The 63,385-nt window shown below is 36.5% G+C and overlaps 1 protein-coding gene across 1 annotated transcript; it reads right to left on the reverse strand.

Annotated features, from left to right (window-relative positions):
* Positions 1-28,646: 28,646 nt before the first annotated feature.
* On the reverse strand, positions 28,647-55,001 carry LOC103606321 (small conductance calcium-activated potassium channel protein 2). The gene is made up of 5 exons (XM_008590939.1): positions 54,897-55,001; positions 44,284-44,394; positions 36,431-36,558; positions 31,841-31,910; positions 28,647-29,254 (listed from the first exon to the last, which is right to left on the reverse strand). The coding sequence occupies exons 1-5, from the start codon at positions 54,993-54,995 to the stop codon at positions 28,967-28,969; spliced, it is 696 nt and encodes a 231-aa protein (XP_008589161.1). The 5' UTR covers positions 54,996-55,001; the 3' UTR covers positions 28,647-28,966.
* Between the last annotated feature and the right edge of the window lie 8,384 nt (positions 55,002-63,385).

Raw genomic sequence — 63,385 nt, forward strand, 5'->3', positions numbered from 1 at the left:
TTTCTGTTACATTTATTTTTGAGAAAAATAATATTATTTATGTAATATTAGGCTGGCAATTATAGCTTCTTTGATTCTATTGAAGTCAGTTCTCAATTCCATTTTTGTTTATTTGAAGTTATTTTGTCTTATTCCTCCAGCTTTTTAAAGTAATCTTTTTTACTATGACAGCTTTAAATGATATGTTTTAGTGTTTTTATTCTTTGCAGTAATCATGTTTGGAGTTCGTAGTCTTCTTAAATTTGTAACTTGATATGTTTTCTCAGTTTTAAAGAATTCTCAGCCATTATATTTTAAAAGAAAATGGAACAGAAGCAATATTTAATCTATTTATCTGGGTTCTAATTACATGTAGTTAACTTAAAATATATACCTGATGACTCTATTATAAAGGTTTCTTATGGGTTTATTTCTATCATCTGATCTTTTTCTTGGCTTTATAAAATATTATTATCTCTCCTCCATATCTAGTGACTTTTTAAATTGGATTCAGGTTGTAATATATGAAATAATTTAGAGACGATGTGTACCCTCAAATTTTGTTTTCTATTTTATCATCCTTTACAGAACATGTTTCTCACAGGCAGTGGATCATCTTAATCCAATTAGGATTGGAAATGGTCATTCTGATCTATGGAAAATCTAAATGGGCCTGAAAATTGCTATATGTCTAAGCTGTAGATCTGCTTCTTGGACTCCTACAGATATCTACAATGAGTTTACTTAAATCATTTTTTTGAATCATTAAATCTGATGCTTGGTGTCTGTCTCATGGCAGATTATAGAGTCATTCATGCTGCGCATATTCCCTTCTGTATGGGAAGGGAATTATTAATATATAGACCACAGATGAGCTTCAGGGTGCCCCCTGAAATACTGTGCATAAGATGCCAGCGCTTTGGAACTGAGAATTTCAGAGCCATAAGGAACTTAAGAAATCATCTTAGTTCAACCTCTCTAATTTAGAGGTCTGGAACTGAAGCCCAGATTACTTATGAGACTTATCCAAAGTCACACAGCTGGCTAGTGGCAGGGCTGGCAAAATAACCAAGGTAATTTGGATGGTAGTCTTCTAGGGCATTTTTCATTCCAAAAGGAATTTTAGATGTAAGTGCAACTATGAATATATAAATTAGAAAGTTAGATAGCAGATTGTTAGTTTACAGACAGAAGAATACTTACGAATTTTTAAATTTCTGTATAAAATTATTAATATATAGACCACAGATGAGCTTCAGGGTGCCCCCTGAAATACTGTGCATAAGACTGTATTATGTGCTTTTGTTTCTGATAATAATATGGTTTTCTTCCAGTTCTTAAAGGAGTCCATGAATCAGAAAAGATTAAGAACCACAACTTATAACTTTTTAGATTGTTGTAAATAAAATCTAGCATTCATTGATTCAACAATGTTAGATTAATGCTTACTCAATGCCAAATATTTTGTTAGAGGCTGTGGATACAGAGATAAATGATGCAGTTTCTGCCACATTCTAGCTGGGGAGATAGATATATGATGTGTAAGTGATACAAACTGCTGGTTAGATTATCTGTTTCCCAATTCAGTTCTTGTATCAGATCAATATCACTGTAAGAGCCTGAAATGAAAACCAGAGCAATTATAGAATTAATCTAATCTTACAGACTTCAAGTAAGGTGGATATATCCAACATTATCCTGATACATTTTACCTGCAGAAACCCTGCTCATGTTCCTACCCATGGGGCCATGTCTTAACCATTTCTGGATCTGACATCCAACAGGATGTTAGAAGCAGAGGAGGTTCCTAATAAATCACTTAATTTTTGCCAGTATTTTCTTAAATCATTCACCCATCCATTCCATCTCACTATCTTACATAGAAATTAGCAAATCAGTTGATTTTTCCTTAGGAATAATTGAAGGATTTTTCTTTTTTCTATATTCCATCCAGAGAAAAAAGAGGTCAATTGCTTGAGTAGTTAATCACAACATCAGAATGGACATTCAGAAAAAAGTAACTTGGCTTGGACAATTTTTAACTGTACCAAGTACAACATTTCTTAAATCCACAATGACAATAGCTGTCAGTTTGTTTGGGTGGCAAGATATCCTAAGTTGCTAGTTTTATGAAGGTAACAAAAATAACATTATAATCCAAACACTTCTAAGGCTCTTCACTGTTGCTGAAAAATATAATGAAGGGATATATAGATAGTAAATGTGAGTTTAATAATCAGGGGCCGTGAAATTGCAAAGCACTTTCTCTGAATAAAAGGGACATTTTCCTTCATCTTTAAGGGTAAAAAGTATGTAGCATAAAAAGTAAAATCTTCACCGATGCTTTTAGTGAAAATAGCTTCTCCAAGAATGGTATTGGACTCATGAGGGGGTTACTTCACTTTGAACAGAATTGTCTGACCTAGAGACCCATCAGAGAACAGCCAAAATGTATGGAGAGAAAAATCTTTGGACTACCAAACCCTGTGGCATTTTGGAAAACTAAAAATGAGTCCCCTGGCTTCCTTGACGTCATTTAACACCATAGAAGTAAAGAAAAGCTGCTCTGATTGCCCTTTGAGTTCAGCATAGTCTGGCTTGTGTAACAGACGTCCATTGAGTAACTCAAACTGTGAATTCAAGGATGAATAAGAAATAGTCCACTCACTTTTAAGACAGGAAGTCTAGTAATGGTAAGCTTATTTTCTGTGCTTTTTCACTGGATTGAATGGCAATGTGGTTACATTTTTAAACATGAAATTTAATAAAGTTGTTCAACATACCACTGGATTAAATAAACACAAATCTGACTCCTAAGGCTTAGGGGATTCATGGAGTCTTCTAGGAGAAGGTCCTCTTCAGGGGGAGGTATGAGGCAGAAAATTAACTACACGTACAGCAGACTGCCTTAAAAATTCTTGAGTCATGTTACCCACCAAGTCCTGTATAACACAGTAGCCTCTCTTTCCCTTTTTCCCCCTCACATTTTTTCATGTCTTCACTCCTGAATCTTTTCTTCTTCAGGTGCGACTAGTTCTTTCCTTGGAGCCATCTACCTCTTCTTCAGGCTTGTTTCTTCATTTTCTCTCCACTGCCCTTGGAAGTACAACTATGGACCCATAGCCAAAGGGTCCACAGGATACTGCTGCCATGATGTGTTTTGAATTGTTAGTGAAATTTGTTCTAGATCATGAAAGTTGCAGATGTAATGTCCATGAGGAAAACTGCAGTTCATGTTCAAGACATAAATTCAAATGCCTTTAGGGGCTGACGAGAAATATACTATAAAGCTGTAGTAACCACAACTGTGTGGTACTGGCATAAAAACAGACACATGGACCAATGGAACAGAATAGAGAACCAAGAAATCAACCCACATACTTACAGCCAACTGATCTTCAACAAAGTCACCAAGAATATATATGGGTGAAAGGACAGCCTCTTCAGTAAGTGGTGCTTGGAAAAGTGGACATTCATATGTAGAAGAATGAAGGTGGACCCCTATCTAACACCATATACCAAAATCATCTCAAAGTGGATTAAAGACCTAAATGTTAGACCTGAAACTATAAAACTCCTAGAAGAAAACATAGGGGAATCACCTCATAATGTAGGACTAGGCAAAGACTTTATAAATAAGACCTCAAAAGAAAAAAATAAATAAACAAATGGAAGAATGGGAGAAAATACTTGCGAAGTATGCATCCAACAAGAGATTAATATCCAGAATAAACAAGGAATTCGTGTCAGTGATTAAAAAAAATCAAAAAAATACAAATAATCTGATTAAAAAATAGGCAAAGAAGCTGAATAGATATTTCTCAGAAGATATACAAATGGCCAACAAGTAAATGAAAAAATGCTCAACATCACTAATCATCAGACAAATGCAAATGAAAATTACAATAAGATATCATCTCAATCCAGTTAGGCTGGCCATTATAAAAAAGACAGAGAATAACAAACGCTGGTGAGGATACAGAGAAAGGGACCTGCCATTATGGAAAACAATGTAGAAGTTTCTTAAACAAGTACAGATAGAACTACCATATCACCCAGCAATTCCGCTTCTATGTATATACCCAAAGGAACAGAAATCACCATGTCAAAGGGATACCTGCATTCCCATGTTTATTGCAGCTGTATTTATAATAGCCAAGAGTTGGATATAAACATAAACACCCATCAATGGATGACTGGATAATGAAAATGTGGTACATATACATGATGGAATACTACTCAGCCATAAAAAAAAAATGGAATTGTGCCATTTGCTGCAACATGGATAAGCTTGGAGAAAATTATGTTAAGTGAAATAAGCTAGGCACAAAAAGAGAAATATCTCATATTCTCACTCCTGGGAGCTAATAAATAAATAAAAATAAGTTGATCTTTCAGAAGGAGAAAGCAGAACTTGTGGTTACTAGAGGTGGGAAAGGGGAAGGAGAATGGGAGATACTGAGAGATTAGTTAACAGACACAAAACAGCTAGCTAGGAAAAATAAGTTCTGTAGATGTACAGTCGAGCTAGGCATCTATAATTAACAATAATTTACTGCATGTTAACAAATGGCTAGAAGACAGGAGATTAAATGTTCTCATCACGAAGAAATGATTAAGTTATGCAATGATGAATATGCTAATTACCCTGACTTGATCATCACACATTGTATACATGTATTGAAATATACCTGTATCCCATAAAAACATATAATCAATACATCTCAATACAAAACCCAACTATACTGAATTGTCTATATAAAATAGCTTTAAAATGTATAATGTGATTGATGGCTAATAAAGATTCTAAATAAAATTTAATTGAAATTTTAAAAAATGCAAAGTGGAGGGGGGAAGGTAGAATATAAAAGGGGCCTATGGTAAAGTGGAGAGTGTGCGCCTGATTAAAGCTCTTCAAGCTCAAAATAATTTTTAAAAGCTTTCCTAACCAAACAAACAAAACTCTGGCAGTATAGGCTTCTACTTTCCACCTGTGCTAGTGATGATTTTAAGCTTAGAGAGTTTGAGGAAAAGGGAGAAATCCAGGGCAGGATGCTTGGGGTGGGGCAGAGGCAGCTGCACAGTCAGTGGAAAGCCAAGGGAGAAAGGACTTTGGTATTAGATGTGAAGAGCCTTCTGTGTTGGTCTGAGAAGTTTGGAATTTATCTTGTAGACTGCAGGGAGGCAATTGGGTTGTTCGATTAGGTGCAGTGACGTAATAAGGTTTGTTTGGTAGGGTAATTTATCACCCTTGGGAGAGCAAGGAGAGTAGATGGATGCTGAGAACTCACAGACACAGTGTACAAATCCGTCTGAGTGCCAAAAGGGCCTGAACAAAGAAAGTAGCAGTGAAGACGGAGAGGGAGCTTGGGAAAAGGAGATACTTGTGATGTAGAGTGAAGTCTGTCCACTTGAGGTTCTGTCAGAGTGACAGTGTGGGTGAAAGTGATTTGTGCCCAGTGCAGTGTGGGCAAATGTGAGGTGATATTGACCCCAGAGGTGTAGCAGGGCTTGGTCAGCACTGGAGAGCCTGGTGCTCCCTTCTCCCATTGTCACAGTGTCATGGTCAACAGTCTGGTGAGTAGACATATTATTGGGTCCTTCTGAGGTCACCTCTCTTCTGCAGAGGACAGGCCCTGACCCAAGGCCTAAACTCTGCCATTTCATCTGGGACTGGGTACAGTCTGGTGAGTAGACATATTATTGGGTCCTTCTGAGGTCACCTCACTTCTGCAGAGGACAGGCCCTGACCCAAGGCCTAAACTCTGCCATTTCATCTGGGACTGGGTGCTCAGGACTTCCTGCTGCTACCATGGATGGCTGCTTCTGTGTGCATTCAATGTTCTTCAGTAAGAGAAAATACTGAAAAGAGCAGACATTCTGTCTCAGAAATGTTGCTCCGTGTAAAAAAGATAACATTAATACATCTTACAACTTCTACCCGGAATCTGTTAGGCTGCTGCTATAGCAACCCCCAAAGAAAGTATTCAACAAACCCCCACCTGATTCCCTCCCGAATCCATATACCTGACAGTCACCCTCCTAGTGAGGCTGTCTCTCTTACATTACACCCACTAAGTGAAGATCCAAAGCAAAGAGATAGAAAATAACATCTTCTAACAATCTGCTTGTCATTTAGAAAAAGCTCACTGTATAAATGTCATGGAAACAAGCTGTTCTTGCAGAAGAAAAAGAAGAAAGCCCTGCCTCACTTGCTTCCCTTTCAATTTTAATCTTCCTAATAAAAGGGTAACACAAAGCAAATGTTAAGTGTTTGAAAGCAAATATCTCTGTAGCTTGGCTGTGGTGTGGCTCAGCCTGATGGTAGGCTCCAAGTGGCAGGAGCTCCGGATCAAGCTCTCTGAGTGAAGATCAATTGACTGCTCACGATGCTACCCAGGGAACATGAAAAACTCAAAACAAAACAAAAAATAATAATAAAATAAAAATTAAAAAAGGACCCAAAGCAGGGCTGATAAGAGGCAATGAGTATTTTTCTTCTAATCAGTACCAAAAATCTTTGCTAGGATATGGACCTCAAGGCCAACAAATTTCTGTTCAATCAACAAGTATCCATGGGCATGTAACATGTATAATTCAATGTGTTCTGATTTTTTGAGGGATGCCCGAACACAACTCTCTTCTCTGTTTATGAGTGAGAAGTCTTGCATGTTCTCAGCAGAGGCAGAAGGCAGGGTGTCATAAGTGCTCAAGGAGAGTGCTGGAAAAGCAGTCTGAGAGCCCAGAGAAAGGAGCCTTTATTTTCAGCTGGGATTAGCAGAGAAGGCTACAGAGAAAAGTGGCATTTGACCTGGGCCCCAGAGGAGAGGTAGGATTTTAACAGTAGGATTGGGGGAGGAGAAGGGAATTCCAGGGAATACATTAAATGAAGACAAGGTAAAGAACATGGAGGGGAATATTTGAGGCAAAACGATGGAAGGGCTTGGATAACATATAAGTGCAGTCCCATCTGGACTGGAGTGGAGGTTTAGACACATCTAGGGTGTGTTTGGTTAGCTGATATACACACCTCACTGACTTCCTTGGGGATGTAGAGCTTCCTGGCAAAGGAATTTGAGTATTGGATATGCTTAGGGTTAGCCTGTGTTACTATGCCCAGCAAAGGGGTGGAAGAGGCCTCTCTAATTTACAGAAACTAAATTGTAGAAAGAAACTGCAGAGTCCTTGGAAGAGAACCTTCCAGAAAGTAAGAAACTAGTCATGATGAGTTAGACTCAGCATAAGAGTCTGGGGGTCAGAAAGGAATGATGTATCCAACACCTCAACACTCAATATGTGTGGAAGGGAGATTGCCAAACTTTCATAGCTTGCAACCCAAGAAACCCTACTAAGTGCCTCCTCTTAACAGAGAGCAATAGAGTCGAGGTTTGTAGTTCCTATTCACTTTAAAGGAAATAGCCTTTGTTAGTGGTCAAGAGGGGAGCTGTTATAAAACACCCAGCAAGAATTTAAGAAAGAGATCAATGATACTTGCCCTGGTTGAGGAGGAGAGTGGTAATATGGTGACATAAGGCAAACTGTAGCCAGAAAGAGACTTGTCCATGGACGAGTCCTCCAGAGAGGACTAGGAAGCTAGAAAAGGTTCCTGAAAGGAAATGGCTCAGGATCTGAAGTTATCCAGTGGGAAAATGCTGTAAAACTAAAGAATTATAGGTTTAACATTTGGACATACAAACTGATGAAGTACAAGGAACATTTTGAACTATGCAAAGAATTTGTGGTTGATCCTTTGGACAGGTTTTAAAAGTGCATTCTCTAGCACACTCTTTCTGAGGAGGCTGGGGCTTGAGCAGAGTATCTTGGGATGGGAAGATATTGGGATATGCAGCATAGTGAGGAGACTTTTGCAGTAGATAAGGAAAGCGGTAAGGACGTGAGCTAGGCAGGTGGGAGGCTGTGGGAAAGGGAAGGAAGGACGGACAGGAACCATTTCATGTAATAATTATCAAATAAAAGTAGAGACTAGTTGGTTGGTTGGTTGATTGGGCATAGGTGAGAGAAGCAAGAATGAAGAAAAAAACTTATAAGTTTAAGAGGCAAGAAAATACAGCATGGCTGTTTAATGAACGGGCTTTAGAATCAACTGGATTTGATCCTGCTTGGGTCACTTATTATGAGGGACTTTAGGTGTCACTTAGTCTTCCTAAGTGTGTTTTCTAATCTGTAAAAGGGAGAGAATAATGCCTTTATGTTAGGCTTAGCTCTTGGAATCAATGATACATTTTATGTAACATAGTTAAAAAGATATTTGCCATGAAGAGGAACCAATATGTGAGTAAACTGATGAGTTTTTAAAAAAAATAATAAATGTAATTTCTGGTGTTACAATAACTACACTTCTTTGTGATACAAGAAATGTGTGCTTTAGGATAAGATTTGTGCTATGCTAATAGTCTATCGCATTATTTCTCAAATTTGAATAAGAACTGAATTTTTAAACTATCATCAATATTGAATTATTCTCATTTTCATATTATCTAAATATGTACAAACATAAAGCTAGTGAAAATTCTTTATGATTATGATTTATCAATATAAAGCTCAAGCAAATTTATAAATTAAATATAATGAAAACTATAAAGCTAGGAAAACTCAAATTATAAATATTAAATAAACATAACAAATGATATTAAAATACATCATTGGGGTTAGATTTAATAGTAAAAGGTTTTGGCCACACATTTGTGTCTATTATTATTCTGCTTTTCATGTTTTACTTTAGACAAACTAATAAAGAGATAATAATTCAATTATACTTAAGGCTATCCATAAATTTATGTTACATAAAACAGTACTTAAAAACTTCAACTAGTTGGCTAGTTCAGATAAATCATAACTCACACTACAACATATTCTGCCAGTGAGCAAACTTGAAATACCAATTTTAATAAAATGTTTGTGAATAACTGCAGAACTATTATGTTCATTGAAGATAAGGTTAACATTGCAGTGACATAGAAATTGGTATTTATATCTAATTCAATCATTGCTGGAAAGAGAAAGAACAAAATCCTTTATTGCTAATCTACCATTATTACTACTGCTGAAGTAGTGTAGTACTCAGGAGAAATAGAATTTGCAAAAAATAACTGAACTCAAGACAAATAGAGTATTTATACCTGATCTTTATTTTCTTTGTTTATTTTTTAATTTACTTCTTGAATAATTGATTATACATATTTATGGGGTACAGAGTTGACTATCAGTACTGTGTACAGTATGTAACAATCAAATCAATATTGTTTGCATGTTCATCGTTAAAAATCATAGTTATTCTTTGTGTCCCTTACCCAATTGCTCCCTAATCCCCCTCCCCCTCGCCTTTTCCCAACTGTAGTAACTATAGGTCTTTGCTTCTGAGAATTCAACATTTTATTGTGGTCTGTCCATCTGTCCTTCCTTTCTTCTTTCCTTCTGCCCTCCCTCCCTCCCTTCCTTCCTCCCACTTATGAGTGAGGACATGTGATATTTCTTTCTGTACCTGGTTTATTTCAGTTAACATAATTTTCTCCAAGCTCATCCATGTTGCTGCAAATGGCACAATTTCATTGTTTTTTATGGCTGAGTAGTATTCCATTGTGTTTATATACCACATTTTCCTTATCCGGTCACCTGTCAATGGATGTTTAGGTTAGTTCCATACCTTGGCTATTGTAAATAGAACTGCAATGAAAATGGGAGTGCAGTTATCCCTTTGACATAATGATTTCCATTCCTTCGGGTGTATACCCAGAAGTGGGATTGCTGGATTGTATGGTAATGAGAAACCTTCATACTGTTTTCCATTAACGACTGCCCCACCCACAGTGTAGAAGAGTGCCCTTTTCTCCACATCCTCGTCAGCATTTGTTATTCTCAGTCTTTTTCATAATAGCCAGTCTAGCTGGGGTGAGATGATGTCTCAATGCGGTTTTGATTCACATTTCCCTGATGATTAGTGATGCTGAGCATTTTTTCATATAGCTGTTTTCCATTTGTATGCATACCTGATCTTTAAAGAATTTTTTCTGGTGTATTTATTACTTTTGCTGGCCATGTGGTGTATCAATTCTCCTACTACTCTGCTCTAACTATTGCAAACCTTCTTTTCCAGAGCATGCTGAGATATCTTTTGGACTTTTTAGACAAGAATATAATTGCAAACTCAAATGTAAATGTGGACCCTGAAATCATTTGACAGTTCTCATTTTTAGGGTTGTTCTCCATTGATCCAGAAAACCTCATGTGATGAGTACAAATTAGAGCCTGCAGAATGTAATTTCATTCAATCTGAGGTTCCCCAGTATTTAGCCAGAGTCACGTCATAGTTTCAGGGGCCTTCTGTAGGGCCAAGACATCACCTATGTGCATTTGTTTTTTGGGGTGGGTCATCCAGACTGGAACCTACTGAGATGGTCTCATTTCTGTCTGGTCTTTGATTGTCTCTCCATACAGGGTGCTTTGCATCCTCCCCAATTTATAACCTCAGCACCTCAGGCCTCCAAACTTCCAGTACCATGTCACTGTTTCTCTCACATGGGAAACATTCTACTGGTCCTACACAAATCCAGCTCTGGAAAGTTTTGCTTGTGTCTGGCCCATGGATCATTGTGCTCCTCCATTGCCATGTTGCAGAGTGAAGCATGCTGCAAGGTTGTGTCTGTCTATATGCTTAGACATAACATGGAGATATTTTGTCTGCTCCTACATCAGGGCAGGTGTGGAGAGTTACTGTCTCCCTAAGTTTTTCCTGAGGATTGTGACATAAATCCTTTCTACTCTATCTCCAAATTCAACTGGGAGTACTGTTATCTTCTCCATGAGTCCTGGGGTAGTAGCAGATGACAGAGCCCAGTCTTCAGTATCTATGAATGTCTAAACTCTTTGTTTCCATCTAATTTTTCTCCCATCAATCTTGCAGAAGACTTAAAAAATCTTCTTTTGGGCCGGCCCTGTGGCGCACTCAGGAGAGTGCGGTGCTTGGGTGCGCAGCGGTGCTCCCGCCGTGAGTGAGTTCGGATCCTATGTAGGGATGGCCGGTATGCTCACTGGCTGAGTGCAGTGTGGACGACACCAAGCCAAGGGTTGCTATCCCCTTACCGGTCACAAAAAAGACAAAAAAAAAAGTCTTCTATAAATTGGTTTAAGTAAATGCACAGAAGGGCGGGCATAAGTACAGCTCAGTGAAACTAGGATGATTTTTTTCTTTTTGCATGTGTGAGGTAGGGAGCTATATTTTGTCCCCTGAGCTCCCATCCCATGTAAAAGTTCAACTTTCACTAACACAATATCATTTATTGGAAAAAACCTTCACTTTCCCTGCTTTTCCTCAGCTGTGAACCAAATGTCCCTAAGTGAAGTGTCTGCTTGCAGTCTCTCTTTTCTGTTCCATTGGTCTGTTCATCTATCCCTCTATCAATGCCAGACTGTCTTTATTTACTGTACCTTTATAATATCAATGTCAGACTGTCTTTATTTACTGTACCTTTATAATATCAATGTCAGACTGTCTTTATTTACTGTACTTTTGCTGTTTTGTAATCTGGAAGTGAAATACCTCAAAATTTTTTCTTTAAAATTGTCCTGGCATTCTTGGCCTGTTGAAGTTCTTTAAAAATTTTAAATTATCTTTTCAATGTCTCCAAAGATCTAAAGAAATATTGAATGAAATCACATTGACTTTATAGATTAATTAGATGAGAAATGATATCTGTACAATATTGAATCATCCAATCTGTGAACATGGTATATCCCTTTAGTTCAGTCTTTTTTAAAATTTTAATAATGAATAATTTTCTGTATTAGTGTTTTACATCTCCCATTACATTTACTCCTAGATAGCTAATATTTTTATGCTATTGTAAATTATATCTTTTGAACATTTTAAATTTATAATTATTTGTTATTGGTATATAGAATGAGGTTGGATTTTCTACATTAGGCTTTACTCAGAAAACTTGCATCTCTCTTGTTAATCTTATGTTTGATGTATAAATGTATATAATCATATTGTCTGTATTACAATATGTTTTATAGTAATACTGTGTTGGCAGTATTATTTCTTACCTCGTAGGCCTTATAACTGACTTTATTTTGCTTTATTGCGCTGTCTAGAACTTCTAGAAAAATGCCGATTACAAGTGATGACAGTAGGTATCCTTATCCATCTTCAGACCTTAGGGGGTGAGCTGTCAACATTTTGCCATTAAATAAGATGTCTGCTGTAGGTTTTCTGTAGATTCCTTTTATTGGGTTAAGGAAGTACCTTTTTCTTCCTAGTGTGCCAAGAGTGTTTTAACAAATGAATGTTTATCAAATGCTTTCTATAAGTCTGTTAAAATTATCATACGTTTTTTCTTTATTCTGTTAATGTGTTGAATTAATTCTACTGAATTTCAAATTATTTTTATTGAATTTTGGATGTTAAGCCAATCTTGTAATTCTTGAATAAACCCAGATAATGTATATAAATTCATAAACAGATTAATATATATTTGCATACATGCATAAATATAGGTTTGTTTATTTTGCCATATACACTTTCATAATTTTGCATATGTAAAACGTAGAATGATTGGATGATAATACTTTTTCTTATGATATGCTTTTCTGGTTTCTGTATGGAGGTTTTGGTGTCCTCATGGAGTGAATTGAGAAATGTTTTTCTTATTTCTATTTTTGTTATTATTTAAATGTTAGGTGGAATGAACTTATGCATTTATCTGACCTTGGCATATTCTTTGGAGAGGTTTCTGATTATAAATTTAATTTCTTTATTAATGTAGAATGTTAATCTTAATCTTTTCTCTTTCTATTTTTGTCAGTCTTGTTGCCACTAGGACAACATACATGGATCTCACAGACATTGTATGAAAAATGCAACACACATACATACTATACGATTTTACTTACATAATGTTAAAAACACGCTAAAGCAATCTGTCTTTGTTATTAGCTGTCAGATAATGGTTATCTTTGGGGAGGAGAGGTAATAGTGTCTGAAGAGGTCATGATGAGAGTATGTGTTGAATTGTATCATGATTTGTGTACCTTTCTGTCTATATATGAGCCTTCGAAAAACTTTATTTAAAAATTTATAGTTATTAAACTAGTTCTTTTTTTTTTTTTCCCTTTTTGTCTTTTTTCGTGACCAGCAACGGATCGCAACCCTCAGTATCGCGCCCGTACCGGACCGGGACCGGCAACGGGATCGCAACCCTCGGTGTTGCTCCCGCACCTTGCTCAGCCAGTGAGCGGCAGGTCTGTATGTGGGATCCGAACCCTCGGCGGGAGCGCCGCCGCGCTTCCCAAGCGGTGCACTGTAGCAGTGCACCACCAGGCTGGCCCTATTAAACTAGTTCTTAAAGGAGAAATTTTAGTTTGAAAATTGAGCTAAGTGTCTAAGTTAACACAAAACACCATTAAAATTCCAAAAATGATGAAAGAAAATATGAATAAAAAAAGAAATAGATATATTAGAAAAGAATAAACTCAAGGAAAGTTTAGGGGAAAAATAGCTAAGAACAGTATTTAGTAAAATGAAAAAGAGAGAAACAATCAAGAAGATGAACAAAGTCAAAACTTGGGTCTTTGAAAAGACTAATAATGCAGAAAATAAAAGAGAGAGAGAGAGAAAGAGAGAGAAGGCACAAATAAGCAATTCTAGGAATTTAAGCAAAGGTTATAATTGGATGGTTTAATATATTTTTAAAAAATAATAAAAGATACCATAAATAACTTTATTCAGATAAAACTGAAAACAGAATAGAATTATTCTTAGAAAATAAAAGATTTTAACTAACTCAGGAAAGAAACTTCTTCAACAGACTCATAACTTTTTATAAAAATGAGTCAGTGAGTGGTTAAATATCTTCCAACAAAAAAATTGAAGGCCAAATTATTTTCCAGACAAGTTCAAGAAAACCCTGAATTAGCAGTTAATTACAATTTTGTAAATCTAGAAAGAAAATCCTAAAATAAGACAGAAAGGGCCAGCCCTCAACAGTTAATTTTATAATGCTAAAAGAGTATAAGAAATTAAAATTATAGGCCATGTAAGAACAAAAAAGCAAAACTTACAAGTAAACTAGTAGCAAATTAAAGTCAGCAATAAATATATATTTTAAAAATCATAACCAAATTTATACAAGAATGATAGAAAACATATGAAGAAGATCTATGAATCAGTAAACAAATGGGTGAAGGAATGAGCAGACAACTAACAGAATAAGAAACCCAAATGTTCAATAAACATGAAAAGTTCTTCCAACTCAAAATAAAATCACAAGGAGATAAAACTTCAGAACTATAAAATTGCAAAAATTAAAAGTTGCATCAGTACTAATAGTTGGCAACTATATGGTAAAAGCGTGAACAGTTTTCTCCCAAGGGTAGGATGTAAATAGGTTCTATTACTTTGGAAAACAATTTGACCAAATTAGTAAATGCAAAAATGTGCAAATTTCATTGCACAACAACTCTATTCTTAGGTGTGTAATCTGGAACAATTGTACTCAAAGTGTGGTCCTCAGACAGGCATTTCATGAACTGTTGTGACCAGTTCATGAAAAAATGAGCATAAAAACTGAGAATAAACATTTTAGAAACTTTGATAGTAATTTGACATTATCACGTCATCTGTTTTGTATTATACAAAGATATCAGTCTATGACCAATTGGAAAACAAAAATCTGCTCCTTCCCCATAGATAGTTTTAGAACACTGCTCTAGAGCAACTCACAACATAATCATGTGACTTAGATACAGACAATGTTAATAGTTTATGGAACACCAAAGTAAACACACTGTACTCTTTACTCTTTGTGGCCGTATGTAACTGGGGTAGCCCTACCCCAAGCTCCAGCTGGCCAGCTTCAAGCCTAAGCATCTCAGCTCCCTAATAAACCAGTCATGGCAAAGAAGAAACCTGTGTAACACTGTTGGTGAGCTCTGTTCTAGACAGACACACACGCACAAGATGTATACAAAAATTTTCATATCAGCATCATGTATAACAATGAAAACATTGAAACTGACTTAAATGTCCATCTGTAAGAAAAATATGTTAAACTATCCAACTATATACATGCAAACATATATTTATGAATCTTATAATTTTGAGCCAAAAGAGGAAATTAACAGAAAATACTATACAGAAAATAGTAGTAAAATATTATAATAAATAAAATTTAGAAATACATAAAAATAGAGGATACATATTATACAGTAGGAAAAGCATAAGTAAGATAAATATTAAGTTTAGGATGATGGTTAGGAGGAGGGGAGGGTTGTAGTGAAAAGGAAAATGCAACTTGATAGGAGTACAAGGGATTTCAAATATAGTTATAATGTTATTTCTCAAGGTGGGTGGTAGGGTAGAATGTATTATTTTTAGATATTTCAATATCATGAGAAATAGTTTTTAAGAATTTTTAAGAGATGAGTTCTAGAGTCTAATCTGACAACAAGAAAGTCCTATCAGGGTGATCTGTCACCTACTAGAGAAAATAATTCAGGGTGTTTGGAGCATAAGCAGGAGGCAGAGACTTGAGATGTCTTGATGCACACAGAATGTAGTTAATATTCTCAAACTCTGCTTAAGCAGTTCTGATGCCAACGGGCTTACAACCTGTAAAAGTAGCCCATTACATGTTGGAAAACCATGATTCTGAGTAAAAAAATCTACCTCTCTAGGTCTTCTATCTGATGGTCCTTGTCTATATAGAATGAATTCATTTTTCCTGCCTTAAGACCCTTCCAAGTATTGGAAGGCAGCTATCATGTCTCCCACCAGTCATCTATTTTTTCCAGTCTAAATTTACTCTGAAAACCTCATTTTTAACTTATTTAGTGGTTTACTTCACATCCTACATCACAGAGAAACAGAATCTGTTAGATGTGTAGTAACTTCCCTCACCTACACCTCCAAACATGTCTACAATGCATCTTGTTTCACAACCTTCTTTCTGAATATTAGAACAGATAATTTCTCTATTCAAGGCTAATTCTTTCCTTAGGAGGAGGAGTACTTTTTAGTCCATCCTTTCCCATTTTCTCCTGTTTTATCACTTACTTTCTAGTATGTTTTAATTTTTATTTTTACTTCATGAATACAAGTAATATATGAACATATATTGATCCAGCAGTTCCACTACTGGGTATATATCCAAAGGAATGGAAATCATCATGTTGAAGGGATACCTGCACTCCCATGTACAGTGCAGCTCTATTTACAATAACCAAGACATGGAACCAACCTGAATGTCCATTGTCGGAGGACTGGATAAGGAAAATGTGGTATATATACACAATGGAACACTACTCAGCCATAAAAATGAACGAAATTCTGCCATTTGCAGCGACATGGATGAGTCTGCAGAAAATTAAGTTAAGTGAAATAGGACAGACGAGGGAAGAGAAATACCACAGGTTCTCATTTATAACAGGGAAAGAGGGAGGGATGAAGGAAGGAAGGAAGGAAGGAAGGAAGAAAGGATGGAAGGACGGACCACAACAATTTCTTGAATGTTTAGAAGGACAGAACAAACCTAAAGTTACTAGACATGAGAGGGAGGGAGGGATGGGTTTGGGAGAAGGATAGGTCAACTAAAGGGCATAAAGAAAAATCATGATTTGTAATAATGAATATGCTAATAATTTAAAAAATGACATCCTAAAAAAAATCAATAAAGCAGAAGTCTCCACTCCACTCTACTCCACTACATTTTCACTTCTCCCCAGATGTAACCAACATTATGTCTTTGAGTATACTGTCGTAATTTTTCGATGCACTTTCATATATGTGTGTGTGTGTGTGTGTGTGTGTGTGTGTGCAGAAAAATATACAGTTTTGTGTGATACATAAGTAGGCTAAAATTCATTTATTTCCCTTTTTCTAAAAAAAGAAAAAAAACTACAATAATACACCTTGGAGAGCTTTCCATGGCTGGGTGTAGATCTATCCCGTTCTTTGTACTTTTGGTAAAGAACTACTCTTACTAAATCTGTCTCCTATTGATGTTCCTTTACTTTTTTTTGTAACTTTTTGTTTTGATATGATTTAAAACTTACAGAAAAGTTGTAGGAATAATGGAAAGAACTTCTGTGTACCTTTCACCTACATTCACTAATGGTTAACATTTTTCCATATCACTTTATCAGTTTTCCTTTCTCTTTCCCTTCTCCCTCCTTCCCTCTGTCTTTTTCTGTATCTCCCTCTCTTTCCCACTGTTTGTGCATGTGACTTTTTTTCTGAACCATTTGATGAAGACATTATGCTCTTTTACAATAAATTATTAGACATGTATTTCTTAAGAACAAAGACTTATCTGTTATAACCATGATATAGATAGCAAATTAAGAACATTCAAGATTAATACAAAACTATTACCTGATCCACAGTCCATATTCAAATTTGCCAAGTGTGCCTGTAATGTCCTTTGTAGTTATTTTTCTCCTGATCCAGGGTCTAATCCAGAAAGATGAATTGCACTTAGTTGTCATCTCTATTCAGTCCCTGAATGTAGAATATTTCCTTAGGCCTTCGTTATCTTTCCTAACATTGACATTTTTGAAGAGCGTAGACTAATTTTTTTTTTTAAATCAATGTGCTTTTTTGGTGTGTCAATTGGATTGTCTAGTATTTCCTCATTATTAGATTCAGGTTATGCTTTCCTGGCAGAAACATCACTTGAGCAATGTGTCCTTCTTATTGTACTATATCAGGAGGCAAACGATACTGGTCTGCATCATTACTGGTAATGCCGTATTTTGTTTCCTTGGTTAAGATAGTGTCCACTAGGTTTCTCTTTTTTTTTTTTTTCTTCTTTTTTTAGATTCCAAATGAGTGAGATCATGTGGTATTTGTCTTTTTGTGCCTGATTTATTTCACTTAACGTGATGGTTTCCAGTTCCATCTATGTTGCTGCAAATGATAGGATAGTAAACTGACCCTTTGCAATTAGTGAATAATGTATTATAAGATCTTTTGAGACTTTATAACTATCCATCCTGTTCCTCACAAACTTTTGCTCACTGTAAGAAAAGTTTTTCCTTTTTATTTATTAAGCATGAATATATGGATTCTTATTTTATTCAGTGGATTATAAATTACTAATATCATTATTTTTTGATGCTCAAATTGTCCCTGAGTTGGCCAGTAAAAGTCTCTTCAGACTCGCCTTACTGTCCTTTTGATATCTCCTCATCGTTTTTGGACATTCCCTAGTTTCCTGCACAGGAAGATATTCCAGGCTCATGTTGAACTTCCCTGTCCTAGTCCTGAACTCAGCCATTTTCCCAAGGAGAGAGGTCTGAAGAATCTAAGATCTGATTACTAGGTTTGAGATTTTATTGCTTCTAGGGCAATTAGACTGAATTAGAAAATAAGTACACAAACATATTTTCATATAAACATTTCTATATCTATTTTTGTATCTATAAACTCATACTGATGCCTTCAATTCCCATCCAACACCACAGGAGTCTTCCTGACATATCCACATTCCTAACTCCCTTCTCCAATGGAGAGAAACTGGTTCCCACTGTCTTCAATGTATTTACTCATTTGCTCAGTCCTACAATACACAGAAAGTCGTTTCAGAATTGCTAACCCACACCACTGGGAAAAACAAGGATAATAAATTTTTTTGGATGAGGGTTGTATAGTTAAAGTAATTTCTGTAAATTAGTTCACATTGTACCAATGTTAATTTCTTCTTCTTGATAATTATAAGATGTAACTATTAGGGGAGGTGTATTAAGGGATATAAGAAAACCTTTGTAAATTTTTTTTTTGCAATTTTTCTGTAAGTTTATGATTAGTTCCAAATAAAAAGTTACAAAAAACTAAAGTTTCCTCCTCCCCCCAGGACACAGATGTTGATATGATTATATTTTTCATTTGAAACATAATTAAGTTCATTTAGTTTTGTTTGTATTCTGGTTTAGGGTTTTCCCCATATTCTCATTGATAGAATGTTTTGAGCATATAAAAAATTAACATGATTCAAAAAGTAAAAATTATACTTAAAAATACACTCAGACAAGTGTCAGTTACTCCCTCGTCCCTTCCACTCTGTTCCCCCGCCCCCTACAGATACAAATTCATTAGTTTCTGACTTAGCCTTCCAGTGTTTCCTTTTTGCAAAAATAGGTAGATGTATTTTTCTTATTTCTCCTTCCTTTTACAAAATAGGGTGTATTATATATATACTTTTGAACTTGTTTTGCACTTTCGATTTCTTTACATTTACATTTATCAATAAATCCTGGAAGTCACTCTCTATGTGTTCATGGAGATCTTCAGCATTCTTTTGTGCCGCTTCACAGTACTCCACTTGGAACAAATTTTTAAAATATAGGCATTTCTGTTGTATTCAATGTTTTGCAATTACAAGTAGTGTCATAATTAATAACTGTGTCATAATAATAACTGTGTGTACATACTTTCATGATGTCGAAGTTGTATCTTTTGGGCAAAAACCTAGTAGAGGAATTTCTGGCTCAAAAATAAATGTAATTCAGTTTTTTTAGATACCATCAAATTTCACTCGAGAAGAGTTGAGCCCTTTCACATTCCCACCAGCAAAGTGTTACAGAGCCTGTTCCTTCACTTCACAACAAAGCGTCCTGTGAGCTTTCAGTATTTGCCAATCTAGTGTGAAGGTAATGGTATACATGTTGAAGTTCCCTTATCCAAAATGCTTGCAACCAGGAGTGTTTCAGATTTTGGATTTTTTCAGTTTGGAGTATTTGCATGTACATAATGAGATATCTTGTGGATGGCACCCAAGTCTGAAAACAACTCATTTATGTTTTATATTCACCTTATACACACGTAGCCTGAAGGTAATTTTACACAATATTTTAAATAATTTTGTGCATTAAACCAAGTTTGTGTACATTGAAACATCAGAAAGCAAAGGTGTCACTATCTCAGCCACCCATATGGACAATCTGTGGTTGTCTCATGGAAAAGATATATCACAGGTGAAGGAAGCTGGTAGTGTCTTTTTTTCCCTCGGAAATGCTGAATAACCTGTGCGTTGTGTGCCTGAGCTTTGACTACCACTTGTCACATGAGGACATGTATAGAATTTTCCACTTGCGGTATCATTTTAGTACTTAAAAAGTTTCAGATTTTGGAGCATTTTGGATTTGGATTTTCAGATTTTCAAATTAAGGATGCTCAACCTGTATCAGTGTAGTTTTAATTTGTGTTTCTCATATTATGAATGAAATGAAGATCTTATATATTTAGGAATTCTTTTAAATATATTTGGTAACATACCTGGCTTTTGCCCATTTTCCTAGTTTCTATCGGGTTTTAAAACCTTTCCATTTCAGTTTTAACAATATTAAGGATTTTAGTCCTTCATCTTTGGTAAGTGTTGCAAATATTTTCTCCCAGTTTATCAGCTGCTTTTCACTTTGCTTATTCTGTGTTCTCTGACGGCTATTCAAAAGTTCTTTTATTTTTATGTAGTTGAATTTATAAATCTTTTCACTAATTGCTTCTTCATTCCAGAAGAGATCAAGAGAGATGCTTCTGAGTTTCACCACGTGTGATATGCCAGGTGCTTGCAAGCACTGGGCAGAAGGCAAAGGTTTCTCCTGATTGAGGCCTTGAGAGAAGTATTCAACAGAGGCCTGAAAAGATTGTGGGAAATAGTGGAATGTTGTTTAATCTTGTTTTGGTTATGAAATAACACGGCAGTAGAAAAACACTGATTGTCTCAGGTGTCTTGATGTACTAGGTTCTACTTTACTTTGTCTATGCAAGTGCTGAAAATACAGAGGTGTTCTGATATTTTTCTTTCCTCCTGTAATGAGGGTCCTGGTAGCTCCATTTGTGGGTATATAGAAACTGATCTTCTGAAAGCAATAGATACAGATCATGTCTCATTTGCTAACAGAGTTTGTGAGTTTTGTCTTTCTCCCAAGAGAAGGAAACACTATTATTTATTTATTTTATTTTTCAGGCTTAAATAGAAAAAATAGAGAATTTTCCAGAGCAGGTATATGTATTTTAAATTTTAATAGGTTATTCTAAAATGTGCTGAACCAGTTTACACTCAGACCAGTAGTATATGAGAGAACTATTTTTCCCATACCTCTTCTATACCAACATGTGTTACAACCTTAACAGTTTTTTCATCTACTTGGAAAAAAATAATATCTTATTGCTGTCTTATTGTGCATTTCTCTGGTTATCAGAAGGTTTGTAACCTTTCATCCTTCATGTGTTTACTGCCTATTTATATTACGTCTTTTGGGAGTTGCCTGTAGAAATCCTTTGCTAGTCTTCTACAAGATTTTTGTCTTTTACTTATAGATATGTATAATATCATATACATATGTATGATATATATATAATAGAGATATCTATATATATATCTAGAGATATCTGTATTATATATCTATCTATATAGATACATCGATAAACCTCTCTCTATATAGATACCTTTATATATATGTGTCATTGTGAAGTTTGACAGTGTGATAATGCTGGGTGTCTTTGTTCCTGTCATTAACGAGAATGCATCTAGTGTTTCACTGTTACTTCGTATCTGCTTTATCAATTAAGTTCCTCTCTGTTATTAGTTTGCTATAATTTTTTTTCATGATTGTTTAATTTTATCAGATGTGTCTCTAGCATTGACTGAAATAATTATATGATTGTTTGTCATCACTCTATTATAGGTAGTAATTATATTACTAGGGCTTAATATTTTTGTAATCCTGATTAAAATTACTTGGTCATGATGTATTATTCTTTTACTATATAGCTGGGTGTGGTTTTCTAATACTTTATTGAGGATTTTTACATGTAATGTATACTGATTGGCCTGTAGTATTCTCAAGTTTTCCTTGCCTAGTTATAACTTTAGGGTCATATTCCTAGTAAAATAAGTTGGTTAACTTCATGTTATTTTAACAGTCAGGGAGAGTATATGTAAGATGCACATTATCTATTGCTTCAAGGCACCTGGTTTAATTGATTTTTGGTTGTTAGATTTTTGACTACGTTTCTATTTCTTTTATGGTTATTTTTCTATTCATGTTCTACTAATTCGGGCCAATTTGGTAATATTTATTTTTCTTGAAAAACTCATTATTTTTTTTGTCTGTTTTATTTGTATAGGCTGAAGACAAAGTCTCCCACAACAATTAGGTTTTTTTCTTGTATTTCTAAGAGTTTTGATTTATACACTTTATTATTTAGTGCATACAATTCATGCAGCTTCCTCTTCAGTGTAAATGAGAATTTTATCAATCTAACATGACCATCTATTTGGGATTTCATATTTTCCCCTTAAAAACCATTAGTCTGAAATGAGCATTGCTACCATTTTTTGTTTGCACTCACCTAAATTCTCCCCTGTAATTTTCTAATTACAAATTGGTGATTTGTAATGTTCTATCATTTTATTTCATACTCCTTTTGTAAAAAGCACATAAAGGCATTTTGATTTTAACCAAGGATTATATTTTCTGTCCTTTAAGAGTGTAAGTTCAACCACTGTTACTTCTTATCAGGCCACTATGTTTCCTCTTATCATGAACTTCTTGCTTTGTGCTTTCTTGTTTTTTATTTTTTATATTTTCTTACAGTAACTTTTTGTCTTTTCAAAACCAATTTACTGATAGTTTTCTAATTATCGAAGCCAAGGATAAAAAACATGTTATTACTTTCATTCTCCTCCTTTAAATATAAACAAGTTCTCATTAAATGCCTTTGCAAAAGCGTTTTTTAAAAATTTATTTTTTTAATTTTTTAGGCAATATTCTGCTTTTTACTCATTTTGCAAGTCCTATTATTACTATTCAGAAGAAATATCCCCTTAACGTGGCTCTTTCAGAAAACGTAGGGGACAGGAATCTCATGAGGATACAAAGGATTCCCCACTTTGGCTATTTCCCAATCGCCAGCAAATATCCATCTAGTTTTTTTTCCCCCCACAGTGATCTGCTTTAGGAACAGTGTAAGACCTTTGTCATCAGTGCTTTCAAGGTGACTTACAATCTTCGAACTCTCTGAAAATATGTTTTTGAATACAAACAAATGGTACAAAATTAAGTTTTTAGAGAAATAAAGTGAACAGTGCCCCATTGCTTTCATATTTAGGGGATGCCAATATCTCCTCATAATGTATATTTTCCCCCTACAAACTCAAAAATAAAATATTGGTTCACTTAAAGGCCTTTTATCTATTCACTGTTTGTTTGCTCCCTGAGGTACTGTTGTATCCACCAGAAAGACAGGTCAATTTTGGACTTGTATTCCCCAAGCCCACAAAAATACGAATGTTCAAACTGACAATTCCATTTATAACCAGTAAAACAAAAGTAAATCTTAAAATAATAAATAAAAGTGGGAGTACATGAGATAGAGGGAGAACAGGTTCATGTACAACTCAGAAGTGTACAAATCACAGTATATATGTACAACCTGGAAACAGGTGTGCACCTTCTCTAGCCCACCTTGAAAAGATAGCAGGTGGCACAGTGAAAATTTTAGAATATTGTGGCCAAAAAGATTTTTGGTGTACACTGTACCAAATGTCTTATTACTTAGACAATTTCCAGTCTTCCTTTACAGTAAAGATATTGTTTAGAAATGTTTTAGTATCTTGGGGCCGGCCCGGTGGCGCACTGGATAAGTGCGCCGCTTGGGAAGCGCGGCGGCGCTCCCGCCCGAGGGTTCGGATCCCACATACAGACCGGTTCCCACTCACTGGCTGAGCGAGGCGCGGGGGCAACACCGAGGGTTGCGATCCCATTGCCGGTCCCCGGTCCGGTACGGGGGCAACACTGAGGGTTGCGATCCGTTGCCGGACACAGAAAAAGAAAAAAAAAAAAAAAAAAAGAAATGTTTTAGTATCTTATATCATTCCTCATCCATTTCTTCTTTAGAAATGTTTATTTTAGTGTCTTACATCATCCCTCATCCATCATCTGATGAAAGCTGGTGGCCACAGTCTCTTCAGCAGATGAGGTGCTGGGCCTGGGTGGCTGAGGGCTCCTTACATGACCCACCTTTAGCAGAGGTAATAGGTGACCTTACCTCCAAATGAGGGTGGCAACACTGAGTTTTTTTTGTGAACTGTTGATTCTCTCGGCACCCATACCAATGAAATATCCCATACTGCATATGTCCTTTTCCTTTGAGTTGAACTAGTCCTCAAATACTGTCATTCTTCTTCCTTAGCAGAGGGCACTAGGTTTTCACTGCCCTCAAGCATTTTTAAGGGACAGGATTGACTAGTAAGAAATATCACCTTGTTTACAGGCTTCCTTTTGCGGGGTGGGGTGGCAGGGTAGAGTACTCTAGGAAAATCGGTAATTAAGTTTATGAGAAACTTGTTTCCTATGTGTAATTCATTTTAGGAATATTTAGATACTTCAGTGTCCTCATCTGTAAGATGGAAATAAACACAGTGTTGTTGAAAGGATGAAAGGGTGAAATGAGACACGGCTCCAACAGAGTTGAGAAGACTTGGGTTGTGGAGAGAGAGAAGAGCTCCTTTCCTGAGGAGGAGCAAGGGAGGCAAGTTACTAACAGAGCAGGAAAATTGGGGAGGTGTTCCTCTGTCCAGCCTTCTGTTGGCCACAGCCTGCTGCCCCCCCACACACTCCATTTTTAGCTGGATCTAGAGTCAAGTGAGCTTCTAATGCAGTACTCCAGACACTGCCAGGACAAGCTGCCCAGTAATCCCAAGTCACTTGGGTTGCATTCCCCTTGACCCCACACCCACCACACACTACTACCCGGGGAGCATGGATGTTGGGGCAGAGGAGATGCATGACTGGAGAAAGGGCATTTAGTGCAGGATAAAACATTCTAAGTATTTCTTTTTTCGGGGGAGTGGAAGGGTGGGGGTGGCTGGCTGGTATGAGGATCCAAACCCTTGACCTCAGTGTTATCAGTACCACACTCTAACCAGCTCAGCTAGCTGGCCAACCCATTCTAAGTATTTTCAAAAATTGAAATGGGAAATGTCTGTAAAACTGTAATCCATGATTTCTGTCTGTGGGTTCACTGACTTATGACATAGTTAACGGAAGTACTAGAAGGCAGCACTGACGGGGCTATGTTTTCCTTCCCTAGCCTAACACACTGGAAAAGGTCATTCCACCAGGAACTCTGACAGTAGTGACAGTGAGATGGAGAGAAGCGCCTCATGTTATACCCTGTTTCAGGGTGTTCCAAGTCTCTCAACATCTACCAGGATTTTATTTGTCAAACAACCAGTTCAATAATTTTTTCTTAGTAAATTGACTTGACAATTCGGGTAAAATACATTTGGTATCAGTGCATGTTACACAGATGGGGAGAAATAGGTGGAGGTTTAGGACGTACGTGGATGAATCTGGAGAGGGAATTGAGCCGTCTGGTCCAACTCTTACTTGGGTGCACCTCCAAGCACGCCCCTCACCAAGCACCCTACACTTTTCTGGATCATTGCTTATGAACAGTTTTTGTGGGATGACAAGAACTGAAAAGGGAGTATGTCGGAATTACGAAGACATTGATATTCTAGATCACCTTAAACAAAAAACAGTGACAGGATCAGAAAACAAATATGCTAATCCAGAGTCCAGTAACTTGCTTCAAGAATGAACTAGACAGGTGAGGGAAAGAATTTATAATCTATACCACCAGGTGTTAAAGTTATAAGAAGAAAGACATAATGGGTGTGTTTAATATTTGCTGCCTTATGCTAGAAACAGAAATAAAAAAAACAACTACCATCATTTGATGAGATAGATACCAGTCTCGCGGAGCCCCACTGATATCATTTTTTTCTCATTTTATGGATGAGACTCAGAAGAATCAACCCTGTTCACATGCATTGAGCTAGTGAGTGGCAGAGCTAAGTCCCAAACCCAGGTCTGACTTTTAGCCTCAGGCACTTTCCACTTTTCCATGCTATTTCTCAAGACTGGGCAAAATGCAAAAACGAGCGCACTGAAGAATTTTAATCCATGCCTTGAAGTTCATATTAACCGTAACCAATAGCTTTTTCCTCTCAATTCCCATACTTTGTTTTGGAACATAATTAGTCAACTACTGCAGATGCTTTGATGGAGAGTCTCTTAGAAAACAACTAAAGAGGTTGGAGGGAGAAGAAATTAAGGGAGAAAGCACATGAAATTTCAGAGATTGTATGCCTGCTATGCATTTGTGTCATTCTCATTTCTTTAAGAGCATGGGATCTTCTTTCTAGTGGCTGACCTTGAACCTATTTATAAATAGGTGAAACAAAATGATTGAGGAAGGAAGTGCCATTTATTTTAAATGATTTATGGCAGCCAAATGGCTTGCACTAACTGTAGAGAAATAGGCCAGGGTGTGGTAGGCTGAGATAAAATGAACAGAACTCAATTATTAAAAATTCTGAAAAACAATATACAAGTAAGAAAAAGGCATATATCACCACAAAAGAGCAGCCATCTAAGCAGCCTTCAGAGGATTCTGTCTAATGTTCAAAGCCACTTGGGAGGAGTCCTGGTAACTCTGTGTGAAGTGGGATTTATTCAGCAAACTGCTTACCAGAATGTCTATGTAATAAATGGGTCCCCTCCTTCTCTTTCAAATTGTGATGATTTGGCATTTTTTAAAATATGGAAACAAAAGATATATTTACCAGTCTACGTATACTTTGCACAGAAAGACAAGAAGAGTAAGATTAATTGTAAAGGACAAAAGAATAACATCCTAGATGTGCTACAGTTAAGAAGAGAAAAACACAAGGTAATGAAATCTAAATTAAAATTCACTTTGTTGTCTTTCCTCTTCAACAAGAGGAGCAATACATTATTCTTTCCCTAGTCTTCTAGTGTTCTGGTGTAATAGTGCTAATTGATCAGTAAGATGATAATTAAACTTAATTATCTGCCACTCTGCCTTTTAGTCACAACAGAGGTAGAATATACTACATCAATTACAAGAACAAATTAATCATCATTCAAAATTTCTTTTTCTTACATCCAACGTTTACACCAAATACTTGATATATTCTTGTATGTAACCCAGAATACAGAAAAGGAAATTTTACTTTTATCCCTGAAGTAGAAATCCTGATGAAACAAGATTTTGATGTTCATTTAATTCAGCAGTATATTTCTATAAGCTATGTTCTGAGTGCTTTTCTTTCACTTATTATTAAAAGATATTTTAGGTCTTGTCCTCATCCACCACAGGCATATATAATATGTGTGAATGAGCTTTAGTTTCAGCCACTTTGGATAGATAGTAAATGGTAAGTGGTTCTCATGCAATCGAAAGCAATCGTACTTTTATATCTTTGATCTTGAAAGGAAATGTTTGATTTTTTGCATCAATTATGGAGAATGGTTGTGAAAGTTATTTTATTCTTTGAACTGTGCAAGATGGATCAATATACCACTCTAGTTTATGCTAAAGAAGAAAAAATTATGCTGGCAAATTGCAATGATGTAAGGTTGACACCAAATGGTATGGTACAAAATAAAGGGGAGGAGGGTAAAAGCCTCTTAAACAGATTTCTCTGAAAATGGAGTAAATTTTAGGCTTAGGCCGATGTAAGCAGGTGCTTTAAGAGCTGTCTAAATGAAGCCTTATTTTTATGATGTGTTAGCCCCACCACTGCAGACCAGCTTTTCCTGTAGACTCTGGGGAATAACACTACGTGAGGGAATTCCACCTTGCTATCACTCCCACATGGCTCTTCTAAACCCCATGGATTCTTAGAATAAATTTGGAAAGAGAAGAATTTGCAGCAATAACTACCCAGTTCCCCTTCACACTGACTGATCTTAACCACCCATGAAACAACTGTGCTGAAACTCATGAAATTTGGTAGATGACATTTACTTGAACCAAATATGTAAGTACAGACCAAGAGGGGGCCATGAACTAGGTGATGTGTTAAGAGTTATGTTCATTATGCTGTTGTACGCAAACACGTATGCATGAATATGCACATGTATACCCCAAACATTTAGTAGTGCATCCTGGGCTCATCATAATAAATGAATACATGGGAAGATATGAATCACTAGTTTAGACCTAAAATTCTGCAACAACAGTTCACAGACATAGAGGGCACTGGTACTTTCTTCATGTAAATTTGCTGGTAAACTGGGAATAAAGTAATTCTTGAAAGCACCTGTGCCCCCAGTTGCATACGTTCTGATATAACAGCCTGACTTTCCACATCATTTGGAAACAAACTGAATTAAAAAATGAGATACTCTTGGGGCCGGCCCGGTGGCGCACTGCTACAGTGCACCACTTGGGAGCATGGTGGCGCTCCCGCCGAGGGTTCGGATCCCACATACAGACCAGTTCCCGCTCACTGGCTGAGCGAGGTGCGGGCACAACACCGAGGGTTGCGATCCCGTTGCCGGACTCGAAAAAAGACAAAAAAAAAAAAAATGAGATACTCTATACTCAAAAAGAATAATAAGCTGTGCTGGGTCAAATGACTGATGCTACTATTTCATAATGAGGGAAAACCTTAGTGAATACAGTAAGAGAAATTGAAATTATTTTTTTCTATTCAGCCAAACTTCTGGAAATCAAACTAATCAGCATACATCAGATGATAACCAGTCATTTTACCTTGAAAATAATGTGAGAAGTGAAGCTTTGAAAATGAAATGTTAAGTGACCAAACAAGTATGTGCAGAAATTAACTTTTTTATTATATATCATATAATGTAGTAGTAAAGTTTGTTTGAAGTGCATGAATAAAAAGTTAGTGAAATTACAGGAGGAATAATCTATATAGCAATAATAGGTGCATTCCCTGTGCATCTGAAAGAAAAAAAAAAAAAGAGTTTTCACTCATTTTGGCCTAAAACTTAGTGTCAGGTTCCCAGGATTCTGACATCAGAACCCGGATAACTCTGATTAGAACCATAGGGGCTTTACAATAAAAGCTAAAATATTGACCATATGATGGCAAAAAGTCTTATTTTGTGGTTAACTTATTCTCTTCTAGCTACTCTCTGATGAAGTTGGTGGCGCTGTAGAGGAGGACCGCCGCCTCCTGGACGAAGACCGGGACCGCTCAGCGTTGTAGGTGATCTGCTTGTCGTAGTTCTCCATCTGAGCCTCAATGAAATCCCGCTGCTGCTGCCTGATGGTCTGGCTTATGAGCCCAGGGAGGGCGTGGATGCTTCCAATCAAAGTCTCTAGTTTTGTTTCCAGGGTAACGATTCTTTTCTCGAAATCTTCACTCCTTTCATTTAAGTCAGATATCATGTCATACATAATATTTTGGGTCTGGAAAACAGGATTGAGAAGAATGTAGAAACAGAGAACTAAGAGACTTCATTACACTTCCCCTGAAGGCAAACTGTCAACTCTCAGAGGTTTAGTACAGGTGTCCCACTGGTGACATACAGTGTAAGAGGGGTGTCAGCTAACTGAACAGTTTACCTTGCAGAGCAAATTCAGTGTCTATTCAATGTCAGGGTTTAGAAATGTCAGATCTGAGGCATAATTTGGTTCGGTTGCAGAAAATATGATGCAGGTACTGCTGGTAGTATGCTCAATGATTTTAGGTGGTGTAAGGATAGAGAACAATATTTCAATTTAATACTTTACTGGTTGTTACAAAAGTTAGAGCATTGAATTCACTTTGCAACATGCAATATTAATTAGGGCAAGGCTAATTTTTAAAAAACAAGCAGATTTAAAGAACAATAAGTAATAGTACAGATGGTACTGGGATATAGCAGAACTTTTTGAGGGTACAATTATGAATGAAGCTTAGGATTAACTGATTTGATCAAGTAATTTAAAGCCCTAAATTCCCAAATACCTTTTGTTGTCCTGTTTTCCAAATATAGGCCTTTCTCCACTGAGTCCAATAGCATTTTTATAGATCACCACTGAGAGAATAAAAGTTGGGGGAGATGCTAAAGTTACCAGTCTACCTTGTTGGCTATGGATGAAGCAGAGCTAAGTGGCTGAAATAAGAAAATGTGTTTGGTGTCCCAGTGAACCTTAAAATTGATTATTTTGATCACAGGGTATCCACAACTCTGATTCCTGGGTATATTTTCTTAAGTAGCCAAGAGACAAGGAGAGAAGACTCTAGGGCTGATCAACTCAGAGCCAGAGGGAAAAACAGTGGCCAAGAGGGCAGGCTAGAGATGTTAACCTTGGCTCAGGGCAGCCTTTCCAAGTCTAAATCTTCTCTCCTTCTGCCTCATTTGCTTTTATAATACATGCTCTTATCCTGCTTAGCCACCTCTTAAAGATGATAAATGAACTGATTAAATAAGAGAGTTATTCAGCCTTGTTTCAGTTTGGCCATGGAAACAGAGTACATTAACTGTATTTTAACTACATAGTCTTGAGAATATATCAGAAACATCCACTCATTTAAAAAATACTGAACCCTCATGGCATGTACAGTCCTATGGTCATAAACATGTCACAAAATAAATAATTTGGAAAAACACAGCACCTTGCCTTAAAGAGGTTCTCTACATTGATATTTCAAAGTGGTCTGTTTTATTTCTTCATAAAAATATCCAGTTTCTTTTATCATTTAACCTAGAAGTGATGCAGGAGCCTGACCCATCTTTGTTCATGATGTGTCAAAGCCACGTCTATAAATGTTTTTTTTTTTTTTTTGTCTTTTTGTCTTTTTGTCTTTTTCCATGTCCGGCAACGGATTGCAACCCTCAGTGTTGCCCCCGCACTGGACCGGGGACCGGCAACGGGATCGCAACCCTCGGCGTCGCCCCCGCGCCCCGCTCAGCCAGTGAGTGGGAACCGGTCTGTATGTGGGATCCGAACCCTTGGGTGGGAGCGCCGCCGCGCTTCCCAAGCGGCGCACTATCCAGTGCGCCGCCGGGCCGGACAAAGCCACGTCTATAAATGTTAATCGAGGACGTCTTCATATTTCCTTGATGTGTGCTGCCCAGTTTATACTCATGGTATGCGCTCTCCTAGCATATGCCATTAAATACTTCACTTACCATCTTCAACATATTTATGTTATTGATATACATTAAAATGATTACAATTTAGATGCATTATTTAATGATGCTAGGCAAATATGTATAATTTTTATAGATTATACTTGAGGCTTTAGTAAAGGACATATAATTTGTCAAACATTAAACAGGATATAGAGATCCAATGGAGAATTGCCTCTTTCAAAGCATTTGTGATAAAAGGCTGGACACTTACATAAATGCTATTCTAATACCTCCTTTAGAATTTGCTCAGGAAAGTGCAACATTTTTATTGTTGACTAATATATTTTGAGAGTGGATTTTACTTGGAGAGGAACAACCAAAAGTCAATCAGATAAATGAGGTAGAAAAACTGGGGGATTATTAATGTACATTTAAAAAATTGGCATCATTTTAAAATAATGAAATGGAGAAAGAACCATAAAATATTGGTCCCTTCTTTTTGGAAGACAACCCTCATTTTAGGATGAAATTTCTGGTATTTATTTATTTTTTTATTACAACTTTACAGTCTTCTGAGACCGTTTAAAATATATATGTAAAAAAACCAATTTTATTGATGAGTCCTATTTAGCCTTGAACCGCACAGTCACACCCAAGATGTAGTTCTGCTCTTGCAGAAATGAGACATTTCTTATGGTACTTCCAAATCACTGCAATAAGGAAAGCGTTTTGAATGGGGGTTGAATAAGGAAAGAGCATATTAAGTAAAAGTCTTAGAAAAATTCTTTAAAGTTGGACCATCATTTTAGGGTGGTTTGTTGGTTTGATTTAATTAAATTTGGGGCTGGCTCTTCCTGAAGCATTAATTGTTAGTGACTGTGCAGTGGTTAATTTTAACAGACACAACCATCAGGGCTGAGAACCTCAGGCTTACCTTTGCCAGGTCCACCAAGGTGTTTGCTTGGTCATTCAGTTTCCTCTGCTCCATTTTTACACTTCTTAATCTGAAAGATAGAATCTGAAATCAGAAAGGTTTCCTTCTTTCCACAGCTCCTTATGTCTTCCAAAGAGCATGCACAAAATTGACAAGAGCAAATAACTGCATGAATAATGCCTCGAACATCTGGGGTAAAGTCTAAACTGGTTATGTATCTGGTACAATGAGAAGCATGCTTCCCCAACACCGCAAAAAAGAAACAAGAAAGAGCAAGAGATGAGATGTCCATAGGACAACTATTTACCAGGTGTTGCTGGTCGCGGTACAGGCGCAACACTGAGGGTTGCGATTCCGTTACCGGTCACAAAAAAAGACAAAAAGGAAAAAAAAAAAAAACAGGCGCAACACTGAGGGTTGTGATTCCGTTACCGGTCACAAAAAAAGACAAAAAGGAAAAAAAAAAACAAAACTTAAGATTTTCCAAAAAAGATAAAAGTGATTTATTGTTCCTTAAGCCAACAATTCAAAAAAAACTTAAGATTTTCCAAAAAAGATAAAAGTGATTTATTGTTCCTTAAGCCAACAATTCAAAGCCTTGCTCAGAAAGAGGAGGTCCCCTGAGCTACTTAATAAAAATGAGAAAAAAAAAATCCATGGTAACCTTATTTTGCTTTGATGTCATTTTAATGATAAGTCATTTTACACAGTATAGTTTCATGCTGGAGAGAGTACTTTTTATTATTCTTCAATTTAAATTAAAGGTAAAATTATATAGAAGGAATAAAAACTCACAGGGCAAGATTTTACTGCCAGGGAGATTGTTCTAACACGTGTTCATAATGCTCTGAGATTTTGTCCTGAAACTAGAATATCCAATATGTCACCAAATCTGCTCTACAGTGAAGTGTAGCTCCTTCTGCCACTGAGAATTTAACTGACACCTAGCTACATGATCTTTAGCAATCTAAAACAGTTTAAGGTTATAACTTATTACAACTACGTGTTTATTAGAACACTTGGAACAACGTTAAATGGCTCCTTTTTATGCAGTTACAGAAATGGAACAAGTTCTATTCTAAAATAAATTTACAAACATATTTAAATTCAATATATTTTTGAGAAAGGTTTCTGTAAGTACTTACAAGGGTTACAATTCTTGATGTGTGCCTTTTAAAAACAAGCAAAAAACAAAACTGAAACACCTGTGGGTTATTACAGAGAAGTGTACTAGAAAAAGCAGCAATGTCAGATGTGGGTTCCATTTTCACTGGCTCTAATTTGACCTTCAGTGTCCTCGTGTATGAAATGAAGTGGGTTAGATCAGACCACTGTTCCTTTAGTGCTGTATTTATACCAACAGAGGTGTTCTAGATGACTTTTAGTGATACTCAAACAAGCCACTGAACAATACTAAAACATATGGAGAGACAGTTATTCCCTTTCATTCTCTTCCAGTTCTTGATTATTGTACGAAATCCATCTCAGGCTGGTCATACCCTGTCCTTATCTCCTAACAGCTGCTATTCTCTCTTTTTTTTAGAATATAGAATATTTATTTCACTTCGTTCAAAAATAGTCAAGTAGCCTGATATAAGTAAAGCCAAATACAATGTAGCGACTTAAAAAATCAATACACTGCTGTTTAGTCTTTTAGTGATAGTGTTACCCTTTAAAGATTAGTGCAACAAGCAAAATGTTAGTTTTTAAAGCAGGATCTCAGGTCGGAGCTTTTGGCAGGCAACAGTCCATGGCTAGAATTCAATACCAGTATTTCAATAGTTAATTGATGTTAACTTTACCTTTCTTTGCTGTGAGTAATATACTTTTTATTCATTTATGACACGAGATTTATATCAAATTTCCCTTTCAAATTTAAATAAGTAATAGTACAGGTGGCAAAAGAATGACTGAAGTCTGGGGCTCTGGACCAGATGCCTCCACAACTTGTGAACACAGAGGGAGTTGTGAACTCTGCAGTCCGGTGGAGGGCCTGTGGCAGTTCCTTAGCTGAAGTGGGTACTTCGTCTTATAAACAATGAAGCCTAAATTACTACTCTTGGATTACTATATTATGTCTGACAGTAGAATTTTGCCCATTTTATTTTCTACTAATCTGGAAGGCTGGCATAGAGTAGCCCTGTTTGATTGGAATTCCGCTAGCTTCCTGAACTTAAATCATCTTTTTTGTGTCTTACACTGCCTGTAATGCAGGAAGGCTGATAGAAAAAGCCTGCTTAAGCTGCAGCTGCCAGAATAAAAGGTAACATGCAGATGTGTATTACACTTCTTTCCCCCAAAAAAGAAGAATAAGAACCATATGTTGATTTCTTCCTTGTGAACTTCACTTATCACAGGAAAAGATCATGATTTTGGATCACATTTCCATAGCAGCAATCAGACTACTAAAATTCACAAATAAAGGATCTGCTGGGTGCATGCAGCCAGTAGAAAATTCTGCAAATGTTGAAAAGAGCGGCTCACACAACTTACTTCCGAGCTCTATTTTCATTTTGTTGAAATAAAAAGACAAAACAAAAGAAAAGAAACTGTAAAATATTCTGGAACAAAATAACACAATGTGGTGTTCAGTTGTGCACAGGGGGCTCGATTCACTAGCTGTTATGATTCCACAGGATTTTGACATATTGACTAAAGAGAAACACTATTTCATTAAATTACCATGCTACTTCACTGCTACTATACTTCCCCCACCTGAAAGCACTTAGCTTCCTCCTGAATCCGAGTTCAGAAGGAGGAACACACATAAAGTCATCTTGGCCTCTTGATACTTGATGTTCAAGTAAACAGCAAGAAATATTTTAGCCTAATATGAATATGATATGGTTAATTTCTGAACAATGGTATTATAATTTTTTTGGGGGGAGGGACATCTTTTCCAAATTGGGGCTATTCAGGAGCCTGGCTTTCTGAAAGGCAGGTAATCCAAAACTCCGTGTTATATAAATTATCTATACTAGATTTCTTGGCTCTGAGACAAGTTCATGTTGATTGATGGGTGCATAGTTGAGACAGAAGAATGAGAAACTTTAAAGTTAAAGCTGCTACCAGAAAAAGGGTTAAAAGTCAGAGAAAGAGAACACTTCGTGGCACTAAGTGACAATCCAAAAAGATAGATACATTACTGAAAAAGGGGCACAAGCCTGGAATTTTCAGCATCCATCAAAGACTAGAGAAGGTATGAAGTTTGAAAAAGAGAGAGTTGAGACAGAGGGGGAGTTGGTGGAAGGAGAGAGAGCTGCTAAAAAAGCTTTCAGGACAAATCAGAGTAGGAGAGGCCAGGAGAGTTCTATGAATGAATTTTAAAACTTCAACTAGTAAAGTCTGATTTCACCAATGCTGGCAGATGAGGCTAAGGGTCTCACTGGATCTGAATGGTGGGCAATGAAGGCCTTGCCCTGAGGAATCGAGCCCTGTGTGCTTTCCTTATGACTTCACCCCCCAACTTCCAACACTAAGTTAAAATGAAAGATAATTATGCACAATTAGAATAATCTAGCCAAATCCAGCCCATATAAATAAACTTAGTTGTGCTTTTTCTCAAAGTATGTGTCCCCACCTCAAAGGAAACCCGACAACTCCAAGACTAATTTATAAAACAATTCAGAACATTTTGAGCTGCAAGAGGCTCATCTACTTTAGAACTACACACTACTACAGAATAAACAGAATGAGAAATGTCTGACCTCAAAGTATGTGTCCCCACCTCAAAGGAAACCCGACAACTCCAAGACTAATTTATAAAACAATTCAGAACATTTTGAGCTGCATGAGGCTCATCTACTTTAGAACTACACACTACTACAGAATAAACAGAATGAGAAATGTCTGACAGGCAGAAGGATCACTGGTGGCTCCCTGTATCATTCTATCCAAAAGTGGCCTGCTAAAGGACCCTGTGGAAGCTGTTCCCCAGTGCCTTTAATCAGGTCTTATACACTGCATTTGCCACCTGCTTAGGGGCAGTTTTTAAACTTTGCTTCCCCAAAGATTTTTTTCTAACATTTTCTTATGAAAATTTTGAAACCCACGACAACGTTTAAAGAATTTTACAGTGAACACCCCTAAATTCTCCTCCAAGGTTTTGAGTGAATGCAATTCCCAAAATTCTGATTACAAACTAATGTAAAATTCAAGTATTATTAAATCAATTATAAGCACTATACTCATATAAAGATGTCCAATGTTATGTTAAAATTCAGATCATATGTTAATTTTTTCAAGATTTTGCAGTAGATATAAGCTATACATCCTAGAGCAAACTATATGAATAAATGTTAAATTAAAAAATATGATTTTAAGAAAAATTACTGATTCTCAACAGAAACTGAAAAGACATTTTAATTGATAAATGACTATTCTACTACTAATAATTGATTTTTAATCAAAAGAGGAACTAAAATTTTTCTCAGGATTTCCATTTATGAAATTATTTAAATTGCCAGGTAATATCTTCTGGGAGCAAACATGACAATATTTTCTGTTTTCCCTCCCTCATAAAGAAGAAGCAAGTGTAAGAATCAAAAGCCAAGGATTTAAAAGCAGATGAAAATGAAAAATGGTACTTACTGATGAATAGCTTGCAAGAATTTTCGTTGATGTTTTCTTACTTTTGCATGATCTATCTTTTTTACTAGCTTTGTGTTTTTGTAAATTAGCCATGTTTCCCTGAGTACATTGGCAGCTGCGTTTTTCACCTATTAAGAAAACAAACAAAAGCAGTTGATAAATTTCAGAGCAGAATCCTTTGCAATTTTGCTGGGAGTCATATTCTTCATCCCAACGATCATGGTGGGCTGTAGCTCTATTTAGTAACTATTTCTCAAAAGATGATTTTTCTTGAATGTACCTGTACCTGCCTAAGAACAACACTTAAATAAAAATATTATGGAGGTACTACTGATTTCTGTGCTAAATACTACCCTACTCTATCAGAAAACTTCTTTTTTATTTAACTCTTTTGTTGCTGTTGTTAATTAAGAGGTGCTGATTTTTTTCACCTTGTATTGTAATTGTTCTCTCCAAGTTCTTCATTTCCCTGGAGAAAGGCACAATAAAATGCCAGAAGCCCAAGGTTAATCTTGTACTTTGCAAGCTTGCTCCGTATTTCTAGCTGTGCATTAAAGGAAGGGCATGATTCCATTGCTGAATGTATGAGTACTACTAGGACTTACAGGCTTCCAGAGTGACTTAGCAATTTGTATGCTTGTTAACACACTTTAATTAATTGACAAAGAGTCCGTGTTGTCATGATTTTGTTGCATTTCAAACGGAGAGGGCACATGAAAAGGGTGAAAGCATTACAGTAACACTGTCTAGACCTACTGGAGCTGATGGACGGCATGAACACTTTATCAAATCACTTGCTTTTTTGATTTAAGTCTTCAAAAAATCCTGAAAGCAGGACAGATTTTTGTCCTCTTCCTTGTTCACACGACAACAATATCTGATGACCGAGAGTCTTCACTTGGGCTTGTTGTTAATTACTTATTCTAAAAAGTTGTTCCACTTTTGAGTGATGGAAAAGAATGTTTTACAGAAAGCCACAGGCTAGTGGGGTACTGCGTGGAGAAAGATAATCTTTTAAGAAAGGCAATGTAGTGGGGAAGATAGGACAGTGAGCTGAGATTAAGAACCGGCTTCTAAAATCTTGACTTTGCACTAACTAAATCAGGACAAGGTGACTAGCTAACCTTGTAGGACTTTAGTTTTCTCTAACATGAGAAAGAGAGAATTATTAAAGTCCTCTCAATCCTTAGATTTACAATAATGGAGAGTCTTAGAATTACACTAAAACTGTGGGCCCAAGTTGTATGTTAATATTACAAGTGTTATATTTTTTCACTTCAGCACAGAAAACATCAGGTTTGGTGACTGATGGTGAATACTTTTTCATGGTGCTGAAAAGTTTTCTTTTTGTGCAAAATTGTTTGTTAGAATCCATTTCAAGAAAATGACTTCTTTCTTTCCAGTAAAACTTTTAGGAGCGACTTAGATTCAGAATGCACTTTTCTAGATATCCATTAGAATCTATGCATGGAGAGCATCCTCAAACCAACAGAAAAATGACTGAAACAGAGGCTGAGCATCAGCAGTGCTCATAAGTAACACTACCACCATCCACAGTGCAGTTAAAAGGAACTGGAGTAAGTTGCTGGCTCCATCTTCATGCTTATGGAAACACCTTCCTCAGGTAGCATGACAGTCACCTTTCAGATGCATTTTTCATCTGATCCTCATGCCTTTTTCAAAGTTAAGGAAATGGGTGCAGCATGAGTTGTTGATAGTTGAGGACGTTGCTTTTAAAGAGAGAGGTTGGGATGGCCCTTCCTTGTTAGGAGAGAGAAAGGCTCAGCTGTCTGAGCAGCTGTAGATTCTGGGAAGACTCGTGAGGGCCCCTGATGGAAGCTCCCTCCCTGACTTTACTAGCCCAAGGCACAGAGAAAGAAGCCTGGATCCTAGACTGGTGCATTTCCATTTATGGATTCAATAAAAAATCTATCACATGCTAGATACCATGATAAGGGGCATAAGGAGATTCACAGATACTCCTTAAAAATTTAGTAGCTGTAGTGATCTTAGAGCCAATTAATGGGCTAACACCACTCTGAAATCTAACTGATTTCCTATATTTCAAAAAGTAAGGAAACGGCCTTTGTTAACAGGAATCTCCTCACCTCTCACCACCTCTCCCACATCCCCACCCCCCCAAAAAAGGAAATTAAGAACATTTGCTGTGCCTTACTAATGCTCAACTCTAACCAAAATCTTCTATGAGAAAAATTTTGAAAGGGCATATTAATAATCAGTTTGATAATTATTTGAGAAAACAAATGTTCTAAAAGTACTTACCCAGATGACTTAAAATACTTTTCATAGGTTTAAAGGCCATATAATGTTATATTGCTGACTCACAGTTAATAAAACCATAGGTAGTAAGAGAAAAAATATTTTTAAATAAAATAGCACATTTTAACCCACCAAAGCACTTAAAGCAGATGGAATTTTAACTGAAACTTTGTTCAAACCTGTATGATATAGGCAATGACAGCATTGTCTAAAAGGCTCTTTATATTTTTCCTTTGTTTTCTACTACTTTGAATCTTCATTTCAACTTCTATTTCTTTTTCCTTCTCCTGCCTCTCCCCTCTGAGGCTTTTTTTTTTTTTTTTTAGCGTAATATACTTCCTAAAAAGGTGATCTCAGACTTGCTTCAAAGGAGCTTAATAACCAGAAGAAGCCCCATGTTTCAGGGTATAAACTTCTGAAATAACCTTCCAGAAAAGAGATATTTTCCATAATAAAATACTGAATAGCAAGGCATTCAAGACACCAAATGTGTCTAGGGTTTGCCCACTGCTCCCACCTCCCTCTCCCAGTTCTCCTTTAGAGTGGGGAATGTTGTACCTTGGAACATGGTAAAGCCAAGTGATCCATTTGTCTTGTGTCTAACCCATGGGGCAGGGTAGCCAAGGACAATGTAAAAGCCATGAGGGTTAATCCTCTACAATTTCTGTTCACTTGTTAAGAGACATATAGGAAACGACATATAACTGTATAATAGTGTTTTATGTGTTCTTATTAGGGATCTTATTGAGAATTCTTAACAGGTTTGGAAACACAGTGGACATTAACATGCACAATTATCTTTCCTGGTATATCTAGCAACTTTAAAAATTATGTCTGGGTTCCCAGAATTGCTTATTTTCAAGTTTCTTTCCAAAATGAAGGTATCCTAAAGGACCACAATCTAAGATTTCCTCTTGGTTTCCTGAATTATCAGTAATAATAATATATTTTCAAAAGGACTAGCATGGTAGACACAATGCCTCTGTACAGTGATACACTGAAATATCTATTAAATAGCTGGTCCTGTGTTACTAAGCTAGGTGACAAATTATTGATACTTTGTTTTTATTTTGAAATCATTAGATTATTCTGGGTACATGCACCTGTTGGACATTTTGAATTGTAGAGTGTCATGTAAAGTTTTAGAACTGCAAAGAACAATATTCCTCAATGCTGGTCCAGAATGAATAGTGTGTTCTACTTTCAAATATAATATTTTATTTGGTTAATGTAGTTGTACAGAGAAATGACTTCCATATAAATTTGTTCAATTCAGTAAGGATACATACTCGAAGGCTTGGAAAGTTACATTTGTTCCTGGGAGAATAACCTATCTTTTTTTTTTTTCCTTTTTGTCTTTTTTCATGACCGGCAATGGATCGCAACCCTCAGTGTCGCGCCCGCACCGGACCGGGACCGGCAACGGAATCGCAACCCTCGGTGTTGCGTCCGCACCTCGCTCAGCCAGTGAGCAGGAACCGGTCTGTATGTGGGATCCAAACCCTCGGCGGGAGTGCCACCGCGCTCCCAAGCGGTGCACTGTAGCAGTGCGCCACCGGGCCGGCCCCGAGAATAACCTATCTTTTAACATTCATAGTGCTTTTTCTTTAGAGTCATATTCAGATGTCAGAACATCTGTGACCATCACCCCTGGTAACCATCAGAAAAAATAATTTCTTCTGTTTAGTGTTTCAGGAAATAGTTGTATATTTCTGTAACTTTTCTCAAACAATATATAGCACCCTTGAATTTGTAGTTTTAATCTCCCATCTTAGAAACTGTGTATGGCTTTTAGGACTTGTTTACTCCTGGTTATTCCCAAGAAATCATTCATAAATGATCATTCAGTATTTTAGAATTTTTATTTAAGAAGTTAAAATTATAAATGGGCCCATTTAAAATGGGTCCATTTAGAATTTCCATAAACAACCAAATGAAATCAAGTTCCAAGTAAATGATACTCATTAAGTTGATGACTTTGTATAAAATAACAAAGAGAGGACTATAGAAGGGCTATTATTTTCATGTATTGTGTTGAATATAATAAGGAAATGGGTATCATAAACCAGAAATTTGTTTTATTCTAATGCCATTTTAACATTTATACACTTACTTAGAGACATCTCGCCTGTAAAAATTGATCTGTCAGCAAGTTTGCTGGAATATCTTTCTCAGACCTGTAAGAGACTCTGTTCCTAAGAAAGACTGCGAAGTAGTTCCACTTTTAAAAAGTAGTAATGATATGGAATTAATAAAGCATGATAAGCATAGTGCAGAATGTGAATTTTGAAATTAGTACAGTACTTCTTCCTGAAAAAGCTTTCTACAAGCAATCTGACTCTTTATGCAACATTACTATAGGAAGTTTATCTAAAGTATACAAGAACTTGTAACAACAAAAAAGCTGTAACATCAGAAAACTTGGCCAGTTTGAGGAAATGAATCCCATTTATAAAAACTAAAGAAAGGTCATCTAGATCCACAAATCTAAATTCTCGAACCATAGTCCTCTAAAGGGGCCCTGACTGGGCTTTAGGGGACCCATAAGCAACATGAGCAAGAGCTGACAAGTGCATTCTTCTGCCAAGCAGGAAAAATCAGAGCTTATCTGATTTTCTGGGTGGTCAGTACTATAAAAGCTTAAAAATCTCTGAGTCCTAGAATACGAAATTTCAGCTCTTCATCCTCAGCAGTTAACACAGAACCTCAATCATGTTAGGTACACAGTATATTTTGGTTAAGAAAACACGTAATTCCAAGGAAGAGGGAAATTACAATCAATTCAGTAGACTCAAAGAATATGTTATGGGAAACTGTCTCAGTCTCTTCTCTTTTAAGATGTCACATCCTTGGGACATAACAAGCTAAAGCAGTGGTTCTCAACTGCAGGTGAATTTGCCCCTTTAGGGAAAATTTGGCAATGTCTAGAGAAATTTGTCACAAGTGGGAGGCAGTGCTACTGGCATCTAGTCAGTAGAGGCCAAGTATGCTGATGAGCATCCAAAATGCATAGGACAGTCCCACACAACAAAGACTCATCCAGCCAACAAGGTCACTAGTGCTGAGGTTGCAAGACCCTGGACTACAGTAACTACACTATAAAACCAACCTGGAATGTCTCCTGAATGCAACTAGTTGATCTCTGTGAATCTCAAAAAAATATTCATCAAAGGTGGTAGATAACAATGTGATACTACAGATTTTGTACTCAAAGCCCGATCTTTTCTAACTCTTAAGATGTCTTGATAATTAAGATATGGAATATCAATATTCCAAAGTGACATTTAGAGAAATTATATACTTCCTTCTTAAGATAAAGCTAAAAACCTGCTTATGAAACATAGGAAATCTGTCCAAACATGCTATCTTGGCTTTCTTATTTGTGATCCCATCACAATTTCTTTTTACTGTTGAGAAGATTTACAGGCAAACATATGGGCTATATGGTATTTTAATGCATTTTTCTGCCTAATATCTTAAGTGTGATATTAACATAATTTCTGAGAAGATGTATAATCTTCATGATAAAATTATATGGATTATGCAAGGGACTTTATGGGAACATTCTTTTGATGTTGTAAAACTGTAACTCTTAAACACAAACTATGCAGTACAGAACCCTGAAAGATCGAATAAGCACATGATGAAATATACAAAACATCTGCTACAACTTCTGGATTAGATGCGGACTAGTAACATTATATGTATGGATTTTCATTTCCTAGTAGACCTTTGAAAAGAAAAAGAAACTCAACCCACTGTTCAGCTCCTCATTTACCTCTCTCCCTCCACTCTCCCAATTTAGAAATGTTCATGCATTTTGAGGACAAATTCAGGAGTTGGAAGAAAATAAGAGGAAATCATGGAGAGTAAGAGACCTTCCAAAGTGGTAAACCCAGGCAAAAAATGAGGTATCTGAAACTGAGAGGCTTTGATTGTCTAGTATAAATTTGGACCTACTAACTGCAATAAGATCTCACAATAGTGTCTGGTAGGTAACTCAGAAAGCATTAGCAAGGTAACTGGAATTCATGACTAATCTGTGAGAAAGAATTTACCCTGTTAAACAGGATTACTTTTATACACATAACCAAAATCAAGAGTGAGTGAAAATACTGAAAGTTGGAACTATGCTTGAAATCTCTATTGATTCTTTTCTGGGTGAAGTTACCAAATGACAAGTATTTTGTTATTTCAGTGACAGCCTGACTGGATTCCACTTTGGGCAGTAGTTACACAGCAAGATGACTCTTCTATAATTTGACTTTGGTATTTTGGTGTCTCGAGTGACTATCAAGAGAGGCTAAAAGTTTAGTCTAATAAAAATCTTCTTTCCTCTTACACAACTTTCCACCTTCATCTGATACTTTGAGCAGGTTACCTAACCTCTTTATCTTGGTTTCCACACTGATGCAATGGGCACAATAACAGCACTTCCCTCATGAAGTTATTGTGAGGGTGGAACAAGCTTGGAACATGCCTGGCCCTGAGTGAATGCTCCACAAACACGGTGATCCCTGTTTTCCTCTGCTCCTAATAGGGACAGTGATCTATCTGGATGCTATACCACTTTCAACATCACTTTGATGGCCTTGAAGTCATGAAAAGTGCCTGTCTCTGCCCCTGTCTTGGGCTTCTGAAAGTCAATGATTGTTTCTTATTTGTCTTTGCAACCTCTCTCTTTAGAACTGTGACTTGCTCATAGAAGTTCAATAAAAAAATATTCGTTATCACCTTCTCATAAATGTCTATCGACAGATGACTGGATGAAGAAAATGTGGTATATATGCACAATGGAATAATACTCAGCCACAAAATAGAATGAAATCTGCTATTCAGAGCAACATGGATGAACTTGGAGAAAATTATGTTAAGTGAAATAAGCCAGGCAGGGAAAGAGAAATACCACATGTCCTCACACTCATAATTGGGAGCTAAAAAAGAAACAGAAAAAAGAAACAACAAACACATTGAACTTTCAGAAGGAGAGAACAGAACTGTGGTTATTGGGGAAGGAGGGGTGTTGGGAGAAATTGGTTAGCAGACACAAAGAATTACCTTTTGTAATGATGAATATGCCAACAATCCTGATTTGATCATCACATACTGTACACAAATACTGACAGCCAATTCTGTACACAAATATGTATAATCAATTATGTTTCAATAAAAATAATTCATATTTTACATTGACAGTACATTCCCTCCTACTTACTCCAATATTGCTTTCTTCTTGCATACTGCCCTTAAATGTTAAGTATGCCTATTTTAGATTTATGTGACCTATTTTTATTCTTGAACAAATACCAAGGTTGTCCAATTATTTCCTAACTGACCTAAAATTAGGAATAGTCTACTTTTAAAATGCAACGGTATTTCAAAAAGTTCATTAAAAGATAATATGAATCTTTCCATGAACTCTTTGAAGTACTCTAATACGAAAGAATGGAACTGATTCCAAGAATGCCTCAACTTTCAAACTATGTCATCACAGCTTTGGATGTCAAAGTAAAAACCATATTTCTCAAGACTGAAAAAAGCAATATTCCCTTTGAAGATGGGTGGTGACTTACTCTTTTAGTCAGCTGAGTATCCATCATGAAATTGTGCACATGTTTTTCTGCTTTGGTAAGTTCTAGCTTCCTTGCCACTACAGCTACCACCAGGGCTGTGCAACCAGCACCCTGAAAAGGAGAGAAGAGAACCCCAAAGAGTTACTACTTTCTTTCTTAGCCACATTAGATAATGTTTTGCACCAAATGCATAAATTTCTCAAGACAAAAAGTTGTAGTATTCAGTGTCTTCAATACTATTACAGAAAATAAATGTCAAGTAATATACCTTTAAATTGGGATTATAAAACAATTCATATATTTTAAGAACTATAGCATGATATTTGAATAAAACACATTTCTATGATAAGAAATAAATTGCAAAAAAGTAACAGTGTATTTTCAGAGAGTTCTTAAAAAACAAAGCAAATCATTTATATGCCTATAATTGTAATAGGAACAAATAAGAAATGAACAAATTAGCATAAATGAATGGAATACAAATAAGAATTTTTCTCTAAAGAATAACACTCCATAATCTCCCAAGGTGAAACCAGCAGGCCTTCAGGCCAATCAACTGTAATGTACCAGGAATGAAAGAGATGAATTATCTCAGCATACACACAACCTGACTGTTCCACGTATATAACAGAAAGGATCACAGGAGGAGCACAGTGATGTGAATCTGGACAACAGAGATACATGATGTGCTGAAGGTAAGGAATAACTATTCTACTATTTTAGAGGTTTACTAGTACAAGGAAAGGCCTGGGTCACTTCCTTTTCCAATTATATGCCATTGTGTTGATCTCTTGGAAAAAGAAGTGTAACACTGATATCCCAAAGATTACAGTCCTCCCCCTCTTTGATCAAGGTGTACTTGTTCCAAGTTGTAAGATGTGGGCGTCTTCTTTGCTGAAAGACCAGTGACTACATACATGGGTTGGAGGCCTGTAACTTAAAGCATATCCATAAATATAAAATTTTATTCCTAAAATCTTTAAAGATACAATATAATGTTTAAAAAGGCAAGTTAGAAAATGGTATACACAATATGCACCCTATTTTATTTTTTAAAAAGAATTCACATTAGAGAAGGAAAAAAAAAACTGGGCAGAAATAAGCTCAACTGTGAAAAGAGGTCATCTCTGTAGTTGGAATATTGGTGATTCATTATAGAATCATTTTTACGTTTATTTGAATTAATAGTGTGACTTAGCAATTCAGTAATAGACCAAAGAGTAATTTTGGGGGCTTACTGAATGAGTTGGTGCAACAAATCTGGGAGGAGGGACAAGAGTAAGGAGAAAAGGGGAAAACAAATACACTGTCTTGCCACAGCCTGATAATTATAATCATGAGACACGGCCTTAATGATGAGCTGATATTGTTTAAATATATTTCCAGAGGGTTTGAATATCCTCCTCCATCTAATTCTAGGAAGAAATCAGTATCCTCAGAAATGGAGTGCTACTAATTATATGATCAGAGAAAGAGACTAGAAGGTATTTAAACATTATCTGGTTTAACCCTCTGATTTTAGAGATGAGACAGCTAAAGCAGAGTTATTTTTCAGTTATGAACCTTATTTAACACTGATATATTTCCTACCCTTTACTTCATTTTATAATACCTACATCTGTATTTAGGGTCACATGTGTTCTTATTTGTAGTCATTTTCATATCCATGATGCATTATGTAGCACTGTATTTTAAAACAAATCAAATTCAAATTCATCTTATTTTATATGATAAACTCTTAAAGTGTGAATGTATAAAAATTGAGCAATATGGTTAATTAACTAAATAAGTCAACATTGTTCCTATTTTATAACTGGTGCAACTTATAAATCAGTAGTCCTCAACCTTGACTGTGACCTAGAATCACTTGAAGAATTTGTAAAATAAACAAAAGTCCCAATGCTGAGACCAACCTAGTAATTCCTAATATCAAGAGATAAAGCCCAGGTGTCTGATTTTTTTTTAAAGCTGTCCAGGTGACTCCATCTTAGAGTTTCTTCTTTAGATGAAGAAGGCTATGGGGAGATTATGGCAAATGTCATAAACTACTTTGTATCAGAACAAGAGTTACGGTTCTCATCAGAGTCATCTCACTTACTTATGAAGACCTTTATGAAATAATAAACAAGGAACATAGAAACAGTGGGGGGTGAGAGTTATCCTGATACTTTGTGCCATGTGCAGACAATGAAAGCAAGGTGAATATCAGAACAAGAGTTACGGTTCTCATCAGAGTCATCTCACTTACTTATGAAGACCTTTATGAAATAATAAACAAGGAACATAGAGGCAGTGGGGGGTGAGAGTTATCCTGATACTTTGTGCCATGTGCAGACAATGAAAGCAAGGTGACTTTAGAGCTAGATGCCAATGAAGTAAAAGAACAGCCTTTGGAAGCATCTATACCCATTTTGTTGACTTTCAAACATCTACTACTCTACTACAAAACCTAAATAGTTACAGCAGACCGATGAGGGGCAGACAGAATCAGTGGCCACCCACAATAGCCATCTGAACCTCCCCACTGTAAGGGACAGCATTTGCTCGACAAATGCAGGATCACCTGTTGCAGGTATGCTCCCAGCTACTCCTCAGTCAGTGAATCCTCTGAGATTCAGGGTAGCAAAGGTTCTTTAATAGGCAGAGAATGTAAAAATCTGAGGGGCTCCTAACTGCTAGAAAGAGAGCTATGAGAGAGCGGTTGGCAGAAGAAGTTGAATATTGTTCTCCCCCGGCAGGTGGCCACTGCTGAGATCCTCTGGAAAGAAATCAAAATCCTAACAGGAGTGGAAAATCACTGGTATCAAGAGCCTTTGGAAGTTGGTTTTTATCTGTGTTTATTCTTGGGCTCTATTCTTTGTGTTGCTGGTCCATTTCTCACTGAGTATTCTCTCACTCACCAAGGATGTGTGTACTAAAGTGAGTACTTTTGTTGAAAATTGAGAGCAAGTGAATCTGACAATTTAGTGATGATGGAAACTATCACCTATATACCTTACTCCATTATCCTAACTGTACCCCTTTAAGTTGTACCTCCAGAGCCACTTAGAAACCTCCTTTTGTTCAAATACAAAGCCCTTAACTCCTTACATTTGTCTTATTTTAATTAAGGAATCCATAAACTTATTCCTCCCCAAGTTCTTAACAAAACATAAGAAAATTTGATATGATATAGAATCACGATACCAAAAGGTAAATTTTATTTTTTAGAATTATGCAAAATGAAGCTGGCTCACTTCCGAAAGCTTTCTAGGTTCAAGGTAAATTCCTGCCAATACATCAGTGGTTATAGTAATTTAAGTAATGGCAAAATATTATTGTCCACTCAGTGTCTATTTCCAGGACCATTCTGTTTCCTAAAGTGGATAAGAATGAAAGTAAGTATACTTTTACAACATTTTCTCCAAAGCTTGTCACCACCACGATCCATATGGAAACAGTTGGGATTAACATATGCTACTCTCTGAAATTAAGATCCCTGTATGCCTTTAACATGATGAGTCATACTCCCCTCACCAAAGTCAGAAAATTTTTCTTCCATTTCATTTATGTTCTTAGGGAAAAATCTAAGCAGATCACTAACCTGCCACTTCAAGATGTTTTGACACCTAAAAACAAAGCAAGAAAATGCAATGTGTTTATGAGGCCAAAAGCAAGGTTTAGGTCTCCCTTGGCTGATTTACCACGAGAGAAAAATGAATTGAAGAGGAAGGGGGAGAGGTAGCAAGACCCTGCCTTAGAAAAGATGAAGTAATGACAAGCATCGTTAAAGCACAGTACCCTAAACCAGATCAGACTGAAAAAATGACAACCAGACAGCATAAACTATAGTTAAATCCCAACACCTGGAGAGTCTCAGCAGAAGCCAAATTAAAACGTAGTGCTTTTCTCCACTGTATCCTTCTCCATTATAGCACAGAAATTGTGAGCTATGTGGATCACTAGAATGTAAAAGAAGTTCAGGTAGCCCAATTTCCCAAGACCATTTATCACGTTATGTTTGAAAACTTCAAAGGAGTGACATTTTTTACTGTAAATCACCTGGTTATGTTGATCCTGCAAGTACATCCAAGAATCATTTTGAAAGCCCACTTTGGAAGCTTTAATAACTTAAGGATATAAGCCTATGGAAAAGGGAAATTCCTTCAATAGCACACTGGGGAAAGGCTTTCTTTCCTTACTGAAAAAGGCAACTTCCAAAGATTCAACATAACAATGAAATCTATAATTTTCTTTTTGGAAATTCCAGAATCCTCAGCACCATGGAAAATGGCTCTCATAAAATCCACTAATGTTCAAACTAATCCAGTGTTAAATTATCCTCCTGTAGGTTTTATAATAGCTCCTAAAAGTTCAAACTTCAATTTGATAGCCAATTTATTAAATAGACTATTTGTTAGACTGTAATTAAAATTTATTAGAATATAGTTAATTAGGAAAAAAATGCTTTTTACTTAAAAATTAATAAAACAGCTTTAAGATTAACTTTCACTTAAAAATATCAGCTTGTCCTCCCAAAGGAATGAATATCTGAAAACATCACCTATTATTCTGTCCCTGGGGATGACTGACTCAATATCCTAGAACCATAAATCAATTTTTACTGCACTTGTCTGCATAAATAATTATTCTTTCATAAAAATATGTAAAAAATCAATTCTAGAAAATAAAATTCTATAAAACATTCAGCTTTAATATTATATCCCGTTGGAGTTTTGCAGGGTTTTCTCAGGTTATGAAAATAAATAGCATTCAAGGAAGTTTTGAAGACAAATTCCCTCTAATGAAAATGCCGTACCTCTGAGTTTCTTCAAATACAAGCTGATATTTGCTGCTGGAGGGTAGGGGTCAATTTCATATGGCCTCATCCTAAGGAAGAGGGGAGGAAGGGTGTCGTGTTTGAGTTCAGTGATGAAGCCTGGGCCTGGGAAACCCAAGTCTCCTTTATAGTGATTTGCTTGTTCAACTCATTCTTGTACTCTGGGGGTTGGAAAGAAGTCAGTACTGCAGAAGGCTGGTCATCAACAATGAGTTTTCTCTGAGTTTAAAGCTCCTTATCAGCCACAGTGCCAGTGTGAATGCCCATACCCTAGAGATAGGAAGGGCAGCTCTGTCAACTAAAAGTGCTGAGAGTTTAGAAAAATTACATGGAATTGTGGAGGGAATGACCTAAGTGCTAGGTCACAGCAACTTTCAGCTATATTTGCCTGTACCTGGAAGAAAGCAGGTGTCATATTTCTGATGAAATTTTCTTAGGGAGAAGTGAAGGTCCGTGCAGGGCATTGGTGGGGAATTTAGCCTTATGACTGAAAAGGCCCATCATCTCCTCCTGCTGCTCTGCACAAAATAGAAACTATTGTAAGAATTTAAAGACACACTCCTCACTGGGCCTTTATTTGATGAGATTCAATGAACACACCAAAAAGAACCAAAAAGCAAACAAACCAAAAGTAAAAACCTCTTCAAAATTATGATTTGATATTAAACACCTTATATTAAGTGATACAAGATATTAAAAGAAAAAGACTCCAGAGTGTTGTTTTGCCCATTCACATATGTGCAACACCAAGGAAAGGCTTCAGACTAGTTTCTCAGGATTTCTATGTCCACTGGCAGAGGATGCAAAAAAATCCTCAAATGGAAAGAGAGAAAGTAGCAGGAATATAATCAGATCTTAGGTTTGGCCCTCTTTAATACCTGTCATTTCTCTTTATTAGCACAGCTAATTCACTGCTGTGCTTTGGAACATCCTCTGACTGAGTTAGCGGTGTAGTGTTAAGTACCCTTCAGGATAAAAACTATGTAACTGACAACTGACTGGGTTGCTATGTGATGTTTAGTTAAGACTCCTCAACCCAGGGCAAATTTGATGCTGACATGATTGTTATCAAATGTTCTTATCTTAAGGAAAAGGCAAGGTGGTGTAAAGGCTTCTGTCCTAGATTGACCTTTTTTGTTGGTTTTTCCCTGAGTAAAATTTTAAAAATTAGTGTGGTGATTTTAAACTGTTAGGAACTGGGAAATCTTTATGCATTGCTTTTGTTTATAAAAATCACTACTCAGTCAGGAAAAGGCCTAAATCACAAGTATCTGAAGTGACATCACTTTTGCTGAGGGATCCATGCTAGACTTTGTCAAAGTCCAGGGGTTTATAGATCATTATTAGGAAACCACTTATTAGATAATAACCTGGGTCCATAGGAATGAACAAATATTACTCTATATTTAAAGATAATTATGCCAAAAAACTCAGGCATCCATTCTGTAAATAGTCAAAGGGCCAACAAGCATTGTGATAATTTTACAGAAACAGAAAAGCAAAAATTACAAATGAATGACCTTCGTTTTAGTATAAGACAAGAGATACCCTTACCAATGAGGCTATATTCCACTCTTGAAACAATCATTTATACTCATAGGTAAAGGAAAATTCATAGCTTTCAGGATGTGTTATGTCTGTATGTATAGATATAAAATGATAGGATAACTTTTTAAATGCTAAGTAAAACAATTGTTTATTGTAAAATTGGTGACATTGAAAAACCAGCTGGTGCTGACAAAAAGCTAAGACTCTATGATCTAACAATGTTGTTTGCCTACCACCTTCAACCGAAAGAATGAAGCCATTTAGAATTTATCCCAATGGTTATCATGACATCTACAATAGTAAATCCTCAGGTCCTTAGTACTTCCTCAAGTAGAGGAAGGGTAGAAGAATAAGGAGAAAATAAGTAATTATAATTTTAATGGCTTTCTCTTGAAGGGTAATGAGTGACTTTTTTATATTAGGCGATCCCATGATCTCATGTTTTAAAAATAATATCCAGGGGAGAAGAGATTTTTGTCTCAAGCTCTAATTCCTAAGGAGGTCCTGGTAGGAGAGAAATTTCCACTTGACTTGTTTGATCCATCACATTGGAATTCTTGTTAAAGCATTTCAGTATCTAAGATTCCCCTATTTTAGTAGTTCCATAATGATGTATGTATAACATTGTAAACACAACCTAAGCATTACAAGAAAAGCTGTGCATGACTGTCTTGGATTCACAATTTACATTTCAGGCAAGGAGAGGCTATTTTTTGATAATGCCATTTGTTTCTTTCTTAGAAATATTATATAAAACCATCTCTCCTCATGGTTTAACAATATATTTCTGCCCAGAGAGCACTGCAGATTAATCTTAATCTAATGTCCTTGGCTCCCAAAAATATGACTCATGAGATAAATTTAGCCATTTAAAATATTTTAAATTACAGCTTAATTTAGAGTTTTGGTCAATGAAATATGAACATCTAAGATGATGGCATGAAATAATTCATCAGTTTCAATTAGCTTTATGAAAAAAACAAGCAGTGCTAATTTTCTTATGTGTATATTTTTACATGGGAAATCTTTATACGTGTTAGCATTTAGGTCAAGTCTATTTACTCCAAAATGAAAACAAAAATACAAATTCCATAAAAATTTCTTAAACACAAGAACAAGAAAATTCAAATATAAAAGAGCACAAAGAAACAATACTTAAGAGATAATACACAAGATGATTCAGAGATGCTCTGTGCTGTCTCAGGAGTATTGTAAATTTTATTTCTTTTTCACAATTTATTAAAGGCCAGAGCCAGGGAAGGGGAGAGAGCCAGACGGAGACAGAGAGATGACTCATGGGAAATTCGACAACGTGCATTTTACTTAACGTAAGCTGCAAAAGTCCAAGGGAGAATAGGCAAATAAACACCTGAAATAAAAACAAGTTGTTTCTGGCTTAGATAACCCAGTAGTGACAAACTGGCATTGAAACTTCCTAAAATCAAGAGAAAACAAAAGCAAACACAGTTTGTCTAACAAAACAAACACATTTCATCTTAAGGAGATAACCTTTTATTGTACTAAGAAAAGAAATATCTTCTTTTAGAAATCTATATTGTCAGCCAAACTTTCTCCATGCTAACATCTAGGTAACTGCCATCTGTATTCTCTTGATCACTATGGAATTTACATGAGATATCAACCCCCAGAAGATTGCCCTGTAGCCTGACTCCATGGCAATGTGCGTGGCCTGGGGATAGAGACAATCCAACTCTACATAGAAGTTCAAGTAGGTTACTCAAAGATTATATCTTCTTTTAGAAATCTTATATTGTCAGCCAAACTTTCTCCATGCTAACGTCTAGGTAACTGCCATCTGTATTCTCTTGATCACTAGGGAATTTACATGAGATATCAACCCCCAGAAGATTGCCCTGTAGCCTGACTCCATGGCAATGTGCTTGGCCTGGGGATAGAGACAATCCAACTCTACATAGAAGTTCAAGTAGGTTACTCAAAGATTAGTGAATTTCTCTGTATGCAAGTAAACTGTTTTGACCAGGTCAATTAAGAAGTCAGTCAGTTTCTTTTGAGGGAGAGGGAATAGAGCTCCTCAGCCTAAGAGTGAAGGGGCTGTTTTACCATGAGCTAAGAGGGCAGGAACCAAGTCACTGTCATTTCATTACATATAACACTTTTGTGTCCATATATATTAAAAGATACTTATAACTTCTATTTTTGAAAACAAACTAAGATCAATAGGCAAACCTAAGCAAGGAAGCAGTTCAAGCAAGTAAATAAAAGATGTATACTGTCAGATGAGACTTCAAAGTGGTCCTTGAGATATTAGGGACAAAGAAATATCAAGGAAAGATAAATGTACCCCAAGATCCAGGCAAGGTTAAGCTCAAATTTGGCTCTGATCCCACTGAGAATGAGCCTATTGGCACAAACCCTGAGACACACCTGATTCAAGAATAAAAAGAGGTACATCTTGCCAAAAAGGAACATTAAGAAAGTTGTTTTTAAGAAGCACAAGGGGAAAGACTCTTCAATTACCAGTTCTGTTTTTATTAATAGCATAATTCATGTCCCTGTGGGCTTGTTATGGGGCCTTCCAAAAATACATCTTTGCAAATTTTATTTCCCAAAGCACTATATAATAAAATGCTATCATTTGAGGAAAGAAGAGAAAGTGATCCAATAGTAAACATATAATAGAGCATACCAAGTATTAAAAACATCAAATTTCAATATAATTCACAAAACTGTATTTTTCTTTTGCAAGCAAACGGTGTTAAATTATGCCCTCAAATTATATTATCCTCAGTTGAGACTTGATATGGTCATCTTATTACTACTGATGACCTTGAGATTGGCCCTGGATTTTCACAGCTAGCTTCCTTATCCCAGTTCAATACTACCAAGTGAGAAGAATGTTCCCACCCTATCTATGCCGTGTGCACTCTGCAATGGCCACCACTCAAAGGCTTTCACATGGCCAGCCTGTGCTCTCTCCTGCCAACCTGTGGGTGGACACGGTAGAGTTGTTGAGCAGGGGTGCCTAATTTTAGAAACCAAGGAGCTAAAAGTATTGGTTCACATCCTTATGCAGGCAGAAACCAAACAAACACCAAGGTAACTCTCTTTGCTATAACCACACTATAAACAGCAAATAAGGAATGAAGAGAAACCCAGGTCATGAAATGGTGCATCATCAATTTGAAGCCACCTCTGGCATGAATATTTAAAAGTTTACCCCACATGATCATCATAAATTGCTAGCCTCCCATTTCCCATATAGTATCTAAAACAAATGGAGCAAACAGTCCTGGCTAAATCATAGTGTGTGAGAGGCAAAGAATGTGCCTGAGCTTGTTAGGCGTCCTGGAAGAACAGTGGCATGTCACCATCGATGGCATGCCGTTCTCAAATGTTCCACAGGACCTGGCCTCCTGTCCCTGCCTCATGCCATGCCACTTTCTTCCTCTGCTCTGTGCACACCCGGTCCAGTGACATGGCTGAAATCCTTCAAATAAACCATTTCCTATTCCTGGAATGCTCCCCCCTCACCCCCCACACAGCTTAAAAGTCAATTTTCCAGTGATTATTTCCCTGAGTAGATCCAATCCCTTTCCCCCTGTCTCCAAAACAAGTCAGAAGCTTTACATCTTCTTCCTATACTTGTCACAAATGTAACTAACAATTATTTGTTAGTTATTTTTTAAATGTAGGTCCTTCCCCTGTAAGTTCCATGGATGCAGGACAGGGACAGTTTCTGTCTTCTTTTGCTGTTCCCAGTACCAAGGCCAGTGCCTGGCACTGCACGAATATTTGTAAAGGAATAAATAATAAATATCATAATATAATTAATATAACACAATGTAATTCTTCAACCCTTCAACACATTTCAAAATAGTTATTATGGTCCACATCTTACAGATGAGAAAAGTAAGTGTCAGAGAATTTCACTCAAGTTCACACAGCTGGTAGAAAATGGAAGAACCCAGACCTAAGGAACTTCCTGATGCTAAAACCAAAGTTTTAAGATCAAATCAGTTTATCACATCAGTGCGTGGCCCTCAAAGAGCAATCTAGCAGCTCCCTGTCTTCAAGGGAACTTGATGATGAGAAAAATTAAGGCTAGAACTGTTCATGTTCTCTCCCGACACAAACTGACTTATTTATACTGATTTCCTGCAGCTGGGAAAATGAGTTGCTTACAATGACCATGGCACATGGAAAGAATTGTTCAAGTGCCTTCTTGAGCATAAATAAAACAGATGTGAAGTAAAAAGACACTTACCATAATTCCAGTAAGCAAACAGACTCCTTTCCCACAGTATGTGTTAGGTACCATGTCACCATAACCAATGGAGAGAAAAGTTATTGATATCAACCACATTGCTCCGAGGCATGTAATGTTTTAATACACAGACAATCTTTGGCTGAAGCAGTTATATTCTTCACTCTCTCTGTATCAGCAAAGCATCCTTAAACACTTAGTTTCTAGACACTTAGAAAATGTGCCTGAAATGCGCAATGAAAAATATTTCCTGGAACATTTAGGCAAGCTAACTCTTCAGTTGCTTACCTTTAATAAATATTAAAGGTAATAAACAAGTTTTAAATATATAAATAAATTGCTCCCATTCTCGTGTGACTCTTAGCCAAACACTCTCAAGCATTATGGCATTACATCGTTCAGTCAATATTTATGATACGCTATGCATGTTACACTGCATCAGAGATTGTAATTCTGTAAGAAGGGCCCTAATTAGAAAAAGATATCTTCCTAGAAGTTAGTATTTTAGGGCTTATAATTCAATGGTAAATTATCCTATTTGCTTATGAAATAATAGATCTGCCTGAAAACCAGCTCAGAATGGAAAAAATAACATCTTATACTAATGTTTATGTTACATTCAGACATACTTAGTTGTGAATAGTCAAGATGAGGTAATTAAGGACCAAATTAGATACTATTAGACTAATCACCTGACTTCTTTCTTGGCAACTCAAGAAACAAATATTAGACTTACGACCAGGATGACATTATCACTTCGAACACCCCCAGGCTTTGAAGCTATGCCAGATCCACACCATTGTGAATGATTAATATGCACAATTTAAGGTTAAAAAAATTTAAAAACATTTCTTATAGTACAAGTTCATTTCATAGGCTTACTCAAACAGTTCCAACCTTCTCCACTAGGAGAGTTGTTCTGATAGAGACATGAAGAAATGACTCACCTGGTAAATTTCAAGGTTTGATCAATATGAATGATGGCTTAGTCAAAAATACATTAAATAAGATTAAAATTAGGGCAAAGACGCCTGATGATCTCAAGCTTTGACAATAAAGATTTTGGGGTTTTGGCAGAGGACTACTTGAAGTGTTTTACATGGACTTAAAAGACTGAAATCAGCTTTAAGTTTTTAAAAAAGCAAAATATTCCTTTTCTTAGTTTCCATTCCTTATTCATTTCTTCATTCATTGCTGACTTTGAGTCTAGCACTGTTTCTTAGATCACAATTACAGCTTTCTGTAAAATTTGTTAAAGTTCACAGGGGTTATCTTTCTAAGAGAATCATTGAATTCCTCCTCCTGATGAGGCAGCCTCCACCCAGCACTCCCCCCACCTCTGAGCATCCTCCGCACTAATGGCTGTCCTCTTCCACAGCTCTTCTTTCTGCAGATGTATTTCCTTCTGTCTGCAAACAACTTCTCCCATCTTTCCAGCTCTGATTTGTACTTTGAGAATGTGTTTTTGGGTTCCCTCCTCCAAACTGTATATAGCTTTTGGTTAGCATGGTATTCTAGGTTGGTCCTTTCTCTGTATCCCCAAAGCATCATGTAGATATCTCCATTAGATAAATGTTAGCCTGGGTCATAGACATGTAATGTATTATCTGCTCATCTAACATACCCTTAGAATCATAATTATGAGGAATTTGAAGACAAAGACTATTTATTCCTTATTCATTGTATCATCACATAGTACTTTGAAAAATATTGCAGGTAGCAGGTGTTTACTGAATTAATTACTGTGACAATATAAAATGTGTCCTAACTTGACTTGCCCTAGGCCACATGCCAGGTTTTCAATATTAAATATGTAGAGATACAAAAAGGGGACAGCAATGATTCTTGCTCATTGTCAACGTGAATCAGATCTGTCATGTTATGTTCCAAGATCTGTGTGCAACTAAGGTATTTTACACCTGTAAAAAATAATTCAATAGTACAGGTTAACAGCTGACAACTATGTTCACTAATTCTTCATTATTAAACTTACTATTAATACTAGAAATAAAAAAATATCTCAAATGTCAGCTCTGATCTCAAATGTCAGCCTTAGTTATACAGTAAAAAGTATTACAGAGATTTAAATCCATGTGATCAATGGACCATCAGTTCTCTTCTCTTCAATCCACCTCTTTCTCCTGAAATACCACTAAAATGACAGTAAGACTGTATATACACACACACACACACACACACACAAATATATATGTAAAAAAATCACACACACACACACACACACACACACACAAATATATATGTAAAAAAATGTATAAACCCACAAGATCAAAAGAAAAGAAAAGGAGACATCAGAGAACAAGACAAAAGAAAAGAAAAGGAGACATCAGAGAACAAGAAATAACTCTTATATTAATAAACACACATCTTGCTTTCAGCTGAGATGGAACAGCAGGGGACTGGATTTATACTTTCTCCTGAAACAACTAGAAAAACAAATAAAATATTGAAACAATGGTTAAGAAGACAAAAGAAATTTCTGCGAGATGGTAAACAACTAAGATGACCCATACAGTTGCCGCAGTTTTAATGCCTAAACAGAATCTCCAGGACACAACTCAGGGAAAGAAATCAGGCAGAGCCCAGAGGTCTCCCTGTGTTGAAGAACAGGGCTGGGAATCCAAGGAGACCTAGAACTCAGAGGACTGAAAACCAGAGAGGAGAGATCTTCACAGAGAGAGATCCTGAGATCTGCAAAGGGGTCTCCTTGATTATTCAGCTGAGTACTGATAGGTACTTGCTGATAAAACTACTGAAGGCCAGAGAAGTGCAAGTGCTATATGTAAAGAGATACAGCATCACTTGAAGATAGACTGTAGTAAATGGTATAACAGCAGATGAAGGTAAGACTGCTAACTTAACTATAGTATACCTAAGTGCATGCTATAAACCCTAAAGGAACCATGAAAATAGCACATCAAAGAATAACAACTGATGACCCAGTAAAGGATATAAGATTGAATAAGTTATAATAATAAGTAACCCAAAAGGAGGCAGAAATAAAATGAAAAAGCAACAAAGAACAGATGGGATAAATAGAAAATAGCAAGAGGACAGATTTACACAAGCATTAAATGTAAATAGCCTAGGTATCCTCAATTAAAAGGCACAGATTTTCATTAAACTCATGAAAATTTCATAACTTGGAGAAATCAGGTGTCACACAATAGGTAAAGTACAAATCTGAAAATAGAACATTAAAGCTAAGCACAAGGGTACTTCAACAAGTACATGGAAAAATAGCATTAAATGATAATAGGAACTTTTACATGAACTTTTTGAAGACCTGTCATATATGGAATAATGGATCCCCAGGTACCTGCCCTTCCTGGTACTGCCAGACAACAGGAGATAGAAGGTTTATTTTCTGGGGAGAAACAGGAGACTGAGAGACTCATGGCCCAACTAAAGGCAGAAGAGATGTTTGGAGCTGAAAACATGAGGATTAAGTTCAAGTTTCTAAACTGAACAGTGACATTTCTAGTTTCCTAGCTCCACTCCTTATCCCTGAATTCATTAATACAGAGAAAGAATATTTTTCTCTGAAGAAGCAGACAGCTTCAGAGAAAAGACATTCATGTGTTAACATCAAGGATTCCCTAATGAAAAACTTAGCTTTCACCCTACGGTGAGTTTCACCAGAGAGTGAGCCTTGTCCTCATACAGAGCTTCCAATGGGCTTCCAATTCTCACTCCCGAATATAAAAGAATGGCAAATGATCGGCACACATTTGAAGAGTATGCTTTCTGTAGAAAAGATAGAGACAAAAAAAAAAAAGAAAGAAAGAAAGGAGAAAAAAGCTTAAAAGAAAAAAAGCTTAGAAAGACAGCTCCAAATCTGACTTGCTCTTTACTGTTCTTAGGACTCAGTCTAAATGATGTATATTTTGCTGTGTGTTTTTGGTCCTGTTCTAATTTGTCTTTTGAATAAGGCTAAACACTATAATCCTGAACTGACAATTGTCCTACCATTGATTTCCTGCTTTTCCTCAAGCTGACACGTTTAGGCAAAGACCATTTTTTCAATTCCTTTTATGGGTCTGACAAAACTTTTTCCAAACAGGATTATAAACAAAGCTTACATTTTAACAGGAGGATAGATGATGAATTATGTAAATCATTGGGTCATGATTTAATATTAGCTATTTGGGTAACATTGTTTCAGTTTAATTTGGCTTTGTCTTCATATAAGCATTAAAGAATTCCGTAGCCCTATATAACTTAAATTGTTTCCAATTTTTACTGTTTTCTGAATACTTATATTGTGCCAGGCATTAATATATTTCATTCTTACAACAACTTTGTAAGGTTTAATGGTATGATCCTATATTATGATTAGTAAGTGAAGCTTCCAAAGAATAAGTAATGTGCCAAAGATCACATACGATGTGGAATTTGAACCAAGGTTTGATGTTCAAACTTCACGTTCAAATTTCATGTTCTTAAAAAATAATAAGCTATATTGCTTAAGAATAAAATTATAATTGTATCTGTAATGTAAACATAACAGAAAGGTTTTATCTCTGCAGCCATTGTGATGTGTTGATTATACATAAGTATATACCTAATGAGCTCAGAACCATAAACATTCTAAAGCCATTGACTGTCAACCTATTAATTGCATTTGACATCCTAATTTATATTGCAGAATTAATTTGTTTTCCTTATACTTTTAATAGATATTGCTAAGATTACCTCTTTACTTGCTGATCATATTGCTAAACAATATGCATTGGGGATACAGTAACATAAAATAATGATCTTAAGGCCTGTCATGAGAGACAGGAGTTGAAATATTCCTGCTGATGATTTGAAAAGGAATTTCTTAAGGCTAGGTCTTTTTTAAAGTGTGAAAGCAAGATAACATTTCTGTTTTTAATATTATCTTGAAACTCTATAATACCCACAATTTTCATAGTTTATAGTGTTATCATTCTTGCTGGATACACACAAAAGCTTGTTGAAAACTCATAGCCTCCTCAAAATCATAAACTTGCAGATTTGCTTGTCTTAGGGAGGAGGTTGCTGATTTAATTTTAGTTGTATTTAGCAATTCTGATAATGTTATTCAATGGAAGCATTTCTTCTGGAAAAATGTAAAAATCAATGGGCAGTTTCTCTCTGTACTATAGCGTTTACAAGAAAGGAGACCCCTACTCATAAATCCATGAGTGTCAATCTAGTTGAAGGCAGACTTCTCTTCAATTCTTTGCTCAGACCAGTTTCCTGGTTCAGGAAGAGCATTGCTAATCTGTAACTGGGACAACTGCAGGATTCCACATTTCCCAGAGATAACATGACACCATCTTATCTGTGTTCCCAGTACTCCTTTCTCTTTTCTTTTACCTCTCTTGCTCCCTATCCACATTTCCTTTGCCTTATTTCTGAAAGGACTTGCTCTTAGTTAACTGTCATAATTTTTGTTGGGGAGTTAGTTGATAAAGATTTAATTAAGCCAGGGGCATGCTGGAGCCAAATTGTACCAGCTTGTGAGAGATAATTGCTAAACATTCAGGAATTTTGCAAGCAGACTGTTAACCTTTGATAGCTTGAAATTGGTCATGGAGAGAGTATTTATAACATGGAAATTGGCAAACATTATTAACACCCCCATCCCCAGTCTCCATGAAAGCTGGTTTATCAGCACACCACTGGGTATTATAGTCCCAGGGGATTTTGCATTTTCTTTAGGTATTCCTGAAAACCTTAAAGACTCAAAATGAATGCCCATGGCTGGGGTCTCTCTAACAGGAATAAATGATGAAAAACTCGTTAGAGGCATTGCCCAAGTGTTACTATACAGGCAAACAGCTAGACCATCTTGCTGAAGGCAGCTCTACTGACACACTGCTAGGAGATACAGTGGGAAATTGTAAAAGTTCAAAAAAGGCATTGCCTTTCTAGGCCAAGAAAGATTCCTAGAGACATATATACATATAACCATCCTACAAAACATGGATCCTTCTATAACAATGACCCACTGAATCAGACTCTTAAGTATTTTCATAGTTACTGACCAAAGCAAAGAATGAAGTATAAGAGAGGACCACACTCCTTAAAAAGAACAATGAATTGCAAATCCCCACAGAGGACCTGGGGATAATTTAACCTATATATCGAAAAACTAAATTTACTAATCTAGAGCCAATTAAATAATCTAGTTGTTTCCAAAACTAAAAGCAGGCCTTAAGATCCTACTGAGATCTTAGAAAATCAAAACCTCTGGACTAGTGGTTAAAGAGAAGGCCAAGCTTAGTTACCTAAGTACATCAAACTACATTTATTCATAGTCCTGGAATATTTTCTTTAAAAGGGGGAATGCATAAATGGTGTTTCATAAAACTTAGTTAATTTTTCCATGTATTTCTTTCTATGCATCTCACCTTTTTATTTCCATATATTATGTGCCTACTGTGTATGAGGCACTGTCTTAATTATAAGGATGAATAAGTTACAGTCCACACTGTTTCAGAAGACCATATCTGTTTGTGAAGTATACAGTTAAGGAAGTACTAATCAAAGACCTCAAAGAGATTCTATCAGTAATATATGGAGGATTTATTTTCTGATTTGTTTACTATAACTAGAAAATATTTGAAAGTTATAAACTTTTAGTCCTTTTTGCTCCCACAAGAATAGTCACCAGGAGCGTTTTAGAGAAGATGGTTTGATTTCTGAGAAAAATGGTGGTGTAGCTTTAACAGTCTTGGGAGGGATACAAATGTTACTAGATAAAAATATGAAAAATATACTTTATAGAGAACATGATGAAATATAGCCAGAAGAATTCTGGCTTATATGCTTACCCATGCTTCTGAAAATATGTAGTCTAAAAGTAATAAATATGGATTCTTAATAATGGGCTCTTAGAACTACAGTTATACTAATACTTTAAGTTTGTTGTTACAGTTGTTTATAATAGGAAAAACACATGTTCCTGTCAAAGCATGTAAAATTAATGAACACATTTTATATGCAGAGCCCAATAAATACTCTCTTGCAAGCTGTGCTTATTAAAGAAAAATAACAATGAATTCATTACGGCCCCAGGACTAGCATTTCTGATGAAGTTTCTTTTCCCTCCTGTCTCTTTCCTAACTTCCACACCCATAAGTATTTTAATTTTCTGGGGCAACCTCCATTCATTCATCCCCTGCTAGCTGCCAGGCATCCTGCACATATTGTGAGCACCTCCAAGGGGAAGGTGGAACCCCAGGCAGACAGAGATGGAGCCAAGCTTGGCCTTGCCCAAAGATCCTCTTCCCCAAAAGTTAGTTTTTTCAAAAACACTTAATATAGTCCATGTCTGACATACACCAAGCTCTGCTGATAGCGGAGAGGGCATGTCTATAGTGGCCTGGCAGGCTCTGTTTTTAGAAGCCCTCACCGTGATTTTCCATAGTAGTTGGCAGCCAGCACACAGATTCACAGCACTTCTCGGAGGCAAAGAGCGGCGTGGCAGGCAGGCACTAGGTGGCAGTGCCACACCAGCTTATCCACACGGCCGCTCAAGGGAGTTCACCGGACCAGTGTCAGGGCTGTGAGGGCATGTTGTGGGAATACATACAGTGAAAGCCCCCCTCCCGGGCTCCCTGGTAGCAGGTGGTGGTCACATGGGAAACAGGAATCACAGCTGAAGTGAACAAGACTGGGCCACCCTAACATCCAGCAGCCCTGGTGCGTGACCAAGTGTCTGAGGGACTCTTCTGAGGGTGGTGTGTCTGTTTGAATGCTGCATCCATTCTAGATCCAATCTACGGTAGATCCCATTTCACAATCCCCTCACCTCGAGGTTCTCTAAATCAAAGACCAGACCATATTTCCTAAATCTACAAGGGAAAAAAAAAATTGCTGCAGATGTTTCTAACTAGGCCATGTTGGAAACAAACCAGCATTGGAGGATACAAAAGTCAGGGTCTCGTTTACTTGCTCTGAGAAAGAGGCAAGGAAGAACTGATCTAGATTCAAAGTACTGTCCCACCTCTCAGCTCTGTGTGACCCAGAGCAGTAAGACAATGTCTGAGCTTCGCTGTCCTCTAAGATGAGAATCATACCACAACTCACCTGGTGGCTGTGAGCACTGAGATAACAGAGTGCTATCTAAATGCCACCTCATCAGTGTACAGGCTGTGTGTGTGTTCCACTTTGATCACATCCTTCCCTAAGTGTGTAAAAGTAGACACTACTTTTAGGAGTGTACCGTCTTGCACACAGGTAAGGTGACATACCCGAGGGCTTTTCCCAGTGTAAGCAACTGCTTATGGGTTCTGCTCCCTTTTCCTCCACCCTGTGTTTTGCTATCACCGTCAATGAGCACAGTGACTAGTATCCCCATGACGTAAAAGAGTGAAAAGAGGACTGGAGAGAGAGGAGGCAAGGCAGGAGCCACTTCGGCATGGCAAAAGCAACATGGGGTGAGGGTAGATCAGACAACAAGATAAGGAGAGCAGGAAGGAAGAGTTCGGCAGCAA

This window comes from Galeopterus variegatus, unplaced genomic scaffold (genome assembly GCF_000696425.1).
Source record: "Galeopterus variegatus unplaced genomic scaffold, G_variegatus-3.0.2 Scaffold6479, whole genome shotgun sequence".
NCBI lineage: Eukaryota > Metazoa > Chordata > Mammalia > Dermoptera > Cynocephalidae > Galeopterus > Galeopterus variegatus.

Bases quoted from the DNA above. Each gene is read 5' to 3' on its own strand.
- LOC103606321 (XM_008590939.1), bottom strand. From the start codon at position 54,995: ATGTGGTTGATATCAATAACTTTTCTCTCCATTGGTTATGGTGACATG. The intron at 44,395-54,896 runs GTAAGTGTCTTT...TCTCCTTTTCAG, and splicing joins GTTTGCTTACTGGAATTATG to GGTGCTGGTTGCACAGCCCT. The intron at 36,559-44,283 runs GTAAGTCACCAC...TTTTCTTAATAG, and splicing joins ATACTCAGCTGACTAAAAGA to GTGAAAAACGCAGCTGCCAA.